This window comes from Podarcis filfolensis, assembly GCF_964270895.1.
Source record: "Podarcis filfolensis genome assembly, chromosome: 14".
Lineage (NCBI taxonomy): Eukaryota > Metazoa > Chordata > Lepidosauria > Squamata > Lacertidae > Podarcis > Podarcis filfolensis.
The window spans coordinates 31,058,957-31,125,033 of NC_139616.1; the positions used below are offsets into that span (position 1 = coordinate 31,058,957).

At 44.7% G+C, this 66,077-nt stretch overlaps 2 protein-coding genes and 2 long non-coding RNA genes across 5 annotated transcripts; 2 read left to right on the top strand and 2 right to left on the bottom strand.

The window, feature by feature from the left end:
- Positions 1-14,355: 14,355 nt before the first annotated feature.
- On the bottom strand, positions 14,356-33,272 carry TEKT4 (tektin 4). Of its 2 annotated transcripts, none has more exons than XR_014541376.1 (6): positions 27,477-31,372; positions 26,003-26,073; positions 21,931-22,074; positions 20,393-20,615; positions 16,998-18,731; positions 14,356-16,506 (listed from the first exon to the last, which is right to left on the bottom strand). XR_014541376.1 is itself a non-coding variant. In XM_083584821.1 (6 exons), the coding sequence occupies exons 1-6, from the start codon at positions 28,008-28,010 to the stop codon at positions 14,495-14,497; spliced, it is 1,344 nt and encodes a 447-aa protein (XP_083440947.1). In that variant the 5' UTR covers positions 28,011-33,272; the 3' UTR covers positions 14,356-14,494. The 2 variants fall into 2 exon arrangements, 1 of the variants encoding a protein (XP_083440947.1); XM_083584821.1 differs by having other exon boundaries at positions 14,356-14,711; positions 18,577-18,731; positions 27,477-33,272.
- Positions 30,616-34,383, top strand: LOC310748847. The gene is made up of 2 exons (XR_014541388.1): positions 30,616-30,716; positions 33,585-34,383. It is a non-coding gene; the product is annotated as an uncharacterized lncRNA (long non-coding RNA).
- Positions 34,147-60,635, bottom strand: HAPSTR1 (HUWE1 associated protein modifying stress responses). The gene is made up of 4 exons (XM_083584826.1): positions 60,062-60,635; positions 58,200-58,280; positions 48,235-48,510; positions 34,147-38,324 (listed from the first exon to the last, which is right to left on the bottom strand). Exons 1-4 carry the CDS (start codon positions 60,324-60,326, stop codon positions 38,080-38,082), a joined length of 867 nt encoding a protein of 288 aa, XP_083440952.1. The 5' UTR covers positions 60,327-60,635; the 3' UTR covers positions 34,147-38,079.
- On the top strand, positions 42,388-53,494 carry LOC310748844. The gene is made up of 3 exons (XR_014541383.1): positions 42,388-44,969; positions 47,207-47,278; positions 51,974-53,494. It is a non-coding gene; the product is annotated as an uncharacterized lncRNA (long non-coding RNA).
- Positions 60,636-66,077: the final 5,442 nt, after the last annotated feature.

Consider the following 66,077-nt stretch of genomic DNA (forward strand, 5'->3'; position numbering starts at 1 on the left):
CAAAGGCTTGCACAGCTGTTTATTGCAGCAGCAGCCCTGGCTACATGCTCCACAAGCGAATAGGGCCTCTGGGGCTGGCCAAGGGGTGCTGGTTGCCAGGAGCTGAAGCAGCTTCAGAGTAAGAAAGCAAGTGGGCAAGGGAGCCCAGCCAGCTAGTCTGCCAGCCTGTGCTGTTGGGAATGGACAGACAAGTCCCAGGCCCCTGTGGGGCAGTGTGAGAAGACACCTCTCTTTGGGGCGGGGGGGGCAGCTCAGAGACCAGGGGTGGCAGCAGTGGCTGCCCAGAGGACTCCCAGGGAGAGGAGGCTGAGGGAACACTCCACAAGGGAGGGTGTTCCAAAAAGGGTGAGAGGCTGCCAGCTCTGCAGACATGGGGTTACATAACTGATGGCTCCTGAGCCCCACAGAGGTGCCGCAGAAAGAAGGTAGTTGGTCAAGAGAGCCATGGACTCAGAAGGGTTGAAAACCTCTGCATTTAGTGAAAGAAGCCTTCCTGTGGTGTAATGGGTCACTGTGTCTAGCTGTTAAGCAGAAGGTTGGAGGTTCAAGCCCACCCAGGGACAGCTGTGGGCAGGATTCCTGCACAGCAGGGGGTTGGACTAGATGACCCTCAGGATCCCTTCCAACTCTGCAATGCTATGATTCCATGACCCACAACCACAGATTGCAGTAACCTGGGCAGTTTCAGAGACCTGCTTCCAAGCTGTTTAGGGTTTTAGAGGGCAAGACCAACACCTAAAATTTGGCTCAGTAGTTAACTGGCAGTCAGTGCTGATTTCAGTGCTGATTCCTCTGCATCAGTAATATATTTGCATGGTAGGATTCACCACAGAGCAGCCTGGCTACAGCATTCAGCACTGGCTGCTGATTCTGGACCATCCTCCAGGGTTGCCCCAGATAGAGCATGTTACAGTAACCCAACCACGAGGTTACTTGTGCATGGACCACAGTAGCTAGGCTACCCCAGTACAAGAATGGTGGTATTAAGCACACCAGACTGAGATGGCAGCTTCTTGCCACTAAGGTTGCTCAGATGTCCAAGATTCCAACAGAAACAGAAATGGGAGTGGAAGTTGCTGTTGTTCACTTCTTCGCCCCATGTCCGGAACAAAACTCAATCCAGGAAATTGGTATTCCCTGTTGTTGCTTCTTTCAGTCCACAAACAATATGTAGTTGATAATGTACTCTCCTCTGCCCCTCATTTGCATTGTGTTTCCCGTGCATTGAAAGGAATGGGTTGGAGGAACATAATGAGCACGTAATTTATACAATTATGTAAATTATGAAAGCTGCATACCGTATTTTTCGCTCTATTTGATGCACCGGACCATAAGACGCACCTAGTTTTTAGGGGAGGAAAACAAGAAATAAGAAAGCAATGCAAAGCCTCCTGAGTGAAGAGGAAGCACTCCTCCCTCTTCACTCAGGAGGCTTTGCGGGGCTATCCCTGAAGCCAGGAGAGCAAGCGGGATTGGTGCACACCGATCCCTCTTGCCCTCCTGGCTTCAGCAAAGGCAAGCCTCCTGGCTTTCCCCCCACCTCCCACAAGAGCCACGCGTTCTTTAAATGGAGTGCGGCTCTTGGGGGCTTTTCAGGGAGGTGGGGGAAGGGACAGAGCCTCTGTCCCTTCCCTCACCTCCCAAAAAAGCCAGGGATAGCCACGCGAAGCCTCTGCAGGGCATGGGGATGAGGGCTCCCAGTGCCCTGCGGAGGCTTCACGCAGCTAAGGCAGAAGCTAGAACAGCGAGAGGGAGCACTGCAGGAGACAACCATGGGGCAGAACAGAAAATGGTGCCTTCCTCCATACCTTGCCTCCAGTGACAGAGATGGTTCCAACAATGGCCCCCTAAATGACACCCATGTCCTTTCAGAGAGAGCGTAGCACCGTCTATAGTATGGAGAGAGAGAAAGGTGTGCTTGAGGAGGGGGGCGAAGAAGAGAATACTGGGGCCAATTTGAACACCCACCTTTTTAAGAGCCTCATTGGAGCTAATTCTGACCATCGAGAACCCAGCTGTCCTCAGAATGTCCTTGGTTTAGCCCAGGCAAGCTAGAAAACGTGCGTGATTCTCCATTCATTCCTCCACTCCAATGTGCTCACCTACAGTCTTGGCTCTTCAGTCCCCTCTCATTGCAATCATTCCTCCCGTAGCAAAATCTCCTGGCTCACAAGAGAGCTGTATCCTCAGTTGGTTGCCCTGTTTTGCATAATCCCTATGCAGCTCAGAGTCGGCATACCTCTCTGAGCCTGAAGGACATCCTGGTTTTGTGTTATGATTCAGCAATTAACCTTTCCACGCGAATTGCTTGATTATGATTCTTATCAGTCCTATCTGCTCCATTCTTGGATTCCTACCAGAAGACCATATCCCACTAAGGCAAAGAGTTAGGGTCAGCTTGGAACGGAGAGTTCTTGTTGTACATGAAGATGCATACTTTGTGGATCACACTAGATCGGGGTAGCCAACATGGTGCCCTCCAGACGTTGCTTGACTACAACTCTCATCAGACCCAACCAGCATGGCCAATAGTTAAAGATGGGCACGGGTGTGTAGGGGGAATCTGTGGGATATTTACAATGCAGTCAAACCAACAATGCATATTTGCTAGATAGGCTGAAGCTCACAGAGTTTTCCTGTAAATTTGCTAGAGTGAACACCAAGAGCCGCTGCCACTGTACCCTTGACATGGAGAGATCATAGACACATACAGTCTCCTCATCTGGCTGGGCACTCCCTCTTTCCTCTTTACCTTATTTCAGCAATGTAGAACATATGCTAAGATTGAGCCACAGTTCAGACTCCATTTTAAACTACACTAAAGTATGTCTTTGTAACCGGATTACTATTTCAAGTCTGCCTGAACAAAGCTGCTGTTATTTGTTACTCTTCAACAAGTATTATGAATGAGTAAATGTTATTTTTACCTTTTACAAGCCAGTTTGTATATTTATTGTTTTACGGGGGGAAAGGGGGGAAATACCAGGAGAATCCAGTCTTCCTTAAAGCATCATCGTCATCATTTTATTATTTGTACCCTGCCTATCTGACTGGGTTGCCCCAGCCACCCTGGGCGGCTTCCAGCATATACAGAAACATAATAAAACATCAAACATTAAAAACTTCCCTTTAGATGTTTTCTAAAGGTTATATAGTTACTTATCTCCTTGACACCTGATGAGAGCGTATTCCACAGGGTGGGTGCCACTACCGAGAAGGCCTTCTGTTAAAAAATAGCTAAAGAAGCTGAAAACCAAGACCAAATAAACCAAATGAAGACAACCTAAGAGATATATATAAACCTTTTCCTCAATTTTGCTTTAGTCTGCTTTCCTTTTAATTCACTTCTCCCTTTATTCCCCTTCTTCGAATCCTTTCTTTCCTTTTTCTTTCTTCCCTGCACTACCCATTACTCTATTTCCTGAATTTACCCTATCTCTATATTTAATAATTGTATCCAAGTATTCTTTTGTAATTGTAAGCGTGTTTTTATATATAATTGTATCCAGGTAATTTTAAATTTTATGTAGTTCCGCCCCTTTTGTAATTGTGTCTTTACTACTTGTAAGTGTGAATTCTTACTGTGACCCTTATGCAATTGTTACATTTGGCATCTTTGCAAATGGAATCAACCCCTTTGAATACTTGAGCTTTTATCAGCGTTTGTTCAACTTCTCAATGATTGCAACTACTTTCAGGAAAATAAGAATTGGAACCCATGTATTCAAATTTCATCACTTTATTGTAACCATGAAAGTACAACTGTTATTTTTAGCCTCAAACCTAATCATTTCCACTCAGCTCCCGTTCCTTCTTCCTTAAAGTGCCAGACGACCAGATCCATTTCCTTTGATCCTGGGGGAGAGGAACTCAGCTGTTAGATAAAACTCTCATCCTATTGTTATTCTAGAGAAAACAGATTACCATATCATTTGCCATCTCTCCCTGGATTTCAAAGTATTACCTTACCTATGCAGACAGGATTTGCACCCCACCTTGTATCTTGCACCCAAACCTCCTTTCTGCACCATGCTCCCAGATATCTCCCCCTTACCTTGTAAATTGATGAACCTGTGATGAAAAAGACAACTCACAATTGTGGCTGTATAAAATTCTGAACTTACCTTTGGGCAGGTAAGTTCATACCTTTTGTCACCTTTGCATAGGGAACCCGGTTGCAACCGAATAAAGCATCTTTGCTTTTAAAACGCTTCTTGCTTCTTTCTCACCTTGGCTGGACATCATCCATTTTCCCTTTGAGGCCCTGGACCAAAATTCTAAGTGTTTTACATCAGCCTGATTCCCTGTACAGTGGTACCTCGTTTTAAGAACAGCCCTGTTCACGAACTATTCAGTATGCGAACTCCGCAAAACCAGAAGTAGTGTTCCGGTTAGCGAACTTTATCTCAGTCTACGAACGGAAGCCAAACGGTGGAAGGGCACCGGCAGCAGGAGGTGTCATTAGGGAAAGCGTGCCTTGGTTTAAGAACAACTTTGGTTTAAGAACGGGCTTCTGAAACAAATTAAGTTTGTAAACCGAGGTACCATTGAATTCCCTGTATTAAGTAATTACTTAAACTAGAAGGCTAAAACTACATGCAGTTAATTTATTGTTGTAAGTCGCTTTCAGTTACTTTCGTTTAAGGAGTGACTAATAAGTTTAATAAATAATCATCATCATTGGCAGCAAAAAGGCATAAAATGTTCTTAACTTATTAGATGGCTAGGCTTTAATTATGTTGTGGTTGTTCTTGCCTTTTTATGTTACTTTGAATATACTTATTCTATGTAAAGAATACAGATACACTTTTAAAATAACTGCAATTCTTACAACATCCAGTTAAACCCCAGTGATGGCTTGTTCAATTTGCAAATTATGAGTTTAACACAATTTGCCTGCTGGATAGGGGGTAGGTGAAGAGGAAGAAAATCTGGGGTTTGATTTGTGGTATATCAAGCTTCCGAATCCAATGTTACTAGGTATACTGCCCCAATAATGCTAATTAATGCTGGTTTGTTTTCCCGAAAATCTCATTAACTCACTGGAACGGACATATTAATTAGCAACTACATCCTGCTTCTTAAAAACAACAACGCACAAAACCAAATCCATAAACATTCCCTAAAAGAGTCAATTATATCATTAACATAATGGCTCTCAAAAGAGTCTAAATACAAACCCAGAAAACGAACTAATCCCCTAACAAGCCCGGGACAGATCCTGAAACCAACTTAATAAAGAAATTATATAGGCAGTGAGTAGAGATCAGTGTTCATATACCTGGTTGCTAAAGGGCAGAGATTTAGCTCTTCCTGCAGCTGGTTGAATTATCCAACTGAGGAGCTCAATGAAATCACAGGGTCAGGGAAGCAATGCCAGAGAGAGACTCTAGAATAGGCATAGGCAAACTCCAGCCCTCCAGATGTTTGGGACTACAATTCCCATCATCCCTAGCTAACAGGACCAGTGGTCAGGGATGGTGGGAATTGTAGTCCCAAACATCTGGAAGGCCGGAGTTTGCCTATGCCTGCTCTAGAAAGTTGAGAGGTCATGATGGGGCAGGGCACTGCAGGACTCATAAGAACCATAGGAGAATATAGGAACAGAAGATGATCTTGGATGCTGAATCAGGCCAGTGGTCCATCTAGTCCAGCATCCTATTCTCACATTGGCCACCCAGTCCATAACCAGGACTTGAGGCTGTCCCTTGAGTCCGCTAGATGACATCACAAGGGATCGTTGCCTTAGGAGAACAAGAAAAATTCTCAGGGATGACTCACACCCTGGCCATCACCTCTTTAATCTTCTACCCTCGGGCAGGAGATATAGAAGTATAATCAGCCGTACCAACAGGCTAAAAAATAGCTTCTATCCGTGGGCTGTTAGGCTGTTGAACAAAAAATAATATAGCGAAATTGACTTGCGATGTGGTGTATTGTTCGATAAGAGATTGAGTGTGGGGGGGGAGGCTCATTTAATTTCATTGTACACAGGTTGTACAATGACAATAAAGGTATTATTATTATTATTATTATTATTATTATTATTATTATTATTACAGCATTCTCCCCACTTGTGACTCTCAGCAATTGGGATGGGGGGGACAATTCACTAACCACTTTCTCTGCCCTGTGCACCATTTTATGCACTTCTATCACATCAGATCTTACTCACCTTTTCTCTAAACTAAAAAGCCCCAAATGCTGCTACCATTCCTTGTAGGGGAGTCTTTCCCTCCTTTGATCAACATTTGAGTCACCCTTTTCTGAGCCTTTTCCAACTCTGCAATATCCTTTGGGAAATGAGTTGACCGGAACCGTACGCCATACTCCTAACGGAGGCTTTCTTCAAAGTCAAGGGGTTCTTCAATATGTCTGACTTAGTGGAAAGACAAGAAACTAAAACTGACATTCAGCTATCCCGAATTGTCAGGAAAGGTTTCATCCTGCAAAAGTCAGAAAGGATGAGAGAAAAGCCAAGAGAGTTGTGGGTAAGCCAAACATAATCGACAGCAAAGATGATCTTGTTAGAAAGACGCTTTTAAGCGTTGCTATAGAAACAGCAGCATGCATCAACGGCCGAATGATCAAATGGAATTTACCAGTTTTACTGTGGAGAAATCATTGCCTCTTTATTCAGAGTGCTGGTTGTTGCCAAGGTTGATTGCTTGGGTTTAGCAAGAGCTGCATCAAGATGTGTCAGCTCATGAAAATTGGTTTCCTCTTCATCAACAACTTAACTATTCCAAGGTTGGTGTAAGGGTTTTTTGTTTTTTGTTTTGCAAATGGAGTAGAATCTATGATCAACTGGTGTTTTATCACAGTCTGGCTGACGGAATGGCTGTCAGACTTAAATGAGTCTGCTCCCCCCCCCAAAAAAAAAACCCACACGCTGTAGCATTAGACCAGGGATCAGCAACCGTTTTCAGCCATGGACTGGTCCACCATCACTCAGACCATGTGGTGGGCTGGACTATATTTGGGGGGGGGGGGGAGAAATGAACGAATTCCTATGCCCCACAAATAACCCAGAGATGCATTTTAAATAAAAGGACACATTCTACTCATGTAAAAACATGCTGATTCCCTTTTTTTTTTTTAATAATTTTTTATTAAAGGTTTTTATAACAATAACAAACATATAACAAATACATAAACAGACAAAAACAAAAACAAAACAAAAAACATGTACCATTTCATATCTTAATTTCTTATACCTTTCTTCCCCGACTTCCTCATGCCTCCCTTTTCTGTATTCCAAATTCTTATCAATTACTCAGCAAATCTTCCCTTATTTTAATTTAAATTTAATCTAATCTTCCTTATTCTCCTTGTCTTAACCCTTGCTAATAGTAACCGTTTACTTTCCAGTCCAACATCATTCTAACTTTCATTAATTTTGTAATATTTCTTTAAATAGTCCTTGAACTTTTTCCATTCTTCTTGCGCTGCTTCTCTTCCCTAAAAACATGCTGATTCCCGGACCATCCGCAGGCTGGATTGAGAAGGTGATTGGGCCGCATCCGGCCCTCGGGCCTTAGGTTGCCTACTCCTGCATTAGACTAACCAAAAATATTATACCAGCTAGTGACCATTGACCATAAGCTGCCAGAAGGAAGATCTAAAAACAATTCCGTGGTGTTTCTCTGAGGCTGCATTAAGGGGGGGGGAGCACAAAGAAGAGCCCAGCTAATTCTGAAAGCCTTCTGATCTCCTTTTCCACATCTTTCAAAAGCCTTAATAAAATAGCTATCGAATGCCAAGGTACTCTACAGCTCATTATTTTGACAAGAAATACATGGCCGGTACAGATTTCTGGCAATATTCTTGAGCAAGTCTCCCAGGTGTGTAAAATCCACTCCCGATTCTTTATTACCACCTTCATCTTGGCCGAATTGTCAAGAGCTTAGTTCTGAAGACACTGCAATGGTTTTATTAAAAAATCTAACTGTCTCTTATTACTATTACTATTATTAAATTTATATCCTACCTCCAAGGAGCTCAAGCTGGTGTACATAGTTTTCTCCCCACCATTATATAATCCATTTAATCCCCACAATAACCCGGTTAGGTAGGTTAAGCTGAGAGTCTGTGACTGGCCCAAGCTTCAGGGTTGTGTAAGGACTAGAACCCTGCTCTCCCAGGTCTTAGTCCAGAACTCTAACTACTACACCACACTGGATCTCCTTTTCATCATTCTGTCAGCAGGCCTTCTCTGTTGTGGACTCCAGACTCCAGAACACCCTTTTCTCAGAAGTCCAGTGGTGGAGACTCTGATAATTTCCCAACCATGAGCTCCTTCTTTCAACAAGCCTTCTAAGTGGGAATTTTGATTCCTATCAGTACGTATCTGAATTTGTTTCAAATTGTTTCATACATGCAGTTCTTTTTACGCAAAACTAAGCCGGGGCACTTGATGGACCTGGGTATGGTTAGTTTGGAAAAGAGGAAACTGAGAGGAGATTGTTGTTTAGTCGTATAGTTGTGTCTGACTCTTCATTACCCCATGGACCAGAACACGCCAGGCACTCCTGTCTTACACTGCCTCCCGCAGTTTGGTCAAACTCATGTTCATAGCTTCAAGAACACTGTCCAACCATCTTGTCCGCTCTCGTCCCCTTCTCCTTGTGCCCTCCATCTTTCCCAACATCAGGGTCTTTTCCAGGGAGTCTTCTCTTCTCATGAGGTGGCCAAAGTACTGGAGCCTCAGCTTCAGGATCTGTCCTTCCAGTGAGCACTCAGGGCTGATTTCCTTCAGAATGGAGAGCTTTGATCTTCTTGCAGTCCATGGGACTCTCAAGAGTCTCCTCCAGCACCATAATTCAAAAGAGGAGATATGATAGCCATTTACAAATATCTTAAAGGCTGTCACATGGCAGAGGGAACAAGCTTGTTTTCTCCTGCTCTGGAGAGTAGGACTCAAACCAATGACTTCAAGTAACAAGAAAGGAGATTCCGACTAAACTTTCTGACAGTAAGAGCTACTCGAAGATGGAACAGTCTCCCTCTGGAGGTTTTGGACTCTCCTTCTTTGGAGGTTTTTAAGCAGAGATTTGATGGCCATCTGTCATGGAGATTCCTGCATTGCAGGGGGTTGGACTAGATGACCCTTGGGTCCCTTCCAATTCTGATTCTATGATTCTAATTAATTTAATTATGAAATGCCAACAGATCCAACAATGCTAGTGAAAAAGGAGAATTTTCAGAGGTGAACGCTGGACACATTAACATTGTATGGCCTCAGCCTGGAGACCCTTTCTCAAACTTGTGTCTGCATATGTTGTCGGACTACAACTCTCATCATTCCTGCCAACTGGTCTCACTAGCTAGGGATTATGGGAGTTGTAGTCCAAAAACAGCTGGAGACCCAAGTTTGGGAAACACTGACCTAGAGGATAGTACCAGCAAATGAAGGCCTTCTGAGCACCCCATCCTCAAAGCTCTAGAATGGTCACCTTGGAAACAGCATCATTTTTTATCAGGGCAACTGATGGAGGCAGAAGTCAAGATGCTTTAAGGATTTTTTAAAAATTCCATTTTGCTAATTACTGTAACAAATATATGGTCTTCTTAGTGATTAACTGCATCTTGCCAGGACACAGAACAAACTTGCTTCAAGTGTTGTTTGATGCTTCCATTACTATATACTGTGGTTTTTATTGTACTGTGAAATTGCTTTGATATGCTTCATGGAAAGATGCTTCACAAATGAAATAAATAATGATACTCCTGTCCTCACAGGCTTTTGCAGTAAAGTAGTAATCATTTTTGTTCGGTTTTTGTCCTAACGCTGTCGCTTGTTTTTATTAATTTGGATTGTTTTTCGTAATCATAGCTATGATGCCTGTGTTTTCCCTCCACTGCCAGAGGCAGTAAATGCCTCTGTCTACCAGCTGCTACGAATACTGTTGCACTCAGGCCCTGCTTGTGAGCTCCTCATAAGGATCTGGTTGACCACTGTGAGAACAGGATGCTGGACTAGATGGGCCCCGGTTGGCATGATCTCCTCTTTTGCTTCCCCATCAGTTGCTCCAGAAGAAAAAGGAGTTGGGGACGTAAATTTCTGACCCATCATTTATTTAGCCTCTTTGCCACAGAGGCTTCTGATGTACTTCAAAGCACACACAGGACTCCCAAGACAGTGCTCTGCATACATTACCATCCCTTAGATCAGTCCTCGGCAACTGAATACCAGTCACATGGGAATGAAGAATGGTGGGAGAGGGACAATGCACACAAGTCCTGCATATTGGCTTCCAATAGGCACTTGGCTGGCCACTCTGAGGACAGAATGCTGGACTAGATGGTCCATTGGCCTGATTCAGCTGCAGGGCTCTTCTTAGGTTCTTACTGTGTCTGTCTGTGTGTGTGTGTGTATTTGTATTTTAGTCATTGTTGGAAACCGCCCTGGGATGCGATGATGGGTTGCCTGTAAATGACATATTTTATATACAGTGATACCTCAGGTTAAGAACTTAATTCATTCTGGAGGTCTGTTCTTAACCTGAAACTGTTTTTAACCTGAAGCACCACTTTAGCTAATGGGGCCTCCCGCTGCTGCTGCACCACCGCTGCATGATTTCTGTTCTCATCCTGAAGCAAAGTTCTTAACCCGAGGTACTATTTCTGGGTTAGCGGAGTCTGTAACCTGAAGCGTCTGTAACCCAAGGTCCCACTGTAAATGATTTGCATAGGAGGGGTTTTTTAATGTTATCACACAGCCCCCAATGGAGTGCTGCATCACAATCTCAGATTTGGATGAAGTCAGGTTTGCTTGGTCAGGGTGTGCGACGGGGAGCAAAGGAAAAGGCCGGTTTTTAAATTGCAGTTCCAAACAACAGCAGGGGTTTGAATAAAGCAGGGATGGAGCGACACAGAGGAGCTGTGAGGGGATGGAGATTTGGGTGAGGTTTAAAGGGAGGAGGGAGGGGTAGGCAGGGTTGGTGAGCAATAGGAAGAGGGACAGCAGCCCCTCGCGTCTCCTTATCTGATTGATAGTTACTTGTGTGTGCGGGTTTCAAATTTTGCTGAATTTCACATTCATGCACATTTCATTTCAGTTCTAGGGCACGAAAACAATGCAAGCCACGCAAACCAGACGCCATCCCATTGTGGTCCCCTTTTATAAGCTCATGTCTAGACTTGCATCCTTAGGTTTTGTTTCATTCTAGCTTTGTCCCCCCGTGGTCCTGATAACAAGCTTCACTGCTTTCTACATAGGTATGCCTCCTTGTCGCAGAATTGCAGAGTTGTTATTTTTCTTTCACTTAATCTACTGGTGCAATATTGAGGGAAAATGATAAAATGCAGAAATTCCAGGAGTAGTGATGCACATAAATAACTGCGCACCCTGAAGCGCTTGGAATCTTTACCAAAAAAAAAAAAAAAAAGGAGTCTGTTAACAAAAGATTATGGCATGAGACAATGGAAGGGACTTCTGAATATTCAGAAGCAAGTTTTAAATAAGTAATTACTAAAGCACAGCACTGTGAAATATGCAGCACCAACCCCCTAGCAAAGGGTCTCTGGAACAGAGCCATGCATTAGCCTCTTTCCTGACAGAGAGGGGTGGGTGCCAGGGCAGACCCCCCTGGAAGAAAGCTCCATCAGGTAGGGGCCTCCACTAACTTGGCAACCTGTTCCATTTAGGCCCCACCTGCGCTACCCATTTAAAGGACTATGACCCCACAGTAACCAGTCACAGCTTTCCCCCAAAGAATTCTGGGAATTATAGTTTGCTAAGGATGCTGTGAGTTGCTAAGAGACCCCTCCCAGAGCTACAGTTCCCAGAGCGCTTTAACCATCAATCCCTCTTGCCAGGGAACTTGGAGAATTGTAGTTCTGTGAGGGGGAATCAGGGTCTCCCAACAACTCCCAGCACCCTTAATAAACTACAGTTCCCAGGATTCTTTGGGGGAAGTGATATGATAGTGCATAAGGGGCCTCAGAGACAGGTGGCATCACAAGGACAAAAATAATGGAAGGCCTCAGATGATGACCTAGGCAAGCCTTCCCTGACCGAGTGCCTTCAAGATGAACCAAAATTTCCATCAGCCCCAGGACACTATGGCCACATGGTCTACTCTTGGCACATCTGTGTGGGTTTTGTATTCCAAACATCTGAAGGGCTCCAGGTTGACAGAGGCTGACCTAAGCAATCAGATGCTTCTATTTGGGAAATGTGTAATTACTAGGGATTTTAAAAGAGTGCTAATTGTACTTATTTCTCTGGGTGATGATTCACAGGTAGATATTGTTGAATGTCACGCTTATCCATCATGGATCGTTAGAACTAAGGATCTACCCTGCAATTACTCCGCAATATTTATTTTTTAAGAGAATAAATACAACAAAGTTTCATAACTGCATTAATCTCCCAGCAGGCAACTCGGCAATTAAGTCTGATAATTGCCTTCAATGGCATTTCAGCATTTAACTGACATTGCCTTCAGATCTCGCACTGAAAATGCAAGCGCTTCGGCTGGATGTTTCTATGGCATGGACCAGGACGACACGAAGGGGTCGATACTTGCAAAGATGCTATTACAAGGTCTTTTAGAGCCTGTGAAAAGATCCAGAGCTCAGACAGTTCTGATCAGTTCTTTTTTCAGCTGGCCTATTGATATTAGTAGCTCATCACCAACATTCAAACGATTCTGCGATTAACAGTCTTTTGTCCAAAGATCAATCTCTCTCTAACACACACACACCCCACAACCCATCTCTCCTGCAAGCAGCACATTCCGCTTCTCGATAATGCCTTGTTTACAAATATTTATCAAGCCTCATGCCTGAATTCAGCCTCAAAGAAAGATGGGAAGGCATGCTGTGTCCAGAAGCCGCCTTTAGGCTTCAGGGAGTGCTGAAGTCAGAACGCAGGAACGAACATAGGGAGCTGGATTAAACCATTGATCCACTGGCAGCAGTGGCTCTCTAGGGTTTCAAACAGGGAGTCTGTGTGACTCTGCAGCAGGAGACCGTGTGGTAGTACCACTCAAGCCTGTGGAAAACTGTTGCTTGTGGATGCATGCAAAGCAGATCAGGAAAACAATACAGCTCTGAAGAACAGGGCAGGGCATCTTTGGCCTCATTAGAACAAAGCAGCGGTTTTTCTTGAGTAGGGCTGGGTGATATATCAACATATCGTCCACAGTGGCGGAGCATATGTCTGTGCTGCCCAGGGTGGGCATGCTCCCGAGGGGGCTGGGGCGTGGGGCGCGCTCCCAGGGGGCAGAGCGCAGAGGGTGCCCTCCCACGCACCACAGTTCAGGGTAGGAGGGGGGCAGGGAAGCTGCTACTCACTTTCCTCCTGCTCTCCGCAGCCAGGTCAGACATGACCCGGCAACGGAGCTGCTGCAGCTGGGTGCCCCTCGCCACGGCTGAGGAGGGCTATCTGCCACTGGGCGCGAGGTGTGCCACCCACTCACCTGCCATTTTGTCACCCCCCTCAGTCATTACACCTGGGGCAGAGCGCACCCACCGCACCCCTTCCTACGCCTCTGATGGTCCAAAACCAGTTTGAAGTCCATATTGTGATACTGGTATCAGGTTTTGACCTGGCAAGATATCATGAATCACGATGTGTGTTAGGGCTGGGCGATATATTATCCCAAACCCAGTTTCAAGTCCATCTCATGATATTGGTTTCGTAATTTTTGACCTGGCAATATATTGCGAATCGTGGTGTGTGCAGTGCAAAAAACACAATGTGGTGAAAACCATGAAACCAGCCAATGCCCCATCCTTATTTCATACATTACATCGGTATATTGTGATGTTTAGCTGGTGATATATCGCAATGTTGAAAACCACAGGTATCACCCGGCCCTATTCCTGAGCTCTCCCTTTCTCCAGGCCAGGAACAGAAAATGAGTCAATTGCTCCCAAAAGAGGTCAGCCAGGGCCCTCTCAAAGGCATTCAGTTCACCCAGGTCTTCGCTGCTCCAACTGCTTCAGGTTCCTTTGTGCTTCCTCCACAGAAAGGAGGATCAGCACTCACTGATTTTATGACCACCAGGTCAGTTTGTGACCAAGGTGAGATGGGAACACCAGAACATACCGGTAATAGGAAGCTGCCTTCTTGTCAGACTTCTTGGTCCATCTAGCTCAGCACTGTCCACACTGTTTGACAGCAGCTCCTCAGGGTCTCAGGCAGGCAGCTTCTCCTGCGTGGAAGTGCCAGAGACCAAAACTGGGACCTCCTGCATGCAAACAGATACTCTTCCCTTCTCTTAAGGACGTAACAGCTTGCACTCTTCACCACGACACCGTGTTTTGAGGACACCACCACCCCTCCCCACGTTGGTGTTTATAAACCACCAAGTCTCCAGTCTCCAGCAGACAACAGACAACAACTCCTGGCAAAAATGTCTTCATTTTATTTCAACACAAACCAAAAACTGGGGGAGGGAAGAGAAGTTCACATTCCTATGCAACTGAATTTCTCGTCAGTCGAGGCAAGTGGGTCACTCTCCTCTACCGGAGGCAGCAATGGCTACTGATAGCCTGCTAGTCTAAGGATGGTAGGGTATCGCGATCGATGGGCCATGCATTTCTGCCTGTCAATAAAGATGCTGTTGGCCTTCACGGCAATCTCCTTCTCGAGATGCATCCGAGAGTCTTCGAGGTTGCGCAGAGCCTGCTCTGACTCCAGAAGCTTCTTCTTGAGAGCCTCAATGGACGCTGTCAGTTCTTCGATTTCACTGACCAGCCTGGATAGTGTGAAACAGAACAACGGATGTCAGAGGTGCAGGAATTAATTTTCTTTTAAAGAAAAAAAGGTTGGGCTGGGGGAGCGGGTGGTCCAGCCTGTCTAGAAACCACACCATCCAACATTTATTTCACAAAATTTATATGCTGCTTGACTGCAATAAAACCAGGATGCAGTTTTCAGAAAGAGTAAAACAAAAAAATTACAGTGAAGGCATCTGCCTGATGTCCATAGGCAGGGAGTTCCAAAGTGAAGGCGCTGCCACACTAAAAAAAATTAAAAATCCATTTCCTACAAGTGCAGAATGAGTATTATGTGGTGCCTGTAACAATGTCAGTTTCACAGATTGAAGCAGCTAAGTGGGCATATATGTGGATAAGGCAATCTCTTTTTCTTTTCTTTTTTCCAGATCTGTTAATAATACTTCTTTTTAAATATATATATATATTCTCTTTTACACATCAAACAAAAAATGAAAACAACTATCCATCACCACAAAGAGAAAGAAGGGGGGGGATGAAAGAAAACTTGATACATCAACAAATATTCTCCTAATATTGAAATAATAATCGTCTTTTTCTGTCGACCAGACTTTCCATCTACTCCCCACCTCAAATTCTCATTGCTTATACACTGCCACAAGTTCTATTGAAATTTGATCATCTTTGATCTGTCTTATCTTTTACATCATACTTAAGACTACTGCTGAAATTATTCGAACACTGCAACTGACCTTAAACTACAATTGTTATTTTTCAAATAAGTTTTAAAGACTTTCCATCTTGAAATAAATACCTGTTTTGGTATGTTTTTTATTTTCTCTGACAAGCTATCTAGTTCCGCATATTCGGCCAATTTGTGAATCCATTCGGATCTCGACGGAACTTTGTCACTCTTCCAATTTGTCGCAATCTCACAGGTAAAGTGGCCCCAAGTTGTTAAGGGCTTTATATAGCAATAACAACAACTTGGACAGATAGTAAATGTCTGTCTCTGTGCTAACGGGGTCTCACTCCTGTCAGCAATTGTGCCGCAGCATTCTAGGCTAGCAATAGTTTCTGGATCAAGTGCAAGGGAAACCCCACATAAAAGTGAATTGGAGTAATCCAATCTCACATGAAAGAGGAATTCTCTTCATCCAAAGCAGGAGCTTCAGATCTAGACTGGTCAGCAGTTCTCCTTGCCTTCATTTGCATTTGCCTCTGGACTAAAACCAGCCTATATCGTTTATGGCTCATACAAAATCAATTTTGTAAGACGGGGAATGGGAATTGCGAGTCATTTTTGCATGTCTAGCAAACATCTTCTAAGGCCTCCCTTAGAGCCGTTCCATGCCTGTTTCTAATTTAGAAGACCGGCAGGTGAAAAGGCATCAAGCAATTTCAGCCTTTTCTTCTCCCTTTTTCCCCCTCTTGCGTGTTTGTTTTGTACAAACATGTTGGTGACGGGAAACGTACGGTGTTGACAGTCCCCCTTCCCCACCGTCAAACATGTTTGCAAGGTGATAAATGCCCACTTTGTTACTTCTGCACTCAAGAGTTGTAGATAACCTTTCTGCTGTAATGACAGGCCACAATTAGAAGCGCTGCGGTGAAAAGATTGTGTATGTGTGTAGGTTTTTAAAGGATGTATTAGTAATATGTTGCAACTTGGAATCAATCTGTACCCTAAGTACAGTGTACAGTCTGTCCCCTCGTCCCTCAAGTACCTTTCTGCAAGTGAGTCTGCTAAACAGAACTTAAGAGGAACTGTTAGAATTCTGTCTCACTCACACAAAACTACCACAAAGACAGCATCTTAAAAAGCAGAGACATCACCTGCCAACAAAGGTCCATATAGTTAAAACTATGGTTTTCCCAGTAGTGATGTATGGAAGTGAGAGCTGGACCATAAAGAAGGCTGATCGCTGAAGAATTGATGCTTTTGAATTATGGTGCTGGAGGAGACTCTTGAGAGTCCCATGGACTGCAAGAAGATCAAACCTCTCCGTTCTTAAGGAAATCAGCCCTGAGTGCTCACTGGAAGAACAGATCATGAAGCTGAGGCTCCAGTACTTTGGCCACCTCATGAGAAGAGAAGACTCCCTGGAAAAGACCCTGATGTTGGGAAAGATGGAGGGCACAAGGAGAAGGGGATGACAGAGGACGAGATGGTTGGATAGTGTTCTCGAAGCTACCAGCATGAGTTTGACCAAACTGTGAGAGGCACTGGATAACAGGAGTGCCTGGCGTGCTCTGGTCCATGGGGTCATGAAGAGTCGGACACGACTAAACGACTAAACAACAACAAACACAGAGATAGGCCCATGCAGATCAGTTTCCTGGTAGCATCTATGCTGCTTATATAACCAGGTGTAGTGTGTGTTTATCAAAGACCTGTTACTATTTCTTCAGCAGGGTCCCAGCAAGATCCCCATCTCCAGTATCCTAGAACCACTCAACCAGCATGAAAGGGGAGCTTTTTCATCCCCAAGAAGATGACTTTCCGCCCTTTGTGCTGACGAGAGCCAATCAGAGTAAAGGAGGTGAGTCAGCCTCTGAGGATTGGCTCCTAGGGTCCCTCTGGAGAAGATGCACAGGAAGAACACCAAAGAGTTGTTATTCTGTAGGCTCCAAAGCTAAGTGTTTAGGAACACTGGCTCCAGTTTCAAGGGACTGGTGTGCAGGTTCTGTTACGTACAATGGAACTTCAAGGAAAATATTACGTACAACGGAACTTCAAGGAAAATTAAGTCATTCCAAAAGGATATATTGGAGCACTCCGAATCATTTGCCGAATCATATAGGCACAGAAACTAGTAGATCTAGCTGAAGGGCAACACATGGAGATCTGAATAGAACATTGCAATGCATTCCAAGTTCTTACCATTGTATATTTTTAATATTAATATGAATTCTGAGAAGGGCCTGTGAGGATGAGTGGCTGCGATGATCATGAAGGGATCCCAAATTCTTAATTTGCCGCTACACCATTCCATGTAACATCTGAATCAAGCTGGATAGTGAGTGGCCCATCCTTGGACCTGATCTTCTTGGGCAGTTTGAGAGCCAAACTGTGCATCACTTTAGAGTTCCCCGATCAGATCTGCCGGTGCATTTTGTTCCATCAAACGACACCCAAAGTAGGCCATGGTTTGATTTAAGGTAGAGGTGCCATACATTACAGGGATTTCAAAGGCGGAATTGATATCCGGGGAGGATTTCTGAAAGGCGATGCTTTTGGGGTTTTTGTAATAAATTTAAAAAACTAAAAAAAATAAATGGGGTCACCCCACTCTGCAACTGCAGCCCAGTCCTCCCCTTCAGAGCTGCTATTCGTCATGGCTGGCCAGCAAAGCAAAAGTGCTTGAAATGAAATTGAATGAATCTGTTTCTGGCCTCTTTCATATTCTACCCACAATTCCATTCTGCCCTATATCCACAATAACCTATGAATTATTTTAAACCTATTAGCATATTTTTTGAAAAATAGTCAAAATATGTGTTAGTGTTTATTCTCTCCAAATGAGCTTTTACTATTCTCTCTCTAAAAGAAATGTTTTTAATGGGCTCCCCCTCCCTTGATGTATGTTTAAAGGCATTTTTTCCAGAATTCATGTTTAAATGTATATTTTCTCTGAAAATGGGACTTAAAATTCATATCTCTCCCATATACACATTTTTCTTGCAAAAAGGAATATTTAAGTTGCTGAGAATCATGTTACCACATTCAGAGAAGTGCAAGATCTGCTGGGTAATTCTATTCCAACGTGCACATTAGGTTAGTGAAAATTAGGTTATTTCACAGAAAAACTAGCACAAATTTTTTTAAATAAAAAAAATCCCTCAAGCCCCCCCCCCCCCCCCGCCGGCTGGAACAACACTTACCTAAACTGGGCAGCGTCTCTGCAGAGATCCACATTGGGCCTGAATGAACGGTCATAGAGCCTTGTCTGAGCTACCTTGAGTGGAGTTTCCTTGTCTTTAATAGCTTGCTTGAGAGCTTCAATGTTGTGCTCTTGATCGCCAATTTCCTTAAGAGTCTGTTTTAAAATAATTAAAATAAATAATAATAATTTTATTATTTATACACCACCCATCTGGCTGCGTTCCCCCAGCCACCCCTGGCAGCTTCCAGCGCATATGCAAAAAGGGGAGGGGGACGCTTTAGAAATACTTTGGGGCATATTTAGATTCCAAGTCTTTTATACACAAAGTACCATATTTTCCCGTGTATAACACGCCCCTGTGTATAAGATGACCCCTATTTTTTTGGGACTCCAAATTAAGGAAATGGGGGGGAATTGTCAAGAATTGTTGAGCTTTCGGGGGGTATTACAGACAATCGCTCACCCATCTGACTGCCGCTGCCAATCGCACGCCTGGCCGAAGCCACTATTGGCATGTCCGCTCGTCGCCAGCAGCCACAAATCGCCAAAAAAATTGCCACCACAGCAGCCAACCACCAGCAGGCCACCAATCACCCGCCCAAACACCGCTGACAATCTCCTGCTCGTGGCGGACCCCAATCACCCATTCCCCCCTCTGCACTATCCGTGTATAAGACGACCCCCTCGTCTTAAACACGGAAAGTACGGTAAATCTGTTTGCAGTATCCTGTTATGCAAAGGGTGGTGTTGGTGATAAGTCAATGCTGGAGACAGAGTCAACGCTTCAATTAGAGAAGCTGTTCTGAAAAGGAGGAGGATACCGCAACCCTTCAAATGGAAACTAATTTGCAGGTGTAAAGTGCACTGGCTGTAGCTTTGTCAGCGGCCTGGTTCTCACCTAACACTAAACCACAGGTTGCCAACATGCCCACTACCGCCTCCTATGGTGCCCACTGGGGACCCCCACCTCCCAGGAGAAATTTTGCTCAACTTGCCCAAACACTTATTTTCTTCCCTCCAATCTCCCTGTGTTTCTCCTCATTTGAATCTCCCTTAGGGTGAATGCTGGATGGAGAGCAGGGGGCAAGTCAGCTCTACCAGAGAACAATATGCTCCTGGCCGGAGAGCAAGACAAAGGAGGGGGGGTGGAGAAATAAATATCAATTTTACCTTTGTACAGTAGGCTAGTTTCCACACACACACACTCCATCCTCCATCAAAGCAAGCAAGGGGCATTATCAGAGTTCAATGACACACATTCCAGCCAAGCAAAAACACTCAAGGAGGATGTGAAGCAGGTCCAGTGAGGGCCTGTGGCCTAGGGACAGTTCTACGGGCCATATTGAGGCCTTAGGTTTCCTAGCCCTGCTTTATGACATGCCTGGCCTAGTGTCAAGGGCCAGCCTAGCCAGGTATCTGTCAAGCTGCCACTGTCAATGTCATACCCTCTAAAATGTTGAGTCCCGAAACCAGAACACACGTCTTCCTGTCTGTGCTCCCGTGCGAGATCACAGAGCCCAAAAGGACACGCTTTTTCTAGGACTCAAAAACTCGTGTTCTTGACCCGAGATCGGGGGGGCGCTAAATCGTGCGAGATCATGGCGCCCAAAATGGCTGTGCTCTCACAGGGGAAACAGGATGTCCTCGTTTTTTCCTGGGACACTTGTAGGGTATTTCTCCCCCTGAAGAAGTAGATTCCCTGAGGGAAGCCGACTTGCTCAAGCAACCCCCCCCCCAAACCCAGTGCTGATATTTGGAGTGGACCAATCCAGGAAGCTTCTCCCGCTCTGGGCCGTAGCAAGGGGGCAGCATACTTTCTTCAGGTGGTGCTCCAGTTTGTGCTTGGCATCCTCCAGCACCTCCAACTGCTGGGCGAAGGCGTCGTTCACCCGGTTGCACTGCATGCGGAGGTCCTCAGCCGTGTCGCGGAGGATGTTGTCGATCAGGGCACGGAGATTGATGGACGCCAGCTTCTCTCGCTCGGCCCGGTAGATGTTGTCGTGGCTGTGCTTGGCCCACGTCTCGGGCGTGGAAGCGCTGTGGCGTGGGCCCCGGGGAGGAGCAGCGAGAGCAGGAGGAGATGGGAAACAAAACAGTGAGCGTCACAACGTCCGCCATCTCCAAACGGGGCTAGGGGATGTTTTGTCAGACTGAGGGCCATGTTCCCTTCTTGTGGGGAGCGGTAATGCCACATGGCAGTGGTGGGCGGGGCCCAAAGCAAACGTGGGCAGAGGAAATGATGCAAACATTGCTTATGTATAGTAGGCTAGCTTCTACACAGATGCAAACAGTGCTGTCTCTCCTCAGGTATCCTCAAGGTTCAAGGACACATTCCAGCCTGGCAAAAATCAAGGAGGCCTGAGGAGATTTCCAAGGGCCAGACAGAGAAGTTCAGAGGGTGGCATTTGGGCCCCACTCCTGGACTGCAAGTAAAAGATAAAAAAGGTAAAGGAGCCCTGGACAGTTAAGTCCAGTCAAAGGTGACTATGGGGTCGTGGCACTCATCTCGCTTTCAGGCCGAGGGAGCTGGCATTTGTCCACAGACAGCTTTCTGGGTCATGTGGCCAGCAGAACTAAACCGCTTCTGGAGCAACGGAACACCGTGACGGAAGCCAGAGCGCATAGAAACGCCATTTACCTTTTTGCCACAGTGGTACCTATTTATCTACTTGCACTGGCATGTTTTCGAACTGCTAGGTTGGCAGGAGCTGGGACAGAGCAATGGGAGCTCACCCCGTCACGGGGATTCGAACCACCAACCTTCTGATCAGCAAGCCCAAGAGGCTCAGTGGTTTAGACCACAGCGCCACCTGAGTCCCATCTTTGGAACTGCATCTATCTGGACTGCATCTATGGGGGATTCACATTTAAAATACTATGTATGGTTCTGCTCACCTCACCAGGGATGGAGACGATGTGTTGGGTAAATTGTTGGACTTTGGGGAGACCCAGGTTCTAATCTCTACTCATGCTGTGAAGGTCACTGGGCGGCCTTCATCCTGTAGAGGTTAGTCCATTGGGACAAGTGGGCCCAGCAACCAGCCAGCCCCGCCCCCACCTTTCTTACTTGCAACCAGTTCAGTGGGGCAGCCCTCCCTATCAGCTTCCTCTTTAGGTTTGTACAACTCAACAGAGGGGATAGTTACAAAACAAGAATTAGTTGGCTCTGCCTGTCATCAGCTTTGGAGGCACCTGCTGTTAGTCTCCTGGCCTTCCCTCCTACCAGTGGGCTCCAGTGGCCACTGCAAGTATCTCTCAAATATACAAATGCTGACACCTAAGGGTGGATACAATGGATTCCTTACTCTGTGCTGCCTTCCTTCCCAGGTGTAGGTGATCCAGAGGTTCTCACCTGTCCTCGAACCTCGATGTGCTTGGATGGAACTGGATGTTCGTGCTCTGGTTATTGTACCTCCCACATTTCTCGTCAATGTTGTAAGTTTCCACTTTGTCAGACCAGTCCATTTCACAGATCTCCTTGTGATCTCGATTTAATCTGCAGAATCAAACACCGCAAACCTCAGAATGGAGGGGGGCCTTGAAAGCACACCCCTTCCACACCATTCACCTTTGTTTTGTGGCCAAAATGCAACCTACACACCCAATTTTAGTCAGCGCAAGAAAACCTTGTGAAGCTCAGTTCCTCAGAGATTCGTGTTTCAGAGAGCAGCCCGTCTAAATAGGTACTGAATGCCTAACAGCAGCCTTGCCCAGCCTAGCATCCCTCCAGATGTTTCGGACTACAAATCCCATCAGCCCCAGACAGTGCTGCCGTGTTTAGGGTTACAACTCCCATCAGCACCAGCCAGCATGGCTGAGCTTCCAGAATTGTATTCCCATACCCTCCAAGAACAGACCCGGAATTACGAAAGCCAATCCGATAGCTTTGATCCCCTGCCAGCACCTCCAAGCTCAGGGAGGCGGATGAGCTGGCCCGTGTCCCAAGTGGCAATGGCAGATGCAAGGGAGCATCCCGTTGTCTCTCCATGGCTGCTGCTGCTGCTGCTGCCGCCACCCTCCTCCCTTGGGCAGCTTGTAGTGGCTGCTGGAGAGCAGGCGAGGAGGAGAAGAGGCTGCTGCCGCCAAGGCCCAGACCTACATGATGCGTTGGCTCTGAGGGACAGGCAGAGGGGCAGGACCACCCTAGGTAGGAAGAAAGGTGGAGCAGAGCAGAGAGAAAGGAGTCTTGATTTTATATATATATAAACTTTGTGCATCCGCATTTAATCTTCCCCCTTTCTAAAATTTATTTCTTGGCGTGTGTTCTTCATTTTGCAATTCTACCAAAGAATAAAATAAGATAAAATGGAGATGAAGAGGTTTTCTCAGGATGGTGGATGACATATGTGCTGTGTCCCATTGGCGTAGTGGTGCTGGTGGCCCTCATCTGTCTTCTGATAGGAAATGCTCGGGGGGGGGGAGACACACAAAATGGAGGAGTTTGGATTTGATATCCCGCTTTATCACTACCCTAAGGAGTCTCAAAGCGGCTAACAATCTCCTTTCCCTTCCTCCCCCACAACAAACGCTCTGTGAGGTGAGTGGGACTGAGAGACTTCAGAGAAGTGTGACTGGCCCAAGGTCACCCAGCAGCTGCATGTGGAGGAGCAGGGAATCGAACCCAGTTCATCAGATTACCAGTCTATTGCTCCTAACCACTACACCACACTGGCTGTTCAGTTGGGGAAGGAGTAAGAAATGCCCTTATTTTCATCTAAGGAATGTTGGAATGGATGTATTCCCCAAGGCATCTGCAAGACACCAGAATAGAGAAGGCTACCTAACAGCGTGAAAATGTTGGAGAGCCCTGAGATTTGCCTTCATACAGTACCTTATTTCAGGAGCAAATGGTTCGACACCTCAATAAAAAGACCAGTTCTAGGAAAAACCCTTCCATTTAGATCCCCATGGGAAAAGTTGCTATTCAGATAGATTTCACTGTTGGATTCGAATCCCAGTGAATATTCCAAAAAGGCCCTTTCCTTCCATCTCTCCATATGACACCTGGTGGCAGTTCCAACCAAGAAATACAAGCCATCAGCCTTAACATTACGTTATGCAATGCAGAGAACATTTCAGACTGAAACGCTCATCCAAGAGCAAAATCCATCCTTGACACACGCTCAAGTGAGTGCAATTAAAAGTAATTAGAACATAATTCGAGAAAGGCAAATCAGGTAATTCAGGGTGCACATCAAGATCTCACTTTATATAAAAATTAGAGACAGTCATATTTGCCAAGAATGTTAGAAATGTTTTTTAAAAAAGTGTCTGGGAAAATCCAGGCAGGCAGGTGCAAAATGAGGCAGAGTTTTTTTATTCTGCCGACAAGAGGAACCTGTGACCCTCCTGGTGGCTAGACTACATCTCCCATCATCCCCAGTCATTGGCCAGGCTAGCTGAGCTGATGGGAGCTGTAGTCCAACAACATCAGGAGGGCCACAGGTTCCCTGCAGACTTATTTGCAAGGCAAACCCAGACATTTGTGCTATGGGACAAAGGAATTATGCAGCTTAGGAGACCAGAAACCACCAATTCTGCTTCAAGTTTCTAGTTCTTTGCATTTTTCCAGGATGCCCAAAGGGGGAGCTGTGTTCTTTCCTCCTGCTGTGCTACACACAAGCTTCATATATTTTACTGCAGTGGGAGAGGGACACAGGCTCTGCCGTGGATGTTACAAGCAAGCGTGGGGGACAGGAAGCTTCAATCGTGGATGATATTCTTCCCCAAAACCATCCCTTTCCATATTATCCAAAGCAGTTCTGCAGCTTGCCTGTGTGTATTCTTGTTTCTTAGTTCATAGTGCCATCTGGTGGCAACTATAAGAACACATTTTCCCTGTAAAAAGATATACAGTATTTATTATAAAGGAAATCGAATATCAGGATGGGGCTAGTTTTGGCTCAGTTTGGTAGCCAGCCAAAACTATGCTCTTACCATGAACTTATCCACAGCTCCAGAAGGAGAGGGACAAGGTCATCAGGCATTACACTAAGCTGAAGACCCCGGGGACGTAGGAACACAGCCAGCTCAGAAGGAACTGGGCTTTGTACACTTGATACCAGCATCCCTTAATTTCTGAAATAACCCTGTATTTCACAGGCAGCCAAGGGGGATATGATCCTCCTTTCACTGTTCTGTACAACAGCCAGGCAGCTGCATTCTGCAACAGCAGCAGCTACCAGGCTGCTTCCAAGGGCAGCTCCGTGAAGATTAGATTGCAGCAGTCCAGACAGGTTATTCATACATGAATCCCTGAGGCAAGTCTACTGTGGTCCACTAAAAAGTCTCATGCCAATCAATGATACAATGAACCATTAATCTCCTAGGACTCTGGTAACAAGGCTTGCGGATAGCAGCCTGCAGCCCAAAGCCCAGGGAGTGCAGCGCTGCACACCCCGGGCTTCGGGCAGCTATCCACAAGGCTTCAGAGCCCGGCGGGAGTTCCCGCTGGGCTCCCAAGGCTTGCGGACAGCAGCCTGCAGCCCGAAGCTGTTCTAGCTTCGGGAGGGCTGCGCAAAGCCTCTGCAGGGCAGTGGGGTGAAGGCACCCCGCTGCCCTGTGGAGGCTTGAAAGGCTGTCCCCGAAGCCAAAACAGTGAGACGGGGCACTGCGCAGCCCTCCATCTCGCTGTTCTAGCTTCAGGATGGCTGCGCAAAGCCTCCGCAGGACAGCGGGGTGAAGGCACCCTGCTGCCCAGCGGAGGCTTGAAAGGCTGTCCCCGAAGCCTCAAGCCTTTGGAGTGCAGCTGCACTCCAAAGGCTTCAGGGATCTTTGAGGCTGGCGGTGGGCGAAAGCAGCACTTCCCCCCACCTCCAGCCCCACAAGCTCGGGGGGCAGCGGCAAGGCTGCACGCAGCCTTTGTGCTGTTCCCTGACCTGGTCTTGAACACACCTTGTTTTGGAGGGGGAGAACAAGGGGGGGAATTCCTGTTCTCCCCCTCCTATGGTCCGGTGCGTCCTATTGTCCGGTGCGTCCTATAGAGCGAAAAACACGGTAGATTTGTCTTGTTGTTATCATTGTTTTATCATCCAGTCACAACCATTTGCAAAGCAGTTCGCACATTTATTAGTTAATTAGTTCAATTCTACGCCCACCTTGCTTCTATCATGAATTGAAAGGCGGTGTGTGTGTGTGTGTGTGTGTGTGTGTGTGTGTGTGTGTCTGTCTCCCATTTGGTCTCCCATCTAGACAGTGACCAGACTCAGAGCTGCTTAGCTTCAGAATGCTGGCTGGGCTGTGCATCACCAGGCTCTGCATAGGAGCACATGATACCAAAGTTACAAGACATCAGTTCACACATACCACCCTCTGCAGAGCGCAATGCTTTGATTTTCCTCCCGATCAATCACATGTTACACCAGGACTAGGTTCAAGAGTTAGTTAGAACACCAGCAACCCGCAACAGTGGAAAGGGATCTTACTGTATCTGATTAATAGCTTGCTTCAGAGTTCGCTTCAGTAGCTCCTGGATGTTTCTGATGAGCTCGGCTTCCTAGATAAAAGCAGTAGAGAGATTAGCAGCTGGCTGGGGCTGCTGGGAGTTGTAGTCCAAATCCCCTGGAAGGCACCAGGTCGGGGGAGGCTGTCTTATAGGAACTGCCCAATCTTCAAAGGAGGTTCTTCTCTGGGTGCCCCAAACTTCCAAAGGTTATGCAATAGCCTTTCCAGTTTGGGCATTCAGTTCCCTCCTCCCAACCAGGCACCAACATGAGTGTCTTTTAGATATCATATTAAGGTTATTATATTCTCCAAAGCTGAACCGTGCTCCTTCTGTTTTTCACTTGATTTTGTATGGAGAAATAAGGTGCATTCAGCCACAGGAAATAATTGCATTAGTTTTCCTGATTATAACACTAGCCCTTCTGTCCCATTTCCTAATGTTCCTTCCACATTGCAGTGACTGCTGTGTGGTGGAACTGTGGCTTTTTGACCAATACGCCAGCATTTTGCCCCAAATTTCATTCACACCAGTGGGCATGGTGTGGCACGACAATACAGTGGTCCCTTGGGTTACAGACGCTTCAGGTTACAGACTCCGCTAACCCAGTGGTACCTCAGGTTAAGAACTTGGCTTCAGGATGAGAACAGAAATCGTGCTCTGGCGGCGCAGCAGCAGGAGGAGGCCTCATTAGCTAAAGTGGTACCTCAGGTTAAGAAGAGTTTCAGGTTAAGAATGGACCTCCAGAACAAATTAAGTTCTTAACCCGAGGTACCACTGTAAATGTCATTGACAAGATTGCTGCTCCCCCACCTTTTCTGCACATGCCGCCATCTCTCCCCGCCCCCCAGAGGACAAAAGCACTTCAGGAGTAGCAACAGGGCCTGCCCTAAACCACAACCCTTGTGACATGCCCCCCCCCAAGCCATGGACCAACCTGGCAGTGGGCCAGATAACAGGCGTATCTGGGAATGGGGGGGGGGTCACTTCTCTTCCGGACACAGTGCTTCCCATAGGCAGGTTTTAAATGCATGCAAATATACACACTGGTCTCTATTTGACCGGCAGCATCTCTCTAGGGTTTCAGGCAGGGAATCTCTCCCAGCCTCACCTGGAGATGTCAAGGACTGAAGCTGGGACTTTTTAAAGCTTTGGCTGCTTCCTGTTAGGGACATGGGATATATAACCTTACATGGAGTCAGACCATCAGTCCATCTAGCTTAGTGTTCTTTCCACTGACTGGTAGCAGTTCTCCAGGGGTTCAGACAGGAAGCCTACCTTCTTGAAGATGCAAAGCAGGTGCTCTTCAACTGAGCTGTGATGCTTCCCCAAAAGAAATGAGGCCACAACAGCATTGCCCCTTGAGAGCCAGTGTGGTGTAGTGCTTAAGAGTGATCACAGGGGCCAGATCGGGGGGAAGCGGTCCTGAGCCCAGAATGAATAAGGAAATATCCTACCTTGAGCAACTCCACCTCCACCTGGTCCCTCACCAGATCAGGAGGCTGCCGGCGCTCACGGCACTGCAGGTTGTCTGTGGCAATGCTGTACGGGATCTCAGTAGCGTCGAGGGCCCTCTCCAGGCGCAGCTTCTGGGCTGCCAGCAGGTTCGTCTCCTCCGTGAGGTCCTCAATCTCCCTCTGGAGCTCTGACTTCCAGAAGTGGATGTCCTGGAGGCGTTCGCCTACCTTAACGGTGGAGTCCTCCTGGGTGCGCTGGGCCAGCTCCGCCGTGAAGGCGGCCACGTTCTGGGACTCGAGGCGGACTCGCTCCGAGTGGTCGCGGTCAGCAAAGGCCTCATGGTACCGGGTGTAGTTGTGCTGGTGCCATTCCTCTGGCAGGTACTTGGCCGTGCGGAAGCCAGCGGTGGCCAAACCACTGGAGGAATCGGGGCCGGTGTTCAGCGCCGGCTCGTAGACCTTCATGGGCAGTTCACAAACGGGGATGGTCTGAGGAGCCGGCTCCTTGGTCAGGAGGATACCAGGGTGAGACATGGTGCCCGTAGCTCTTCAGGCCAACCACGGGTCCAAGAGAACTCCACAAAGAGGATTCCCCCAGCCAGGAAAGTCCCCAGGCTCACTGGGGATGCTCACCTACTACGAGAAAACTGCAAAGCCTTGCTGAGGCTCCGTGTTGTCCTGTTGCCCCTGGTGACGCCTGAAGCCAATGAGCCACGTGGGGAATGTTCCATTAGGCCTGACACGGCCTCTTGTCGCCTAGGGAGACTGCAGCGAGCCAATGGGGCGACAGGGCTGGGAATATCATTTGCAAAAGGAAGGATTCTGGAGCTGAGCCCCCAGTGCACTAATCAATGTGGCTACAAATTGCCCTGTTAGTAAAATCAAACATATAGCAGCATCATAATCATTTCAGCTTTGTTTTTCCTTGTGCTGTAATTACAATGGGGCTTCCCACTGTTGTCCTCAATTGCTTTGCAATTGTTTTAGTCAATTTTTTGTTATTGCTTAATTACATCTTACAAAACCCTCCCCTGGAATTAATTTTAATCAAAGGGCAGTATTTTAAAAAATAGATCTCGTCTCAAGGCTCTGAACTCACAGGAGATCGTAGGCAAGTAGTGGGGAAACTTTCTCAACCTAGACCCTTCTGAGGGGCACGTGTCAGTGGCAAAAAAAAAAAAAGGTGAAGCATCGGCTCATAGAATCAGAGCTAGACATCAAGTGGGCAGCAGCTGTAGCACATGATGAAACTGAGGTGGGGGGAACAAAGCTGTCATAGTTTACGGCTGTCTCGAGGCCTAGAAACATCAAGCCCAGGGTCAGATGTGTTCCTCCAGGCCCCTTTATCTGTCTCCTGGGAGGTATAGGCCACATCCCTCATGGCTTTGCCTGGCTGCACTATGCCACTGAAATGTAAGGAAACCCTTGCTTGCATGCATCAAATGATGCATTTGTGGGAGATGGGGATGTAACATGCCACACACAAAGGATAAGAGTTGCCCCCACTTTTAGCTCCAGCCACCACCTCCACTGCCATGTGGCTCCCACCACAAGGGAATGTTGATTTGGGACTGGAAACGGTCCCCCATCTCTATTACTGATGGAGGCACCTCTGTTCGTTTCCACTGCTGTCACTTGAAAAGCACATGAATTTACAAAACGTGCACCAATTATCTGTACAGGATCCTAGTCAACCCTCAAAATTGGATTTATGGGTTGGGGGGAGGACACTTGAAACAGAAAATTCATCAAGTCCGATAGGGAGAACAACCTAAGCATCAAATGTCACCAAATCCAATATTGCACAACTTTCAAAAACAGACACATCCATTAAATTGGAAACTTACTGGTAGTTATTGAAATATATTAAGTGCTTTCCTGTGCAAAGCAAAATAGTTTGTTCAGGGATCTGCTGGAGGCACAGCAATCTTCAAGCAGTCCAAGGAAAGTTTAAAAATGGAGACTTGCTGGTCTATATCAGACCAGCTTTCCAGGGAACAGCTCTTCTTTGTTTTAGACCAGCATTTAGCTGGAAATGCAAGGGACTGGACAGGAGACCTGCCTGCAATGCAGGTGGCTCTACTACTGATTTATGAGACCATTGCAGTCAGACCACCGGTCCAAACTCAGTGCTATCTAGTGTGAGTTGTTCTCCACGATTTCCAGCGGAGGTCCTTCACAGCCCTCTCTGGAGATGCCATGGGTTAAACCAGGGACCTTCTGCTTGCAAAGTAGGGACGCTACCAAGATAAGGCTCTTCTCCAGGGAAGAAGTTTGGTATTTTTGTTTTAATGCAAAGGGTTTTGTTTAGCCACAACTTCCATTTCAAGCAGCAAATGAAACAACTTGTTGCACCATACCAAGTGCTTCCAGCTAACATTTGTAGGATAAATGGTATCAGAAAAGCCCTAGTTAATGTATTTTGACAGCTGCCCACAAGGTGGTGCTTGAAGTACAAATCCTATCAACATAAATGGCTGCTTTTTGGACTTTTTGCTCCCATCAGTCCCAGTATGCACAGCAGCATATTCCTCTGGCTGATGGGAGTTGTAGTAAACCATCTTGGAGAATACAAGTCCCTTTTTTGGGCAGTCTGCAGGTAAACACAGTTGTCTGGCCAAGTGGTAAGAATATGCAGGCTAGTTTGGGATTTCTAAAGAAGGGTGAAGATAGTTATTTCCACCCCTACTTGGAGATGTCTGTCAAGGATTACTCATGTCAGCTTAGCTGACAACTCTTTAACCTCCCCTACGGCTTTTTGAGTTCTACAGCTCTACTGGCACAATAGCTGGTGGCAACTGGAAGGATTGGAATGGATTATTACAATGTGCTCTCAGTGGAGCTGGCCTTGCAAATGATGTGAAAACTTCCGAGTGGTTCAAAAGGCAGCTGCCACAAATATAACCCATTTAAAACAGCTGCATTGCTTGTCAGTTCATTTCCAGGTCTAATTCAAGGTGTTCAGGTTAGTGTTTAAAGCCATAAAAGTCTTAAGCCTCAACTACCTGAAAGACTACCTCCTTCCCTACGGACTATTTCAGGTGTTAAGATCATCAGGGTGGGGAGCTAGTTTCACCACCCTCAGAAGCTCAGGCTGTATGGCTCCAGACAGCGCCTTCTCCGTGGCAGCCCCTAAATTGTGCAACTCCCTCCCTACATAGATGCATCTAGCAACATCACGACAGCTTTCAGCCAATGCTGACAGAAAGTCTCTTTACCTTGGCCTTTGCCACCCAAGATGTAAGTCTACCTTTATGTGACTGCGTGTTTTGTAATTGCAAATTTTTAAAGCTGTTTTTAAGGTTGTATTGCAAATGTTTGTAACCCACCCTGGGATCTTAAGAGTAAAGTGCAGGTAATAAACTAAACAGTAATAATTCCTGTTTGAATGGGCTAGCACACTGCCTGCAGCCCCAGTGGTAACAGCAGAGTGGCTCAGCACCAATGTGACTTTGTGGGTCTAATGACCCCCTCAAATGCCAGGAGAAGGGGCATCACATAGAGGGATCCCATGTCTGGCTTTGCAGGGTGGACTAAAGGGGACATGAATTCCTTTTGTGTTCTTAAGTCCGGACAGACAAATCAATTCACTTTTTTGGAGAAAAGGAGAAGGGATAGTAGGTCAGATTCCTTGGAATCTGGGAAAAGGCTCCAGCTCAAAGGTCAAGCATGAGCTGTCTGCAACAGGTCCAGTCATCTCCAGGAAGCGGCCTTATACCAAGGCAGGCTATTTGTCAATCTCGCTCAGAACCATTTACACTGAGTGGTTGCAGCTCTCTAGGGTTTCAGGCAGAAGTCTTCTCTCAGCCTTACTTGGAGAAACCTGGGATTGAACCAGAGAACCTTCTGCATGCAAAGCAGATGCTCTATTACTGAGCAATGGCTCTTTGCTGCAGCTGGGAAAGCACACACACCCCACACACACACACACACAATCTCAAAAACCCTGGCAAACTGCAGTAGACTATAGAGATTATGAACCTGTGGCCCTCTGGATGCTGCACTAACTCTAAAAACCCCAGGCAGCACAGCCAACATGTCTTGGTAGTTCATCTGGATGGCTACAGATTCCCCATCACAGGTATAGACAATACTGAGCTGAATGAACCAATGGTCTGACTCCGTACGAAACAACTTCCTACACTCCTGCAAGAAAAATGGGGGTGGTGTTGATTTAGGTCATAAATGACACACAGGCAGCATAGCAGTCTGGAGTTGCTGAGCCAATTCATGGGTTTTCTCTTGCATACATTTGCACTGAACCAGTGAATGAGTGATTAAGATTAGAAGCAGTTGCTGACCCAGAAGTATTACTTTAGGACATAATCCACACTTTGGCCAAATACAAGGCTAGTTGTATGTAATACTTGCCCGGAAACACAGAATATGTTTACTCGGCATGAACACAGGACCCCCAGCAGCTGGGCTTAATCTTTAATATAAAGGTTTTTTTAAAAAAAGTTTCCCTTGCGAAGGCATTCTTAAAATCATGCAACCAACGGCAGCTGGTCTTGGAAACCAGAGAGGTGGCCATCCAAGTAAGTCTGGTAGGAGTATGGGGGCAGGACTAGAACACTACATGTATTCTTAGTGCAGAAATACCTTTTCTTGGTGCAGAAATATCTTCAGCATGGAGGCTACCCAGTGCTGATGACTTTGCTGTAATTTGGTGGAAGGAAATGGAGGTCCGTGTGCAACTGTGTCAAGAGCGATTCTGAATTCCACACCCATGTACTATAATGCCACACGTGGCCTAGCAAAACCTGGGTTCAAATTCCTAGTCCTGAAATTCACCCAGAGGCCATGGGCATGTCAACTCTTGCTCCAAACCTCACAGGGTAGCTTTGAGGAAAAAGCCACCACATACACAGGCCTGGGCTCAGGGAGAAGTCTACAACTTGCTCAGAGAAGTCTACAACCAAATGTGAGAACTGTCACAATCAATTATCAAGAACAAAAGGTTACCTATTTTAGAAGGAATCCCCTCCCACACACACACACTGGATCAGATTTGACAGGGACTTGGTTTCCCCTCCATTCTGCCTATTTTATGGCTTGGGCCAATGGCACTGCCTGTACATGCAACACACAGAGGTCTCTGTTACCCAAGTTGACCTGTGTTTGTGCATCCTACAAGTGAGATGAATTCTCTATCAGGGATGGAGAATCTCCAGTCCGCACTCTGCAGGCGAATGTTGGCCCACAAGCCCGTTTCCCCCCAAACTACAACCACCTGTCAACCACCTGTCAATCAGCCATCACTAGGTGAAGCAGATCCCTCCCCACACTCAGTGGGTGGGACTAACCATCTCACTCGCCTATCATCATTATGCCACATTACTGACAGGTGGGTAGCTCTGCACACTGGTAAAAGTTGACCTGTAGGGTGAGAACACAGATCTGGCCATCTGGGCCTGAAAGGCTTCCTTCTCCTTTAACAACAGGGACTTTTACACCTGTGCATCTCAAACTATCTGATGTGGCAGAGTGGCACTCCCCACCAATGTGCCAGATTTTGTCCTGGAAGTGTCCCACCCAACTGCGTTGTGGTGGAGTCACTGTGGACCAGCAGCTGGTGGCTCATGGTCTGTGAACCACTGCTTCTGGGAAGAAGTTTTAGACCATCCCTTTATAGCTCACTTTCTTCTCATTCCATGAAACTTCTGCTACTTTTACCAAGCAGAGAAAGGATGCACGGTTACAAAGCAATTCAATCCAAGCCTCTGGGCAGGCAGCTTCAGGACTGCTATTATATTCACAGTCTCAGCGCACAAACACGTCTGAAAACAGGCAGTAACTGTCCTGCATAACACACACACAGTATGTTAAAACAATGGAGGCAATAATGTTCATAAAGATGTAATATAAAGTTGGATCATTTGGTCCATATAGTGTGGGGTGGGTGGAGAACATTATCCATGTTAGCATTACGGTAGCAACTAACATGGGTAATGTTAGTTAATCCAGTCCTGGGACAACTTTCCCTTATGGGCTGTCTTCCAGGAGCCACAAGCCAGTGGGGGGTGGGGCCAGAGGCCAAACTTTTACCTTTGTACAATAAGCTAGTTTCTACAGACATACCTACCTTTCTTTTTCTCTTCCATCCAGCCAAGCAAAGATCATTATCAGAATCCAAGGACACATTCCAGTCAGGTAAGCACACGGGCACTAAATAATGCCAGTGAAGATTGTGGCCTGAGCTTACACCAAGACCCAGATGGAGAGGGCCACATTTGGTCCCTGGGGCCCCTTGATCTGATGGCAGCAACTCTCCAGCATTTTGGGCAAGAACCTTTGTTAGCCCTACCTGAAGGGCTTGAACTGGGGACCTTCTGCATGCAAAGCATATGCTCTACCAGAGTTATGGCTGTTCTCCCAATGTATGTGAACTGTATAAAAATTCTCATGTTCTACATCCAAAACAATACAAATTAGAGCTTTACATTCAGTCACAGCACAGCTAAACACACTCAGAAGTCTCCAAGACACTGAGATAACGGAACTACCGGTAATCATTTTCTTCTTCTTACAAGTAGGATTAGTCCTCCATAAATGTGAGATTTTAAACAAGCTATGTTTGACCTCGTTTGAGTTTGGAGATACTTCCCACCCTCTTTTCCGGATGCCTAGAGAAAGTGAAGAGAAGTATTAAAAAACCAAACGAGCTAGGTTGGTTTATTTTGAATTTTATTAGGGTTTTAAAAAGGTATCTATTTCTCCAGCAGGGTAAGTCACATTTGAGGATTGCAGGAGTTCAGTTTCAGACAAAGGAAGAAGAAAAAAATCAGCTTTGCATTACTTCATTATAGCTCATGTGTTTTAATATTTAAATTGAACTTTTAGTAATATGCAAGCCAAGCTCAGCTTCAATGCAGGATACACTATTATGTAAAATCTGCCCCACATTCATGTTAAGTTTGGTTTACATGGGGAAAGAGATGAGACAAACGTCACTGGAAGGCATTCAAATTGAACCAGGTAAAAATGCGGAACTGCAATCGACTAATTTCCCACCACATCCCAAAGCGCTAAACATGTCTGTTTTACAACAGTCTTATTCTTCCAGAAGTCACAACCAATGGAAATAATCCACACTGGATATTTAAGTTAATTCGTTACACACCCATTTCCCAGATGAGGCCATCATGCAGTCTAGCTTTTTTGTTTGTTTTGGCAGGAGGCTGAATATTTCAACAGCAAATACAAGGGTTTCAAAAAGCAGTAAAAATAAAGTTTGTCGAAAGACTTACAAGCACACACACTATTAGTGCAGCTAGATTATCAAAGCCAGCTTTTCTTTTACCAAAAAGGAAAAAAATGGCACCAAAAATATAAAAAAACGCTTGACAAATTTTGTTCAGAGGAGCTAGACTGATAGCAAAGCTTCAAAGCATTAGTGAACAGAGGAATTATTATATTCTATCTGATAGGGGTTGAGGGAAGAAGAACTCCACACATCAAGATCCACATTTCAATCTTTTCAAACTCATTAAGCGATAAAACAAACGTATCGTATCCTGCTCCAACTAGCATTATGGGCTGGCCCTCACTTAACTACTTTGGAGAAAACATACCACTGATCAGAAAAACCCAGTGTTTAGTGAAGCCCTAGAAAAACCTTCCTCTACTAGTTCTGTACACCTATGAACTAAATCAATTTAGGAGTGAGGGGGTTGGGGAGCATAGCAGTGGCAGACGTTATTATGCGACGTTTGTCCATTCCAGGCTGACTGCTACCAAAAATACAAGACTCTGCCCAGTGTTCTGGGCTTCTCAATTAAACAGTCTCCTATGTTTCTGAAGTGCCACTTTTTTTTGGCAGAAAAAGCTGGTGGGTAGTCAGGTTTTTTGCACTGTGGTCTTAAGTCACTACGGCACATACCAGTGTGAATTCTCACAATGGAAGCTAGTTCTAGACCACATGCAAATTACAAATGTCACACAGAAGCCGTGGTGCACTTTTTTTAGGTCAACAATAGTGAACTAGCTGTACATACATTGGCAACCTTTAGAAAGTGTCGTCTCTGGGTTTGTTTTAAAATTCACGCATAGTATCATGAACTACAAACCTGTAGCCACAAACACCACGTAACTTTAAAAAAAAAAATCATTTGTTTAGCAACTCCCCCAAGCTGTTTGTATTTTAGCAATACTTAAAAGCTCTACAAAAGCAAAAAAGCAACATGCTTCTTGCAATGCATGTTCCTGGCCTCAGGAAGTTATAAGAGTACCCTGTGGTTCAAAGCAGACTTCTTCTAAATGGTGACAAAAGGGCACCTGTGTCAGGACACCTCAAGGCTGAAAAGGCAGAAAAATTCAAGAGCTACTTGTGACTCGGTACCAGCCAACTAGTCATGCTGTTGCATCCCACGATTCAACAGAGATCCCCATAGGTATTCGAAGCATAAATAGATTCCCCCCTCCCCTGCCTCACAACAGCCATTTGCAGGGCGCTTCCAGCCAGGAAGATCCACATGCATTTTGAGCTCTCCATCCTGTTAAGTGAAATGGGGAAGTGACCATGGGGGGGTGGAGACCTGGGTTTGCATATGCATTATACGGTGTAGAGAGGGTCCTGATGCCGCCTAGCTGGTCAGGCCAAGAAGTTTAAATTGAATTACTTGAAGGCTAGGCTGCTTAAAAAAGCCCCCAGTTATGGAAGCAGAAAGTAGGCAAGACATCATTCCATTCACCGCTTGATTAAGACTGGGAAGATCTCAGGAACTAGGCATGGCTGGGGCCTTCTGCAACAACTGCCTCAGTTCACACATAACAGTAGCTAAACCATGGCTTAAGTGTGAATAGTTTGAACAAGTGGTGCAAGGGTCCCTGGACTGAAAACAGCAGCCACAGCGCCCTGCCCAAGGTGCCCCGCTAGCCAGGGTTAAGCCATAGCTTGGCTTAGCGTTGCATCCAAATCAGGCCTGTGGTTTTGTCTCTCCCAAAATGAGAAACCAAGAACAAACCATGGCTACAGTTCATGGCTTGTCTGCCCACTGAAAGCCCAGGTTCGGGTGCACCACTAAGCCAACCATGTCTAACTTCACTGGGCAAAGAGAGTAACAGCTGCAATCTGGAACCAACCAGCCCACTTCCTCAGTTGCGCTAAGCCACTGTTCTGACTTACCGTTACATGCAAACTGGGTCACTGTCACCGGTTTCTTTCTCCACACAGGTGGAGGAGAATAGCCCTTACATGCTGGTCCTCTTCTAAGCCTCCCTTCAGCATTCTCCAAGGTTCACTTAGCTGATCCAACACACCACATGACTGACATTGAGAAAACATGGTACAGCCAGAAACCTGCTTCACCAAGGATGCCACAGGGTGGCCAGGGTGGCAAGAACTTGGCTCACATTCAAGGCCAGGCCAGCTTAAACCCAAGACTTTTCTTTCAGTTTGCATCTGCTGCATATTGCACTGAAGCCACTGGAAACATTTCAGGATTATCTCCTAGAGAAATTTATTTCATGGGACTTTGAAAACAGTCACATCTTGCCCCTGTTGGAAGACCTGCACTGGCTGACTTTGGTGATTAAAGTCATGTCTCCTTAAGCGGCTTGGAAGTCACACTCAACACAGTGGGAAAACATCCAATATCCTTTAAAAAAACAAAAACAAAAACTAGTCCCATCCATCCATTTCCTCATCATTCCACAATGATAATTTCTTCACAGGAAGCACACAATACAAGTCATGTAGTACCCAAGCCACCTGTTCGCCAGTGACAGAACATGTTCCTCTGTGGCAATTAATGAAGAATTATGCTGATTGCTTACAAGGGAATACTCAAGTAATAATGGGCAATCAGCTGAAAGACTTCCAATTAAAAGTTCTTGGGCCAGGAGGGTGTGGGAGGTGAGACTGGTGCAGCAATGTCAGAGTTCTCACACACACAAAGCAAATCCAATGAAGATCCTTTTTAGCACTGATTTAGTTTCCATTGCAGAACCATCGTAGAACCTCTTTACATTACCACACGGCCACCATCAACTGCTTTGGGAACTTAAAAAAGGGTACAGGCCAATACTTAATTATAAATTTGCACACTTAACTATATAGAAATTAATGCGCCCAGTAGAACTTTTAAGAAGAAAATATTTATATATATATATATATTCAAAAAAAGAAGCCTGCAGGTCTTACATGCCAAGTCATGTTTTTGACACTGTTGTCAAAATGGCAGTACTGTTGAAGCAAGTATTTAAACACAGCAAGAAAAAAAAGGACAGAAAAGCATTTCTATAACCAAATAAATGTGTGATATTTCCTTTTTCCCTTTAAGAGTACAAGTAAGGTCACTTTTTAGCCTTGGAACGGATGCATGTTCTGCCTGCGATGAGCTTGCTAGCTACTACACAACATTGGAAGTCCTCTGCTAAAGAAATCTAAATTTGAAGAAAGCTGTAGTTACGAGAGAAGAATCTACTGTCAGTACGTAAGCTTTCCTTTATGGCAATTATTGAATCTGTGTGACTTGGGAGGAGAGCGCCTCAGGTTTGTTTCCCCAGCAGTAGGTACGCTGCAGATCGAGTGCCTTTAAAGCAGCATGGGGAGGGGGGAAATGAGGAAGAGGGAGAGGTGGGGGTCAAAAGGTTTTGCCATTTAGATCATACGATTGCGTTTATGGGTTGGGGAGTCCGTAATGCCATCACCACACTGGGCTGAGGTACGCTTTCTAGTTCCACCATTGTCCAAGTGGAGCGCCATTTCTTCGGATATGAAAGTGTTCAAGTCAACGTCATGGAGTCCATTTCTCCTTCGACTACTGTTGGAGCCGCTGCTCACATGAGTGGGTGAGCCCGGGGTACTCGAACGAACACTTATACTAGCCATTGCACCACTAAGACCTGAAGGAAGGAAGGAGAAAGCAGAAATTAGAAGAGTCAGCATCCAAAAAAAGCCCCATCAGCCCAACTCCAAAGTTAGACAGCACTTGTCTTAAGGACCGTTCCCAACCCTCATGACCTAAAGATCAGCTCAAAATAGGAAGTCTCCTCCTGCAAAACAGCCTGCAACGTGACTGGCAGAATCAGAAACCACAAGTCACACAGAGCAATGTACAGTGTATTTCAATTTATTAACTGAGGCCTAGGGATCTTCAAGTGCTTTATGACTTTTGAGGTTCTCCAGAGAGCAGCCCAGTGGGCATAATCAAATCAGTTAGGAACATTAGAAGATTCCACATACTTTTCACATGCAAGAAATTCAGAACAAGTTGGGACAAGTTTATGTAAAGTACTTCCTGTGGCCACAAGATCAAGGTCAAAGACTGAATTGGATTCCCCCCCCCCCCTTGAAATTTCTCTTATGCAGATTAGGGTAACTTACATTGGAAAATTCTCTTGTGCCCTAATTTAGTATGTTGACATAACAACAGACCTGTTGGATCAGGACAAAGTCCATCTAGGCTCAACACCCAATTCTCACAGTAGTCAACCAGATATGCCTGAGAAGCCTGAAAACAGGGCCCAAGTCTACTTGCATTTAACAGAGCCCAAAACTGCAGAGCCTGCCAAATATTGTACTTACAATGGCCATTCATTGTTATTAATGAATGTATCAAGCAGAAAACCTTCTTCACACATAAAAAAGTAATGTAATTTTGGGGAATGGGGATTTTCTGCCCCACAACACTGATCACAACCAATGTCCTAGTCCAGCCTTGAGCCCCCAGATCTTGTTGGACTACAACTCCCATCAGCCATCTGAGGACTCAATATTAGAGAAGGCCACCCTAGCCCTCTTGAGGCTTGCACGGATGTGTTTTGCTTCAACCAGCATCTAAAGGAAGGTATCATTTCCTGGCCCCCTTTTCCCTTCCCATGTAGAGTGCCAATTCAGGCAAGACTGGGAAGAAGGCCAGGTTCTTGGTTGCCTTGGTAACCCACAATGTTATACAAGGGGTTGGGAATTCAAAACATTTTTCCAACTCTGCGTTCTGGTCACTTGCTTAAGCCACAGTACAAGAATTTCTGAATTGGGGGCAGCTGCTTGTTGTCTTTCTGTGGTACTTAGGAATCTGCACTTTTGTTACTTGTCAGAGTGTTAGCGGTAGGTTCAACAACCATATAAGGGTGATCTGGGTAGGTTTATGAGATAGTCACATTGAACTTGGGTAACACCAAAGTCAGTCATTGCAAAAGCCACAGCTTGTTTACCTAACATCTAAACCAGGCATGGCCAAACTTGGCCCTCCAGCTGTTTTGGGACTACAACTCCCATCACCCCTAGTTAACAGGATTAGTGGTCAGGGGTGATGGGAATTGTAGTCCCAAAACAGCTGGAGGGCAAAGTTTGGCCATGCCAAACCATGGTTATGCTTGCTAGGTATTAATGCTGCAACATCCTCATCAGGCCATACCAATTTCTGGGGAAATATAGTTACCAACTATACTGAAAGATACACAGTTTGGGGAGGGAGGGCTGTTCTAGGCGAATATCATTTTATCTGTATATCTCCAAGAAGCATGTCAAGACTACAAGGGGAAAGAATTTCAAAATTCCATTGTCTGACAGCAGAAGGGAGCCTAAAGGACGTAGCACTATTCCCAAGCAAGTACATGACAGAATGAGATGCCCCTTTTAAGGAACTTGGAGGCAGTCTGCTAGAACAGCATGCTTTTAACTAGTTAGTGGGCTTGTTGTCCAGTCACAGCTTCTACCTAAGAACCTAAAAGCCTGCTGGTTCAGGCCAAAGGCCCATCTAGCCTAACATATCCTGTCCTCTTGTGCTATTGCTCAATCGTGCATGCATTCAGAGGCATACTACAGTAGTACAACAGCACATTTAAAGTAAAATGTTTTAGTTGGTGCTAAGTTTCAATTCACCTTGGCAGATAAGGTTTCACATGTTTATGGTATTAACAGTGTCGCGCAAAACAGGTATTTCTAGCACAGGCTTTATGGATATGGTCTGGAGTTCTCCAAATAGTCTGTTGCCCACCCAAGCCCCATCAGCCTTATAACCGTACACACAGACAGACAAGGTTGCAAGGAGGTAACATGCAGATTTATGCCTTGTAGCAGTCTGTGGAACAATTTTTAGGGCCAGGCTGTTAACCTACACTGGCACATAGCTCTAGTCATGAATCTGATTAATCGGTTACCACAAAGCGAGTGATCAATTAAGTTTAAGGTTGCATATTTCAAGACCCTTAATATAGGTGCTACCAAAACCTTAAAAGATGATGGTGGTAATACCCTGCCCCTCTGACAGGGTTGTCCCAGCCAGCATAATAAAAACACAGCAAACATCAAACATTAAAAACTTCCCTATACAGGGCTGCCTTCAGATGTCTTCTAAAGGTTGTGCAGTTATTTATCTCCTTGACATCTGATGGGAGGGCATGCTACAGGGCGGGTGTTACTACTAGGAAGGCCCTCTGCCTGGTTCCCTGTAGCTTCACGTCTTGCAGTGAGGGAATCTCCAGAAGGCCCTCGGAGCTGGACCTCAGTGTCCAGGCTGAACAATGGGAGTGGAGATGCTCCTTCAGGTATACAGGGCTGAGGCTGTTTAGGGTTTTAAAGGTCAACATCAATACTTTTGAATTGTGCTTGGAAACGTACTGGGAGCCAATGTACTTTTAAATATATATGGTCCGGGCTCAAAATACCAGCCATTAAAAGCTACTTTCACTGTTAAAGGTTTGGTTTAGTTCAGACATTATGTCTGTAGCCATATTTTAAAGTAGCCATGGTGCGTCTTTTTTGCTTATTAATAAGCAATCAAGTCACAATGATGCTCAGAGCTGCATATTCACAAAAAATAAAATACAGTACAAGAGAATGTGCTTCAGTCAGATGATAAAAAGAAGCACAAGTTACTACCAGGTCGTGTTACTCTGCTTCAAGGATTTATACTGAAACTTTCAGCCTCAGAATGATAACTTTCTATAGCAGTTCTAAAATTCACAGAATTTATTCCTGAAGAGCACAGATTTGACAGCAATGATTTACAAAAGTCAACAGTACTCCCTGATTCAAGAGCACAAGGTTCAAATCACATCCATGTTGATACCCACTATAGACCTCTGAAATACTTGTTTCATTGAACAGTCAAACTGTTATGGCCAAATGCCTGCACAATAAAACTGAATGTGCACCGACAGTATGTAGTTTCCAAAGGCAAGCACTTGCAAACCAGCAGTCAAGAAACATACTGACAGGCCCCTGAACGATACTGGATCAGAATCCAGAAGAGTAGCATCAGCCTTCTGCAACAGCAACAACAAAAACCCGTGGCACTGTTAACAGAATGTAGCAGATGCATCTGACATAGGGAATTGCCTGAAGAAGCCTTTGTTAATGAACACATTGTTGAGTAATGTGCACCAGGGTTCTTACGTTTGCATCTCCCTACTTTCAGATCTGACAAGAAACAGTTGTCCTTACCAGTCACCAAAGAATCAGCCACATGAGAAAAACACCTTCTGCCTCACCTCCAGCCTCGGAAATATTTCCAGATGGTGTCACATGAGACAAGTGCCCTTCCCTGCAGGAAGCCTCAGAGGTGGGGCTAGCTTATTTCCAATGAGCATCAGCTCCGTCAATTTAATTCCTAAACCTCAACCAGTCCCAAATAAACTTTTCTTAAAAAACAAGGGACACCTCCAAATCCAACATTCTGCTACACAAGATTCCCAGAGGAAGGAGGAAAGAATATCTGACCAAGTCACACATTCAGAAGACTAGCAAACATATATTCCTTTGAGTTTCATGAATTTACACACTAAATTGGGGAAATCTACCAACTCAATTTAATAATAATAATAATAATAATAATAATAATAATAATAATAATAATATACAGTTAAATATATAAAAATATACTGTTTCATTTCATGGGAGGCCATCTAGACTCCTATCATCCCAACCAGTGGTCATTTCAGCTGGTGAATTATAATCCAGTATCTGGATAGCAAGATTTTAGACTTGATCCAGGCTTAATTCCATGTAACCTACGCAGCAATCTGAACTTGAGAACAAAGAACTTCTTAGAGAAGTCGACAAATTCAGTCACTGATGGCAATCACTTCTCTCCCCTAAGCAGCAACTCTCAACCAATGTCCCTCTGTTCACTTATAGGAGGCTGTCTTACAGAGAGTCAAGATTATTGGTTCATCTAGCTCTGGAACATATACATTGACTGGTAGTATCTTTCCAGTGTTTGGCAGAAGTCTCTCCCAGACCTATCCAGGAAAGCCATCCAACCAAACCAGTGAGTTGCTGAGAGGGACATGACACTGGGCTTTTAAGAAGTAATTTCTACTTATTCCAACATCCAACGCAAAGTGAGAAAAGTCCCCATCCTACCACCATATCCTCTACACATGGAAGACACCTGGGAGAGGAGGGGGAGAAGGTATCACTAATAATGGCTGGCAACAAAGCCAAGCCAGAAAATTGTGGACACGTCTAAAGATAGTCTGCTGCCACATTCTGACCGAAATAAATACTGTTCAGTGTAGAAAAGTTGAGGGTTCAGTCCACAACCAACAGAACCTATCTCATGAAATGTGAAGACAGAGGGTCCTATACCCCTCGCTTGCTGGTTAACAGGAGTTGGTAATATGAAGTGAAGCAACTCCAAGTACACATTACTGCACAAGTGTACCACAGCTAGTGGCAAACCAAGGGGGATGAATTATCGCTTAACAAAATAGTTAACAGAATGGAAAACTGAGGCTCAAGTACCTGAAAAAGTATCTTCTCTAGTACTGCTCTACCCATCTATTAATATCTGTTCTACTTGTTAGTCACTTCAACTTCTCTTGGGCAGGAGATGAAATGGCCCCACTCCCCCTCAAAGTACAGAATTCCTTCCCAAATGATATTTGATTGTCCCTCATGCTGGCCTCATTGAGGCACAAGGCAAAAACCTTTATTTACTCAGGCCTTTGGTATGTAATTGACCCTTCTGCTGCCATTGCTCTTCTGCACACACTCTTATGATGTTAACATTTTTGTTGCTGTGACGTGTGTACAATAGTGTTATCGTTAGCCACTCTGTGCCTCCATCGGGAAGGGCAGGATATGAGTATGGGGAAATGAATTAATATTCAAATTAACCCTACTCTTGATCTCTCCCAGCTGCCAGAATGTCACTGGAGAATAGACAGACTCCAGGCCACTCAAAGTTGCTCACAACAATATGGGAGTCAAAAGCCAGGACCTGAACTGCACAACCAGTTCTCTGTGTCTGAGCAGGTAGCCACACCAGTAGCTGCAAGCCCTTATCCTGCCAAGTAGCAAGCCACTTTGACATGGAAAAGACTTTTGAAAGCTATTTGCAAGATGGCAGGAAAGCCCCATTGTTCAGAGAGAAATACAAATAGGGAACAGGGCACATCAAGCCCATCTGGGATATGACCCAAAGTAGCTTCTCCTGCTGCAGCCAGTGTGTCAATATACTTCCACAGTGCACCAGAGAAACATCAGATGCAGGAGCCAATGGCCCTACAGGCCTCTCCATAGGTTACATACCCTGTCAAGAAACATCCCTTCTCCCTACCAGAGTCTTCAACAGTCCTGCTTCGCACCCTCCTTGGAGTGAAATGTGTTCTTGAACTCCAATAAAGCTTGTTTGGCTGCATTATACCTGAATCTGGAATGTGAATGTGAGATATGGGCACAAGAACATGCATGCCATGCTCCTCTCTGAACTTTCCTGCATTGAATGGGAAAGCCTGAAGGGGCCTTCTAAGTGTGTCTGGGCAACTGGGGCTCCCAATTCTGGAATTTGCTTAGAAGTCCCTTTCAGACCTCCCTACTCAATGAAGAAAGATCAGTGAGGGCATGTGGAGAGGCCAGTGTGCACACCCACTATTTGTTTTCCGAATCCCCATTCAAGCACAATGCCTGAACAGGGCCCAATCTGCTGATGGAGTGTTTTGCAGAAAGCACAGTTTTTCTAGGCAACAGCTGTCAAAAGAGGCAAGGCAGAGATGGAATCCTCCATGTTCAGGGCAGAACTTTAGAACTGAAGTTGCTAAAGTCAATGAGAGTCTCCTAGGTAGGAAATCCGAGAAAAGGGGTCAGTAACACTAAGCTTTTCTATCTAGGTTTTTTGACCCAAGTTCAGAAGCACAACTGACAATATGTTGCCATGACTGGCCTGGTGCTTGCTGACCCCAATGACCCTGGTTGAGATTCAGACAAACACGTCCTGAAGATTCTTGTTAGGTAAAGGTTTAGATAATCTTAACAAATAAAACAAAACAATCTGAGGGTTTAGACTATACACTTAACCGTGTTTGCCACCTAAGTAGTGTAATTTCAGATGACTGTGGGGACCTCCACTGTGTGCACAAGCTAGAAATAACCAGAGCGAAAGACCTCAAGGAAGGAAAAACCCACAGCAATCCCATGTGGACTAAACATGTTACATGGCCAGGAAATGCTACCCAAGGCAATGTAGCACAGCAGTTATGAGTACCAACCTAGGACTTGTGGGGACAGCATTCAAAAACCCCTAAGCCATTCCGCTTCACTGGGTAAGCTTGGGACAGTTATTTCTCAGTCTAACCTACTTCACAGAATTGTTGTGAGGATAAAATGGGGAGTGGGGGAACCACTGAGCTCCTTGGGAAAAGATCTGATCTAAATGTAAGAATAAGACTGTAGGGATAAAAATGGAAAGCCAGGGAAGGAATAATGGAATGTAGTATCCTACCGGGGGGGGGGCATGATGGCACCCTAAACAGAAGCATTCCAAGCTGCAATAACTTACCACAACCTGGTATCTGAAGAAGTGTGCATGCACACGAAAGCTCATACCAAGAACTAACTTAGTTGGTCTTTAAGGTGCTACTGGAAGGAAAAATTTTTTTTTGTTTTTACCACAACCTGAAAGAGTTTCTATTCTAAAGCTACCAAAAAAAGACAGAGATTTCTTCAGTTCTATCTTCCAGACCCAGCATATATCCAATTAGCACCTCCATCAATGCAGAAACATGCCCTAATCCTGGTCAATGGTAGCTTTCAATTCAATACTGGAACTTCAGGTTGTTTCTGAAGTCTTATTCCCAAGCACAAAAACCCCACGACATTACTAAGCAGCAAGGCAAACACGAAAAACCAGAAGCCAAAACAGCTCTACCTTGTTCCAGTTCATAGCACAGCTATGCCTACCTAGCGCTGCATTGTGCTCTCTGACTGGCAGCAGCTCTTCAGCATCTTGAACCCTGTTTCAGGGATCATTTAATTGGAGATGTGGGGAACTGAACCTTGTGCTGAGATATAAGTCATTTTTCTCAATCCCAGACACAGCCAAATAGATACACAAATACGTACGTAACAGAAAGCCTGAGAATGAGGCGTTCCCACACACTGGATATTTGCACTCCTACATGAGAAGGTAGAGCATATTCCTCAGCAATATTGGCCATGTTAGTAAAGAGGCAAATATTCATTTTATAGTTAGCAGGCATTTCTTGCAACTATAACTATCTTTGGTATTCATCCAGAAGGAAGAGAAAGCTTGAAGTTACAGCCACAAAGGCTAGGCATCAGCTTGCAACCTAGTAACAGAAGCACTTCCCATTTCCATCTTGCTTTGAAAACATTGGAAGACCAGTGTGTGTTTGTGGGAGGGGGGTTTCAACAAAAGGCTCTGCCAAGATACACCTGTCTCTAATTCCAGTCTAGGCCAGTGGTTTGCATAATTTGAAGATAAATAGTAACCCAACTACAATCCATGCTATTATCTCAACAACTCACTATTTATATTAGCTTACCAAATGAGGACTTGAAGCCAAGAACACCTGCACAATTACAACCCAAACCACTAATGCATGATATTTAGTCACCACTAAACAAGCATGCACTTCAGCTCTCTTATTACTATAGGATGATTAGTGGGACCTGTGGGAAATGCTATCAGTGATCCAAACAATGCAACCCACAAGTGTCCCAAGGCACACTACTGAATGTTTCCCTTAAAAATACACAGTGCTTTGCTCTATTAACATTGGGGCTCTCAAAGTATTTTCTCAGGCTGAAGGCCACATTCCCTTCTGGTCAACCTACTGGGGTTGGGATTGGAGGGTGACGCAAGAGACAACAACTTTACCTTTGTACGGTTTCTACATACACACACATGAACACACACACCCCTCCATTTTCAACCGAGGCAAGCAAGTCATTATTAGAGTTCAAGGACAATATTTCAAGAATTTTAGCCAGCCAGGCAACAACAATCAAGGAGTGTGAAGCAGGTCCAGTGAGGGGTGTTGCCTGAGCAAGGGAAAGAGGGGCCTGGAGGGCAACATTCAGAACCAGAGCCTGAAGTTTCCATTCCTGGTTATGAGTTGCACCAAAACTTTTTAAAAAAAATCTTGCATTGCTGTGTTTATCCAAATCTAGGCAACTTTTAGAAGGGCATCATAGCTTATGCCTCTAAAAATCAAAAAATCAAACATTAAAATGTTTTTCTTTCCCTCAAAACTATGCAAGTTAAATGTCACCTCTATAGTATGTGAAGTTAAGCAAGTGTGGGTCTGATCAGTGCCAGGATGGGAACCCAAATAAGCTATTCTGGAAGATCAGGTCAACTTGTACTTCAAACATCCATTATTGAAATACCCACACCTCTGAAAGCTTACAACCCTGGCGTCTTCCATCTTCTCGAAACTGAGTCATCAGTAGTAATTTATAAGAGAGCTTGCAATCATTCTAAATCAAGCCTCCTCCCCCATACATGCAGGTGACTTCGAATGGTTTTCTATTTCAGTTGCATCAGCCTGCACTTCAATTTGAGCATGTCTGCACCACTGGGATCTTTTCATAGGCATGCACTCAAGTGGTAAGTTTAGCGCTGTGAAACAAGTAGAGAATAGCATTTCAGCAGGAAGCATGTTCTTTTCTTGCAAGGATGAAGGTGTCCAAACAAGCTAGTAATGTTTTAAATTCCTCCATGCCGCAAGAAAGCTTTCAAAGTAATAAGTACACATTCATTTGACTGCTGGCCAGCTACAGATTCCAAATTCATGTACACTTAGCCAAAAACAATCATGCATCACATTAACAAATAGAGAGCATGGATGCAAGCCTCATCTCATGATATACAAGAAGGTGTCAGCCAGTGTACCCAAGTGAAAAGTCTACAAAGCTGGAACTACTTTCACCTAAATTGCATCTTAGACTTTATGATTCTTGCTCAAGTCCCTGGGAAGACAAAATGGCTGAAAGCATGGCTTAAAGAGCCACAGGAGCAAGGCTGTCCCATGGACAAACAAAAAACCGCTTAGCAGTTTTCTATCATCAAGCAGCATATCCATTTTGTTAAATAAAAATAATCAATTAAACTCCAAAACTTAACATTTTTGAAGTGCCCCCTTTTCCCTCTGCTAGAAGAGGGAAATGAAGAAAAGTTTCTTCCTTTTCCCAACATATGTTTCTTAAGCCCTGCTCAACTATGTTCATAACAAGCAAGTGTTTTTTTAGTGTGTATGGAGCTTGCAGAGTTAAGGAACAGTGATTCAGAGCTATACAACCCTTTGATACCAACATGGAATATTCACTGGAAAGTGCACTAAGCAGTTTCCAGGGCAAGAAACAACAAATTACTCTACAGCTAGATGTGACTGCAGAAAATGCAAATGAGGTGTCAAGCTACTGAGAGCCAGTCCAACTGTGCCTTTACTCTTCATGTTAGCTGCCGTAACACCTCACGGTCATTAAAGAAGTTAAAAGAGTGTAGAGGCGTGAGCTTTAAACACCCATTCCTATGAAAAGCATTGAAAAAGCCAGAACCATTACCATGGAGAGCTATGGCTTCTCGGAAGGGCTGCAAGTCCGTCTCCACAGAGGAGCTAGTTTCTGTCGAAGTAGCTCGGTTAGGGGATACTACAGTTAGTCTTGGGGGAGCTCTAGAGTTTCGTGGAGGAGGCGCTTTCCCACACAGGAAGCTGATTAAGTCTTCTCTGCGAATAGTTCTTCTGCGCTTTTTAACCCAAGCCAACACATCCTTGTTACGACGCTGATAGCCAATATGGATTCCTACATCGAAACTCCGCTGATGGGCATCCACGCTTTCTGGAAAAAGAGACAAGAATTTTAGGAGGTGCATTAGATACACAGTTAAAATCTGCTTCTGGAGTCAAATACTGACTTCATGTGACTCACTTAAAACACTTTTGAGCCTCTTTGTGCAACCTGTGAAAAGTAGCACTAAATGTATGGTTTCTTTGCTTCCCCCTCCACCACTTCCCATGGAGTTGCACACATTTGAAATTGGTTTTTGTTTTAAAACATCTTTTTCCTGCGTGAAGTTTCTCTAAACATACAAGTGTCCTTTTAAAAGTTGTGCTCTGCTGGATGCAGCATGAAGGCAAAAACCGCTCTGGTTTGCTGAGAAGGGGGGTGAGGGGAGAAGAAGAAATGCAAGTTCAGTCAAAAGAAGCATAGAAGTTAAAGAAAAGGAGCATACAAAACAAGCTGCCAGATGTCCTGGCTTTGCTCTCTGAGAATGTTTTTTGTCCCAGGGTGAGGAGATAATAAAAATAAAGGCAAAACGGGAAGCATTTATTTCATGATTATGATCATAGTTAGAAAGATTGGTCTGTTCCCTGTATCCATCTCCTCGTTGTCTCACTCCAATGGGATTAAAATGCGATTTAATCCTATTAAACTTCTGTCTGATTAAAAAAAATCTTTTGCCAACCTGATGCCCTCCAGATGTTTTGAAGAACAGCTTCCGTGAGTCCCAAATTTATGGCAAAGTTTGGCTTAAAAGGTTAAGCACATAAACCACATACCTAGTAACTGTATAGTATTGATTGTAGCAAAGTATTATTTGAATCTTTTAAGCTGACAAAATCTTTTTGGGGGCAACACTGACTGAAGTTCTTGCCACACATTCAAGAGCATTGTCTTGTGCTGCTAGAGGCATGCAATGTGGAAAAGCAGTGGCACACTCTTAGAGGGTTTCATGTGAACCCTGATGCATAGTGGTGCTCGTTCAAATTGGGAAGGTGAGCACAGTAATATTTAACACAGAAAAGTGTAACCTACAGATAGTGTCAATGCTCATTAACTCAAGGGGAAGATTTGGATTGAGCATTTTTGAGCACACATGTAATTTTACCCCAGTTCTGTAATATCCCAAGGTAAACAGACTCTTGACATCAGACAGAATCATTAGGAATAAGTTTAGGAGTCAAGTACAACTTTATTAATCCTCCAAAAGGGTTACCAACATCACATCTGGCAAACTATTCATGCACACTACCTAGAACAAACTATTTCAAATTTCAAAGTGGCATGAAATTTTTGAGGAGAAATCATTTATACAGAAATACTCCTCAAGCACTGCAAACTGAACTGCTCATTTTACAAACATGAACAAACAGGAAATCATAAGACTTGCCTAGCCAACACATGGAATCCAGCAGCTGATTCCAACTGTCTCAACCCAAGCCAAATGGTATCCATGGTAGATCATTCTAGCTCTTGCAACCGGCAACAGACTACAGTTTACACATTCATGCTTTCACGTTTGATGAAAGCAGCACCCAACAGTGGCCTACATGTATGATCAAGACACGCTAGATCATTCTCCTATCAGTTCAGCTCAAACAGAATGTTTTTCAACCAAGTCAGTTTGCATATTCAGCAGTGAGACCATCAGGTGTTGAGTAACCATGCACAACAATGTGACCCGGCCCTTGAGCTGCAAACAGTGTAGAATATCCATTTATTCCCAGGAGAATGCCATGGGGCCTAGCCCTGCAATCTGAGTAAAGCCAGAAATGAGAACAGCCATAAGTTGTATCAAAACTACTCTGGCAGTTTGAAACTGCACGCATGCCTTAAAACTCAATTTAAAAATTGTTCCATTCTTCCAATTCAAGAGAAAACTATATATGATGAATTCTGAAATAATATCAGAACTTTTGGCATATGCAAGAGGCTTGCTTCACATAACCATTGTGCTTCACACAACTCCACCCATTCTATTACTGGATGAGTATCCATTCTTAACAAGACAATTTAAGCCATTTAGCATACTGTACCAAACCCCTTTTCACTGCTAGATGTTGGGGGGGGGGGGAATCTACACCTATGAAAATGCTCTAGAACAACTATTCGATTTTCACACTATATGGCAATTGCATTTCCAAATTCATTCACAAGTCAGCCAGAGCCCACTATTCAGGATATCCACAGCTGATATCATATCAATAGGATATCAAGATGAGTGGCTGTTCGCATGGGGTTCAGAACTGAACTACAGTCATTCTGCTGCTGACCCAGCAACTTATAATGCAGAACTATGACTACTAGGAAGAAAAAAACTCCACAACCCGAAAGCATTTGTATTAGGAGAATATTATGCCTTTCAGTTTCTTCTATGAAGTCTCATTAAGAACCCTTTGGTAGAGTTACAAAATGCCTTGAAGTAACTGTTTACTGCTGATTTATTGCTGTTAACCACTGCAGGAGGTGCCCCGTGGCTATAGCATTTGCTCATGGCCAGTGGTAGTTTGGTGTTAAGTGATGGCTACAAGCACCAGGAATAATTTACAGGAACTACAATAAATTACAGTAATCCCTACCCTCCTGCAACCAACACAGCTTTTAAAGAATTGTGTTTATTGTATTTCATATACAGTATCACTTTTATTGTTCGACACCTTGATGCTTAGGGGAAGTAGATGTTTAAAGCAAATGAACTCAGTCAAGAGAGCCCTGAGTCACTTCCTCCTCTCTGGGTCAACTAAAGCTGCCAGGGGTCAGTAACAGACAGATGACAGCCAAAATCAAGCCAGACAAACAGATCACAGAGGAGGATAATGGGGGTAGGCAATAAAAAGAAACAGGTGCAATCTGACAGCCACCTTTATGCTTCTTGAGAGGGAGGGTGAGGGTAAAACATCTGCTATTTAGTCCAGGCAGCACCATACTGCCACACTGTACAAGGGTTTCGATTACAGGCAACTTTTAAAGGCAATGTTGTAAGGCAGCAATTGAGGTGTGCACCACCATCAGTTATTAATCTGAAGTGCCATGGTGTTTAGGTCCATTACCACCATCTTAACTTTCATTTATGAAACTTTGTTTCAATACACTTGTCTTATTTGTATCGGTGAATTAGGAGAGTATCGGTGAATTAGGAGAGTAGACTGGGCAGTTTCATCAATTTGATCCCAATCTGAACAAAGATTGTTTCCCATGGGAAACAAGCAAGTCTAAAAGTCTCCTTACATAAGTTTTTTTTAAAATGGAATTGGATGCATAGAACTAATGTTAAAAGATGCTTCCACGACACAGAAATTGCCAAGGAAGCAAAAGCAAATTTCTCTATCAATATACTAATGCTAATTACATTCAAGTTATATAAAAAGCATACTGAGCTGCTTTTCAACAGTAAATACATATCTGCAAAGGTGAGACAGAGCAGTATGAGAAGTTACACAACTCACTTAACATGTTTAAGTCCTACTTTCTATGACTGCACACTGACAACCATCTACACTTGTATCTGCCCTCTACACAGATACTTCAGCTAGCATCCAGAATAGACACACTCAAGAGTTGTATGACACTACATTCCAGAGTTGCAATGACAAGAAAAGCTTATGATCTTCATACCAGCCAAGTAGTCACATGTCATTTCAAGCTGAAGGAACTGAAAACAAGCCTTCAGTTTTGTTTTTAACAGATCTTATAGGGAGATTTCAAAACATTAGCACTACTAACAAAAAAAAATGGTAAAACTATCATGCTTTTATTGGGCATCTTCAACCACTAGCAAACTACACAATTTGGCAACTATTTACACCACCACTGGACCTATATATTAGAAACACTCCTAAAATTTGCTTTGACTTGCAAAATCCTCAGCACAAGTTTTTACCTGCTAAAAAGTGTTGCAAGTTTGCACTTTCAATCCTATCCTTACTGAATTAGGAAATACATGCATTCCACTTTGTCCTTGGCAACTTTGTAAATTGCACTGTGATTTATCAACAGCAATATATCAGAGTGAGAACTACAGTCTTAGACTGACACTCCTTGTTTTTACACATCTTCCTATTCTGCCTGGTGCCATTACGCTTGGCATGATTGTCAACAATTTCCTTACTTGGGGTTAACAGACTGACCTCCCACTGAGCAATTAGAACTACCACATTGTATTGACTGGGTGACCAAAGCCAGTCCAGAAAGCAACTTGTTTTACCTTGAAAGGCCACCATCAGTAGGATCCAAATGAAGAAACAGTTGTTTACTTGATGTATTATGGGTAATTGAACGGTGGTGGATGGACATTTTTGAAGGACTGCTAACACATATACATGTGAAATCATGTGTGTGCACAGTGTCAAAAGGTACCTGTGTCCATTCTTGGTGTGGAAATAGCAGTACACAAGTCTGGCAGTAAATAATAAAATTGACACCTTTTTCCTAGTCAGATTCATACATTTAGAATAGTATTCCTTACTCAAGGAGCTGTTCCAGTTTTGAAAAGATTAAAGCAGATTTGCTACCTTGATTCTAAGCACCCTTTGAAGATCCAACTGGAATTAATGTTGCCATACGAGCAGAACATACACAAATAGATCCAGCTACTGAGGTTGAGGTGGCAAACTCAGTAAGAACAGGGCTATGTGCAAGACAATGTGAATCCATGGCAAAAGCCAAGCAGTTGCCTCTATCTTAAAATTATCAATGTGTCAATTTGAAAGTCAATGTAGTACAGTGGTTAGCACATTAAAGGAAGGACTGGGAAGACATGGATTCAATCCTGCACTCTGTTAAAGATCACTGGGTGACCTTGACCCAGTCACTCTGAGTCAAACCTACATCACAGTATTACTGAGAGAATAAAATGTGAAGGACAAGGGCACATGCTACCCCAGTGTAAGAAGAGGAAGAGCAGGAAGCAAACAGCATTTATGTACAATTTTTGCTGTACTATATAACCCTTATAAATTACATGTACAGATAGGTCAGTACTAACTTCAGTTACAGATGGAGGGTGTAAAGAGGGAGTAATCTACACAAGACTGCCTAATGAGTCCATAGCCAATACATCTACTAGAGATTTCACAGTTCGCCTTTTTACAGTACAGGGCTGGGCGATAACTGGTTTTCAATATCACAGTAGATCACCAACTAAACATCATAATACATCGCAATATCTGAAATAAGTATGGAACTATGTAGAAGCATTGGCTAGCTTCATGGTTTCTCCCACATTGTGATTTCACAATATATTGCCAGGTCAAAAATTATGACTCCGGTAACACAAAATGGATTTCAAACTGGTTTTGGACAATTTGTCTACCTATTTGTGTAGGGAAGAGCTGTAGCTCAGTTGAAGAGCACATGTTCTCTATGCTTAAAAGGAGCCAGTACCTGAAGCTGTGGAGAGCCACTGCTGGTTGGTGTCAACAGTGCTACTGAAGTCATGCTCACTATAAGGCAGCTTTCTGTGTTCCTATGTTCTATTCTATGTTCTTATATGAGAAGATGGGATTTCATGAGAACCTCGGCTCAAGAACTAGTGCTGCTGCATTAGCACTGGCACAATTTCCTGCAGTATCCTGCAATTTAAGTGGGCTGGGCCACCAGACTTAGTAAACATCCTGTCCCAACTCCACCTACAGTCAACTTTCCACAGCTTTGAGCAATGCTCCTGCACTGTCCTAAGCTGCCCTGTAGTACTCAGTGCACCTGTTCCTACCCACTTTCTGCCTTGCACAACTGATGGGCAGGATGCAGTTACAAGACTAGTCTAGCACACAGGTCTTTTGACTCCACATGGCAAATTAACGCTTCACTCTTTACAACCCAATTCCATGGGTTTTTATTTTTATTTTCAACAGGTACATGCATAAGGCAAGTCACTGCTACGACACAGATGTCTTCCCTTACCAAGCAATAAACAAGCAAAATGGAAGCTGGCTGCACAAATAAGGAAAAACAGCACTGACTAATACTATTGGCTGAGTTGGCAAAGACCTCCCTTGATGACTAAGAGCTTGCCATTTTGAGTGTTGCATTCCATTCAAACCACAACACACTGGAAGCTACACCATCTAATTACACCTATTGCTCTATAGCAAGTTACTCACATGATTGCAGAAAAAGTTAAGTCTGACTAAACTATTGTTACCCCACCATATTGGGTCAAACGTATCAAAAGGGTAACCTGTGGTTTACTGAAACCGAAACCATTTTGTCAGATGGCCAGTTACTTCTTGAAGAGTCTCCTTATAGAAAATGGGAGCAACTTCAGACACAGTCAGTAGTCCTGTCTTCAGTTTTCCACCATGAGTGGATGGAAGAGAACATGTGAACCTTATGGAGGATGTACCAGTAGCTGGCAAGCTATTCTAGTCTCAGTGTGCTAAGATTCCTATGCTGGTCTGCAGTTCATAAATCAGAAAAAACCCCAACCCACAAAAACCCATAATCACATTCTTGCCCCCTTCTCATATAAGACAAAGCAAACACAAACTGATCCATTTAAGTCTAGCAGCACAGCACAGCTCACTAATTTGAGGGATGAACTGTTGCTATTTAGCTATATTCTGCCTTCCCCCACCCCATTGGTACTCAAGGCGACTTACTGTTAAAAATACAAATATGCAGATAAAACAGAAAAAGCTAAAAACATAGGAATGATAATCATTAAAAGTAAAAAGAGTAATATTAATACCCTGGCAGTCAGTATGCACGCTGTCTTCTGTGACTGCGAGAAGGAACTAGATGCTTTGTCATCTACATTCTGGATGCCAACTGATTTGCAATTCACTCAGTGTCACTAAGATTTAAGGTTTTTTAGAAGACAGTATAAATAGCACCACACTACTACTAGATCGGGACGCGGGTGGCGCTGTGGGTAAAAGCCTCAGCGCCTAGGGCTTGCCGATCGAAAGGTCGGCGGTTCGAATCCCCGCGGCGGGGTGCGCTCCCGTTGCTTGGTCCCAGCCCCTGCCAACCTAGCAGTTCGAAAGCACCCCCAGGTGCAAGTAGATAAATAGGGACCGCTTACTGGCGGGAAGGTAAACGGCGTTTCCGTGTGCAGTGCTGGCTCGCCAGATGCAGCTTTGTCACGCTGGCCACGTGACCCGGAAGTGTCTTCGGACAGCGCTGGCCCCCGGCCTCTTAAGTGAGATGGGCGCACAACCCTAGAGTCTGTCAAGACTGGGCAGAGGTACCTTTACCTTTACCTTACTACTAGATCAGTTATCTCCAATGTCAGCTACTACACAGCCAAAGTGTAGAATCACTTTGTTCCTATGGGAAACTATGCTATAATGTCAAGCTGGAAACTATTCTAGGAGTCAGCCTCCCCAATTCAAGGCTGTCTGCTTGTAACATAACTTAAGGGTAGAGATTTAACCACTTCTAGACTTCCTTGTAGACTCCAGAAATTCCTCTTCCAAGTGTGCAAATCAACTTTCTCATGATTCCTACAAGAATGGAGGCCTTAGGGCACTGAGTCACAAAGCAACTTTTCATCCAGTAATGTGCTAGGTGACTCAAGACCCCCATTTCGAACTGTTCAGAAATTAGCCTGAACCACACCTAGGTTTCTTAGCTGAATAATACCTGTACTCCATATCCAAGGGCCAGGTGTACTACAATAGGTGAGACAGAAGCATTCTGCCACTTCACAGACAGACCAAGGTAATTCTGTCTGTGTTGTGATAATGAAGAACCTAGAAAGCTCTTAGTCATTCCTATGAGGCAGAGGGTCAGAATGAAGGGAATGAAGAAACAGATGACATCCTGGGGCACCGCAACATTCCTGTTCCAGGGATAGGAAAACTGGTGCTCTAGGTACTGTGGGACTCCCAATTTGTATCAGCACTGACCATTGGTCATACTGGCTTGGGGTGATGGGAATCCAACACCTGAAGGACCATGGGTTCCCCACCACCATTCTATTCTATCACAGTTAGGTCTCAAGGCTTACACCACCAATTCCACACTCTATAACCAAATCCACCGAGGAAAAGGTGGCTCTCAGACTGCCTTATGCACAAATGTTCAGCAATACCTAGGTGTTCTTAACTTACAAGGCTCTTTTGGTCAAAACATAGTTTGAGAAAGGCTTCTGTAATGAATGGACCTTATTATCTCAGCGCACTTGTTCCTAAAAGGCATTCGGACCCAGGTAGACCTAACAGACTGCTGGTAATGCAGGTCAAGGACAATGCAGCACAAAAATGGCTGACATTCAAGATAGGGAAAGGAATGGACAGGTAGGCTCCAAACACTGGAGCAGATAAACTGATTCATTTCTTCTTCCAAGAACTTTGGCAACTGTCACATCAGAGTACATTTGGCTCTGTCATTCTGGCCAAAGACTCCTTACAACGAAGATTTTGTCACTCACTCACAATTCACAATGCATCTCCAAGAACAGTGAAGGGCATGATTCAGTAGCTTCTATCTATACGATGGAAGCAGAAGGCACTCAATACTGAGTTATTTAGATGCAGGCACCTCAACACATATTATAATTAACAATTATGAACACTGAAAATATCATGGCACCATACTCCAGAAGTGTTCTGTTTTCTAGAATGGAAACAGTTCTCTCTACAGTGTGCAGCAGTATTCTGGGAAAGGGTGGAGTAGGCCTTATTCTACAACATACAGCACTGATTTCCAGACCTCAGCATTCTCAAATTTATCATTTATGAATCACTCCTCTCTTCCCAGAAGTCTATCATACATGTCTCTAGTCTGGGAAATACCCAGCTACACACTGCAAGTCACCACTTGAAGGCCACTGTTCTTCAACCTTGTAGTCCCAAGAGCACCTGGACTACTGACTCCCCAGCCAGTTTAGCCAATGGTAAGCGATAATGGGAGCAGTAGTGCAGCACCTGGAGACTCAAAGTGCTAGACCATTTATAAAGAACTATACCCCTGCTACCCTCCTAATCAAATATGCAACTCCGCAACATTGGATTTTTGCCAAGCTATCTGTAACCACCAGCACCCTATTTCCATATTTATTGTCACAAATATACAGCTGCACTGTCCAGCAATGCTCACTAATTGTGTGGGAAGGCAAGAGGGAAAACCTGGCTGACCAGCCTAACTTTGAAAGTGGCAAGTTATTCTGCTATCTGTAACTGCAGTACCACAGTCAGGTAAAGCACAGCAAACCTTTACCAGACTGAAGAACCGTGTGGCCACAATTTGTGCAACTACCACAACAGAAACAGAGAGGGAGGGAGCAGGAAACTGCAAAACAGTCAGTGTGATGTAGCGGATAGTGTTGCGCTAGCTCCTGGGAGACCAGGTTTTAAATCCCCACTTGGCCATGAAGTTCACTAGGTAGACAGTCGCTGTCTCACAGTTTGGCCGACCTCACATGATGGCTGCAGGATAAAATGGGGAGGGAGGGTTGAACTATGTATGCCACCTTGAGCTCCTTGGAGAAAAGATGGACTATAAATGCAATAATAAAAATAAATAAACAAACTAACATTTCCTAGCAAACACATTCCTCTGGCCCTGGTGGAGCAGAAATGCCCAAGAATATGAAGTGAAGACCAGCATGCATTTATTAACAAGACTATGATTTGAAGGAGGTAAGAGATGAAGATGCACAGCATGACTGTCAAACCACACACACACACACACAAAATAACTCAGTTATTCCTCTATTGAAGTCCATTTCCTACTTGTCCTCTTCAGGCCCCATTCATCCTGCCACCCTCCCCACAACCCACTACCAACCTGAAATCTCTCACCTTTGTACAGATTGGTGACAGCAGTGGCTGCATTCTGGAATGGGACCCACAAGGAGAGGCCGGGCTGCTGACACACACGGTCTGTGCGGGGGGGGGGGGGTGCCAGGAGGAGGAAGAACAAAAGAACAAAAACGAGAAAATGAAGAGAGAGAAAACCACCTAACTCGCTTTTATCTCTTTCTCAGGCTCTGCTTATGATCTGTCACTCAGACCCTCCCTCGGCCATGTTGGGCTTCGCCATTTTGTTCAGTTGCCTGGACGGAGGAGGGAGGGGGAAATGGGATACCTTTTTTGAAGGAGGAGGACAAAAAAGACTGAAAAATCAGGATATGAAGCATCCTGGAATCAACCAAGTCTTCATGGAGGGGGAGAGAGACTACTGGAACCAACCACATGTGAATGGAGGGGGGGGAGTAAAACTGCTTCCCCTCACGTAGGGGGAGACTGGAAGCAGGAGGGGGAAAAGACAAACACCATTAAAAGGAAGGGGGAAATGGAATCCTACAATAACTCGCTTTTTTCACGTCGTCTCCTCTCTCTCCTCCTGCCACAGGCCCCTCCCAACCCGAGTCTCCCTCTCGCCATTTTGTCGGTGGGAAGGGCCGACGACGGGAAGCTGAAGGGAGGGGCCGGGACGAACCCACTTGCCAACTGCGCGGGGGGGGAGAGAGAAGGAGAAAAGAACGAAGGAGAAACCAACATGCCTTTCTCCCCCTCCGCCCCCCACCCTCCTTATATTTATTTCGTGAGGGGAAAGAAAATGGGGCGCGAGGCGAGAAAAGGAGGGCGGAGGGATCCGCCTCACGCCATTTTGTGTGCGCGCCCGCCGTGTCTGTGTCACGGCGGCCGACTGGAAAGGCCGTGACGGGCGGGCGAGGCCTGGGAGGAAGGAAGGCCGGCCGGCCGGAGGGCCCCCTGACAGGCGCTTCCCGCTCTCCGCCCGCGGCCACTTCCTCCCCTTGCAGGCCCCGTTCCCACGAAAGAGAGGGGGCAAAGGAAGCGAAGCAGACACGTCGCCGCCTCTGCCCCTCACACACGTATCAATGAACAGAGACCGCACGTGTGTACGTACACGCGTGAATGCCCAGACACACGAGAAGCGCGGAGGCAGGAACGCGTGAAGCACGCAGACACACACGACTGCGCACGTATGAACGTGCCGTGTGTTAGCTACACGCATTAGCGCGTACACGGGCTTCTCCTTTCTCGCCCTACCCCAGGATACTCAACTGCCCCACGTAGAGGCAGAGGAACCCCCCTTCTCCTATTAAGCTGCCCATGGAGACCCGTTTGTTCTTCGACCTGCTCCAAACCCGAAAGAATCCTCGTCTTCTCTAACTGTGCCTCCTTAATAGGGGGGCCCCCCTTCCCCAGCTCCATGCCAATTGGCTTCCCCACCCCGTCTCCATGAATAGGGCACCTTCTACGGATCCCAATCTTCCTCCAAAAGCTCTTCGACCTACCCCGAGAACCTCTCCAGGGTCTCCTGAATGGGGGTCCCCCATACCCCTACATGAATAGGGGTGCCCTTCCACACACCACGCCTCTGTACAAGGAGGCCCCCACTAACCACAAGCTATTCGACGTGCCTCCAAATCTCCTCCCCCATAAATGGAGGTCCCTATCGCCCTGCTCCCCCCACCCCCAACATAATTAGGGGACCCGCTTCCCCTCCCCCATGAACTGGAGATACCTCCTAAAACCTCAGCCTCTCCTCCCCCAAAAGAAACCCCTCCCCCATGGCCCTGGCACTTCCTCTATGCCTCCTCCCTCCCTCCCAGCCATCTTGAGAGGGGGCGCTCCCCGTTCCCTCCCCTCCCCCCCTTCCATCCCTCGGGGTCTCCCCCTCCCTTCCTCCTCACCCTTGTAGAGCTGCGCCACGGCCGTGGCCGAGTTCTGGAAGAGGTGCCAGAGCTTCTGCTGCTTGTGCTCGGGCTGCGGGGTGGCGGCGGCGGCAGCTGCGGCGGCGGCGGCCTCGTCGTCGTCCTGCAGCTCGGGCGGCAGCGCCCCGTCGTCCTGCTCGGCCTCCGCCAGGCACTGCCGCTCCCACTTGCTGAACCAGTGCTCGGGCCCGTGCAGCTCTTGGATCTCGGCGTCGCCTTCCTCCTTGGCCGCCTTCTCCTCCATCTTGCCTCTCCCGCTTCTGTCGTGCGCCGCCGCTCAGCTACCTAAAGCGGGCGCCTCTCGACGGGGACGGGGACGCCATTAGCGGCCCCATAACGACGACGACGACGACAACAACAAGGCCGGGGAGCGTCCGGCCCCTCCGTCGCCTCCGACCACACTGAGCCCGAGACGCCGCCCCGAGCGCACCAAAAGGTGTCACCCGAACATGCTGGCTGGGTGATTGGTTGGCTGCGGCCAAAAAAAAAAAAGGAGTGAAAAGAAAGGCTGAAAATCCCGCCTCCTCTGCCTTCGCTACGCCACTGCCGATCGTCCCTTTGGACGCCTCCGCAAGCCTATTGGGCGTCTGACGTGTCCATCAATGTCATAAAGGAGACGGAAACGAGTCGGGTCTTTTTTCTCTCTCTCGCTTTCCTTCTCCCGAAACATATTATGAGCATTAAGGTTGGTTGCGCCGACAAAATGGAAGGGAGGGAGAAAAAATAGGAGTGGAGGGGCTAGTCTGCGCAAGCGCGGGGTGGATGTGAGGGAGTTCGGAGTTCTCTAACTCCCTCGCTCGCCCTCTGGTCTATGCTTGCGCGCAGGCGCAGATGCTTTCTGTCTCTCTACTTAGCGTGTTGTTCTGAGTTGTGACCCTCCCCTAAGAGGAGGGTGGGGGGAGGGGAGCAGAAATGTCCAGAGAGTTCTCTTGTCATTGCAGAATAATTAATATTTTTAAGATTTCTGCAGATTTATCAAAGATTGATTGCAAGTCTGCCTTCGTCCTTGACTCTACGAGGCCCACTTAATAAATGTTGATGAACCTATGGCCGCGGAGGTGTCATTTATTTTATTAGGCGTATGTATAAATTGGAACATTTAAAAAAAGCATAAAAACTTTTATAACATTTCCGGGTTAATATTGTATAGATCGTCTGTGCACATCCTAACTGCCTTATGAACACAAATGTGCAATAAGAATTGACATCTGTATTATACCTCCACCCATTGGATGGCAGTTGGGGCATTCCAAATTTAAGTAGCTATTATGAAGCAAGCCAATTTAGCCATATGGTGGAAATCATGTAATTCAATAAGAGAACCTAGTGGCCAATACTGGAGGATATGGAAATTGATGGTGTTCCTATGGGGTACTAGCATTAATGAAAAATAACCAAATTTTATGGCTGCTAGGATATCAATTGGGATCATTTCTTACAAATATACAAATTAAAAATGAAGCAACAACGAAAGTAATAGAATATGAAAAGAAAGAAGTAAGATACAGCTCAATGGATAAGAGATTAGTTAACCTTTTATACAAAACTCATATTGAGAATCAATTTTGCTCTCCCCCAAAATAAAAAAGCTGGTGGGAATTAAATTGGGATATAATACAGTGCTTTTTCTGGTGGTACCCAAGGGTACGCAGTATCAGCACCTTTTCTCTAGAATAAAAGCACTGGTTAAAAGTGTGAGATTTTTTGTAATCCATTTGTTTTCAAAAAACAGTCAATGTCCATTTCATTCTGTGGCCCTTGTGCATATAGTTGTTTGAAGTACTTCTGGAAGCAATTTCTAATCTCATTTGGATTATGTATATCTTTTCCTTCTACTTCCAAATTTGTGATGGTATTTAATTTTTGTCTTTTTTTTCAGTTGCCAAGCCAGTAATTTCCCACATTTGTTCGCTGATTCAAATGTCTTCTGTCTCAATTGTTTAATTTTCCATTCTATTTCCTGGTTCATCAATTCCATATATTGTACTTGATGAAGTTTTATTTCTCTCAAAATCTCCTGCGACTTTATGGGATTGGCAGAATTGACTGGCAAAATCCGTGACCAGGGAGAAGAGTCGGCAGAAGAAGAATGGAAGAAATTCAAAGACTATTTGCAAAAATACTGTAATATTAAGGAATATTGAGTGATGTTGGATTGAAATTAAGGGGTTATTAGCTGTAATGGTACAAAAGAATATGAAAAAATAGTTCTTTTTCTTTGTATATAAGTAAAAGTATAAGTTACAATAATTTAAGAAGATGGATAGAAAATAAGGGGTTTTTAGCTGTAATGCTATGAGATAAGGATTTGCTGGATGAACAGTTTGAACTGGAATACAAGAAGGGGAGGCATGAGGAGGTCAGGGAAATATGTTATTGAAAAATAAGTTATGAAATTTATGTGTTTTTATTATTTTTTCTTTTTAATTTTTTTTCCTCTTTGTTTGTATAAAATGGAAAACCCTAATAAATATCTTATAAAAAAAAAAGTGTGGCACTTATTGTAACAACTTCATGGTGAGTCCTGGCACATTTTTTCTTGTAGAAAAGCACGGGATATAAACATTGAAGAGGACAATGGAACATATTATGGGCAAAAGCAGCATGTACATTTCTGTCAGCAACTACAAGGGAACATTCACTAAAAATTGTTTATGGATGATGCAGTATTTAACATTGAGGTGCCTATATTATATACAACCCAATAGCTCTCTCTTCTGTTGGAGAGGATGCCAAATTTAGGTACATAGCAATATATGCGGTGGGACTGTCCACAAATAGGACAATTTTGGAGGGACATTTGTAAAGAGATATCTCAGGTTACAACTCAGACAAACGCAATAACCCCAGCATTATTAGCCTTACTTAATTTTTGTACTGTACTTCACATATGGACCAATTAAGGAGTAAGGAATTAATAACCCATTTATTAACAGCAGCTAAAACAGTAATAGCTAGAGCCTGGAAAACCTTGCAATTAATGAATATTGATCAGTGGTATAATATAGTCTAGCAAACAGCCACAATGGAAAAGCTGTCACAAAAATTGAAGGTGGCAAGGGGAAAGGAAAAATACAAGATAATTTTTTGCACTTTATGGTGTGATTTTATTAAATATTCAAATGAAACAACACACGGATGAGAAATACCTACAAAATATATTGCAATATGGCCTAGATAAGCAGGCACTACTCTTTAGCTCACTCCTATTACTCTGTGATTTCCAAGTTGATTTATTGACAAATTCATTTTACTGGCTTACTGTAATCACCTCATTAGTCTGCATTGTAAAATATGTTTAGTATTTTACCCTCCTATTGACCCATTTTTTGTTAGTCATGTCATGTCTGATTATTTATGTGTGTAGAACTGGTAACAATATTTATTTATTTTTAAAGTTCTCTAATATGAAAATGTGCTTTCCTTGTGCATTATTTTAAAAATGGCAGCAGATTCCCAATGGACCACCATCGGCAACTTATACAACCCCAAAGGCATATGGGAATTTTTCAGTCTTTTTTAGTATCCTGAGACATCCTTTTTCTAAGACATCATTTCCTCAGGGGTGCAAAAAGAAATAAACTTCACAGATGGCACAGTGTGAGAGTTGGAACAGTTTTAAGTAAGAAATGGCAATTGTGACACTAAATTTATTGCAGTGTGTGCACACCTAACACCAACCTACCCCATCCTGAGGTTGCGGGCTGATGGGGGCTGCAGCCATCGTGCAAAATTTGGTTACGATCTCTTAATAAACATCCAAATGCATAGCAAACAGACTGACAACGTTCTGAAATATTATTTATTAACACCATTTCTATAATTCTAATAAGAATAACAAAATCTCTAAGCACTGCACAGAAAACTAAAGTAGCGACAGACAACTGACAAGATTACAAAATTGCAAAAATGCAAAAATACAGAGTTGACGTATAAACATGTGGCATTGATACAGAATTACTAATAAATATCAACCAATACCAATTCTTTTGCCTTTGGACACACCCTCCCTCTCCGCCTCCTGGCTCTCACCCAGTACTCCACCCACCCACCCAGGCTCTCACTCAGAATCTTAAGCAATCTCTCAGCTCACCCACAAAAATCTCACAGCAAGAAGGGTTGTTGCTGACATCACTCTAGTCTCTCACCTTAGGGCACTGAGTGGCCACCATTTTCCAGAGCACTCCAGGGCTATACAGTGAAATAAAAATGGTGGCTTGCAGCTGCCCTTCAAACAATACCCTTTCCTTCATTGTATGGGGGGGGGTTGCAGTAGACAATAAACTTGGCGCTTCCCGCAGCTACATTTCCTTCAAGTGTTTTATCCAACCCTTCAACTGAACCGTCTGCCAGTGCTAAGGCTGTCTGTGACCTCAGACTTATGATTTAAAAGATAGGACACAAAAGGAAAATGGATTAGGAGGGAGGGAAAAGCAAACTTAAGTGCTATATCTTAGCTACAAGACCAGCTGTAACAAGCCAATTTGGGAAGAGGGTAGAGCGAGCCAAGACTTCCTAGTCTTTCAGCAGAGCAGAAGGAGCAGCTCTCCATTTCCATCTCTTCCTTCTCTGGCAGCCTGATGGAAAACCTGCTGTAGTTGACAGTTGAGGGAAGATACAGTTGAAAAAAGTGCATGGCTTCTCCCAAACAAACATGGGAACTGTGGTGAAATATACTCAGAGTCGCAAAGTGATTTCATGCTCTTTATTCAGCTCATAGTGGTGAGGAGGAATGAATGAAAGTCCCCTCAAAGTATCTGCTTTATATACATTATTTACACAATGGGCTGCACATGATTGGCTAATTCCGGAATTCTACTGTAAGCCAATCAGGTTGTGGATTCACTTCTATCTGGAGCATGATTGGGTGGTTCCTGCCAACCAATCATACTGCTGCATTGTTCTAGGACCAATCTGACTGCTGCATTCTGAATCCTATTGTTCTAGGACCAATCAGACTGCTGCCTTTTAGATCCTATTGTTCTAGGACCAATCAGACTGCTGCAGTTTGGATCCTATTCAACTCAGTACATAACGTGGTTTGTTAAGGGTGCTGAAAATTGTAGGTCTGTGAGGAGTAAACAACAGTTCATGGGATTCTTTGGAGGAAACCAGGACCGTTGTATATTATCTTAATTCTACCAGTGTTTGATTACATTTTAATCATTGTCTTTTTATGTCTTTACTTTGTTCTGGGGGAAAGGTGAATAATAATAATAATAATAATAATAATAATAATAATAATAATAATAATAATAATGCACCCCTTCCAAAGAGTACCATCACTTAGTTGTAGCTATGGCAACCTAGCTCATTCTTTGAGATGCTGTTGGGAGTACTTCTATGGCCAGCTAAGGCCGTTGTCTCACAAAGAAACTTGTCTGAGCAGTTCAGCAGCCTCTTCTGCTAGATCCAGGACCAAGGATACCATCCAAACTGACCTTCCAAACTAATAATAATAATAATAATAATAATAATAATAATAATAATAATTTTTTATATATCCCGCCCTCCCCAGCTGAAGCCGGGCTCAGAGTGGCCAACAACAATAAAAGGAACACAGTTCACATAAATTCACAATCAATTGAAATGCATTCTAAAGTAAATTCATTCTAAAATCAATTCAAAATCAAATTAATGGCAACCATTGGGTTAGAGTTCTGTGAGGATTAACAATATCTTTTCCCCGCAAGTCGTCACCATCTTTGTTTATTACAAACCAAGAGCACCTGTCACAACACAGTTCTCGTTTCCTCTTCCTCTGCAAGCATAGAGATACCACGCTCTCCCACAGCAGGTGAACTTCCAAACAAATTCTCCTTGGCACTCCACAAGGGAAGCCTGGCAAAGGGTTACCTCTGCGCATAATAATTTCCCTTTCCGCCAACAAGAGTGTTCAAGGCACAGCACATGCACCACCTCATTGTAACCCATTACAACAACCCTGTAATGTAGATCTGCATTAATATTCCCATATTGCATTTTTGAGGGAGAA

Bases quoted from the DNA above. Each gene is read 5' to 3' on its own strand.
- TEKT4 (XM_083584821.1), bottom strand. From the start codon at position 28,010: ATGTCTCACCCTGGTATCCTCCTGACCAAGGAGCCGGCTCCTCAGACC. The intron at 22,075-26,002 runs GTAAGATCCCTT...TTGATTCTGCAG, and splicing joins CAAGCTATTAATCAGATACA to ATTAAATCGAGATCACAAGG. The intron at 20,616-21,930 runs GTGAGAACCTCT...CCCACGCCACAG, and splicing joins ACATCGAGGTTCGAGGACAG to CGCTTCCACGCCCGAGACGT.
- HAPSTR1 (XM_083584826.1), bottom strand. From the start codon at position 60,326: ATGGAGGAGAAGGCGGCCAAGGAGGAAGGCGACGCCGAGATCCAAGAG. The intron at 58,281-60,061 runs GTGAGGAGGAAG...CCCCCCGCACAG, and splicing joins CGTGGCGCAGCTCTACAAGG to ACCGTGTGTGTCAGCAGCCC. The intron at 38,325-48,234 runs GTAATGGTTCTG...TCCTTCCTTCAG, and splicing joins AGAAGCCATAGCTCTCCATG to GTCTTAGTGGTGCAATGGCT.